The sequence below is a fragment of the Barbus barbus genome (genome assembly GCF_936440315.1).
Source record: "Barbus barbus genome assembly, chromosome: 7".
In the NCBI taxonomy this organism is placed as follows: domain Eukaryota; kingdom Metazoa; phylum Chordata; class Actinopteri; order Cypriniformes; family Cyprinidae; genus Barbus; species Barbus barbus.
In genome coordinates, this window is record NC_136735.1 from 2,653,348 (window position 1) to 2,725,436 (window position 72,089).

The following is a 72,089-nucleotide window of genomic DNA, read 5'->3' on the forward strand; positions in this document are numbered from 1 at the left end:
GTGAACAGGTGTGGGGGGGGGGGGGGGGGGGGGGATTTTGTTTAAAAAAAAAAACAACCTTCATTTAAAAACTGCATGTTGTGTTTACTTGTGTAATCTTTGATTAATATTTAAATTTGTTTGATGATCTGAAAAATTAAAGTGCGACAAACATGCAATAAAATAAAAAATCAGGAAGGGGGCCAACACTTTTTCACACCACTGTATATATATATATATATATATAAAATAAATAAATAATACATAATTTTATTGTGCGATAAAATGAGAAGTTTCATCACCAGACTTGTAGGATTACTAAATATGGTCTACCAGACTTTTAAGTAATTTTTTAAGTAAATCATGTAACACATGCTGTTGGGTCCAGCAAGATCATTGTGAATCTAATGAAAAAAAAAATCTGCTTTGGTGCCTAATAATGAAGTCATTATAAAAAATGTAGTCATTATTTACACCACTCTCGTGTTGTTCTAATCATTTTGAGCTTTTCTCTTTTTTTTTCAGATCACAAAAGGCTAAAAAATAATATGGTGTCTGAACGCTGGTGGTCAGTTTGTGTAAAAAATGTATGTTTTTGACCAACTTTGTTCAACTTTTCATTTAATTTCTAGTGATAAAACAGTCTTTATGCTGGCTGACTGAGCTACTTTTGTTGCTATTGGCTTGTAACAGTGTACAGTGAACTCAGTATGAAGGACAATGCTGGTATGAAATGTTTGATAACCACAGTTCCAAAAACAATATCCTAATCTACAGGATAAACTTAAAAACATGTTAAATTAAAACTTACTTTAATCAAATACATTATCATGCTAGTATTTTGAACCGTATTTTCATACGCTTGATGAGCAAGTATTTGTAATTATTTGTGCTCATCTCTGTTGTTTGCAATGTCTCAGTTGTTTCCTACAGCAGGTTGTTCACTCTTACATAGAGACAGTTCAGAATCATAAACCTTGAACCCAGCGTAGAGGGGTTCAGTGAATGTGGTGTTGAATGTGTATAAGTGTGTGAGTGTGTGTGTGTCAGAAACACTGTAGAAGGACAGAGTGCCAGCCGGCACGTCCACATACACTCCTACTTTATTAGATGATGGACGGACTGGTATATTCCTGCTCATATTATTGTGCCAGATAGTGAATTCATTAGCAGAGCAGTAGAGACTCCAGGTTTTGTCACTGTATCCAAACCAACAATTACTCCCTGCTTTCCTTTTGATTCCTTTATATGTCACTGCAACATCAGCTGCCATCCCGCACCGCTCAGCCTCCCAGTAACAGCGTCCAGTCAGACTCTCTTCACACAGAACCTGCTCATAGAGCTCAAATCGCTCTGGATGATCAGGATACGGCTGTGGCTCTTTCACATGTGTCATCCTTCTGTTGTCCTCAGACAGGATGAGTTGAGTGTGTGCTGTGTTTGGATCCAGTGTGAGATAACATGCATCTGAACAGATGAAGAGAGATGAGAGATACATGAAGAATGTGTGTGTGTGTGTGTGTGTGTGTGTGTGTGTGTGTGTGTGTGTGTGTGTGTGTGTGTGAATGAATACGAGACAAGACCTACATTTCCTCAGTCCAGGTGTGATTCTGAAAGGTTCTCCGTGGTCCAAACTAGAAAGAGACAAATATAAACCACAAATAATAAATGTTTGGTTTAACATGCAAGAAGCAGCTAAATCATCAGTGTGCAAAGTAGCAGAAAACAAAGTAGCCTAATACAGGATTATGGTAGGAAACGGTCTAATAAATGGTCTACTAGCTATATAGACCTCTAAAAACAGATCAGCTTATCAAAACCAATAGGATCCAGAACACAGCAAGAGTAAATTAGACCCCAAAAGCCAGATCTCAAAATCGTATAGTCACTTTTAGGGTTTCATCCCTCTATCTGATGTGAGCATAAGTATTGGAACAGTTGCCTCACAGGTCTTTCTAAGTGATCAGCTGTTTCCTGTTGCATTAATCCTTCAGATATAAAAAGCAGGGAATGTGTCGTATCAGTTATATCCATTACTTCTGTATTTTGAACCTTGCATTCGATGATGACACACACAAACCAGGATGAAGATGAGGAAGCTGACTTTGAGAGAAAAGCAAGCAATTTGGATGCTAAAAGAAAAGAGGAAGTTAATTAGAACTATAGCAAAAACAAAGGGCATGGAGAAATCAAGAGTTTGGAAACCACCAGCAACCAACAATTACCTGATCAGCTGAGAAAACAACAGTAGTTGATGACAGACAAATCATCTAAGCTGTGAAAAAGAACCCTAAAAGATGTGTCTGTAAAATCACCAACAACTTCCAAAAGCTGGGGTGATGCTCTGACAATCTACTGTCCTCAGGAGACTTTGACACAGAATGCTACACAGCAAGATGCAAACCTCTCACCAGCACCAAAAATAGAAAGGCAAGATTAGAGTTTTAAAAAAGCACAAAGGTGAGCCAGAAGAGTTTTGGAACTGTGTTTATGGACAGATGAGACAAAGATGAACCTTTATCTAAGTGATGGGAAAGCAAAAATGTGGAGAAAAAAAGGGAACTGCAAACGATCCCAAGCATACAGCTCATCTGTAAAGCATGGTGGAGGTGGTGTCATGGCATGGGCATGCATGGCTGCCTCTGTAACAGGCCCTCTCAACTTTACTGATGACTTAATGTATGATGACAGTAGCAGAATGAATTTGAAAGGGTACAAAACCATCTTGCCTACCAATATTCAAGAAAATGCCACCAGATTCATTGGGAAGTGCTTCATATTGCATCAGGATAATGACTCAAAACACCCTGCCAGTTCAGTCAAGGAATTTATAAGGGCAAAGAAATGGAAAGTCTTAGATTGCCCAAGTCAATCTCCAGATTTCAATCCGATTGAACATGAATTTCACCAGCTGAAGAGGAGAGTAAAGGCAGAAACTCCCCAAAACAAGCAACAATTGGAATTGGCTGCATTAGGTTTACAAAGGTTTAAACTGGGTCACTTGTGTAAACTCAATTATTATTTTGTATTGTGGACTAAATGATAGCATTTGTAATATGAAATGGATTATTCAGGACAGTATTAAAACATTTTTAATGTAATTGTTGAGCCTTCTAATTCTATCAACCTTTTGCAGATACTGCAAGGTGTATGTAAACTCATAACCTCAACTGTAAAAATCAGTCTTTGATTTCAAAATCAGTCTCTTTGCAAACAGTGTAACCATTCAGACAGAAACCACTGAGACTAAAGATTAAACCCATTGAAGAAATGTAGCAACTTCTTCAACTACCTTAAAAACTATTCTCAAGTGCAACACTATTGATTTGGTGCTGCAAGATAAAGAGTGGTTTAGTTCATTGATTAATACCAGTAAAAACATGATGCTGGTAGGCATGATGCACAACCGACAGCTGTTGACTTTATATTGCTCAACTGATATTAAACAGCATTACCAGTATTATTATATAGTGTAAAATAAGAAAAAATTAAAATAAAATAAAATTACTGCCCCGCATACTTGAGTGTCTGCAGTGAGCAGTTTGGATCCTCCAGTTTGTGTTTGAGCAGCTGGACTCCTGATTGTCCTGGGTGATTGTAGCTCAGATCCAGCTCTCTCAGGTGTGAGGAGTTTGAACTCAAAGCTGAAGACAAATAACCACAGCCTTCTTCTGTCACCATACAGCCAGATAACCTACAAACACACAGTTAGATCAACTACAGACACACGTAAACATTATGACCGACTGACAGTACATCATCCATCTTACATACCTCAGTATCTCTAGCTGACAGTTTGGACTCTTCAGTCCATCAGAGAGTAGCTTCACTCCTGAATCCTGCAGGTCATTGTTACACAGATCCAGCTCTCTCAGGACAGAGTTTGTGGATTGTAGAGCTGATGACACAACTTCACAATCCTGAGCATCGAGATTACAGACAGCAAGACTGAAACAGAGTAAAACAAAAAAGCATAATTCTACAGTTTGTATTTTGACAATATCAGCTAATATCAGCTCTAGTTAAAGACATTTTACAAATTATACTTAAAATTCATTAGTCGGCACAACAAACTAAAATTCCTTTCAAAAATTATTCTTTATTGTAACATTTAAACACTCACAGAGCTTTTCTGCAGTTGTCCACAGCTAGTATCAGTCTTCTTCTCCCCTCATCTGATGTGTTGTATTTCTTGAGGTCCAGCTCATCCAGCGGCTCCTCTGACATCTGAAGCATGTAGGCGATTGTTGAACAGTGAGCAGGAGAGAGTTTCTTCTCTGAGTGTTTGTCTGATTTCACAAACTCCTGAATCTCTCTGGACAGAGTCTGGTCTTTCACTTCCAGCAGACAGAGAAACAGATTGATGGATCTTTCAGTGGAGAGTTGATGTCCATCTTTGATCTTCTCTTTAATGTACTGTGTCGTTCTCCTGATGCTCTCTGAGCTGTTATCTGTGTGTGTCAGTAGATCCTGTAAGAGTCTCTGATTGGACTCCAGTAAGATGCCAAGCAGAAACTGCAGGAACAGATCCAGCTGGCCATTCTCACTCTCAAGGGCTTTATCTACTGCTCTTTTATGCAAATTATGCAGTGAATCTAATAACGCTCCTGTATTGCTACTTACATGGGAGTAAAACACATAGAAAGCAGCGAGAAACTCCTGAACACTCAGATGAATGAAGCTGTAGACTTTCCTCTGATGAATCACAGATTCCTCCTTAAAGATCTCAGTGCAAATCCCAGAATACACTGAAGCGTCAGTGATGTCTATGCTGCTCTCAATCAGGTCCTCCTCATAGAACATCACATTGCCCTTCATCAGCTGTTTGAAAGCTACGTCAGCAAGTTTCACAATAACTTCTCTGTTGGACTGCAGGAGTTTCTCTGGACCTCTCTCTTCATACTTCTGGTTCCTCATGTTGATCTGAATCAGCAGGAAGCGGATGTACATTTCAGTCAGAGTCAGGGGGATTTCTGCACTCAGATCTTCTTCCAGGAGCTTCTGAAGCACAGTGGATGAGATCCAGCAGAAGACGGGGATATGGCACATGATATGGAGGCTTCTTGCTCTTCTGATGTGTGAGATGATTCTGTTAGCTTGATGCTGGTCACTGATTCTCTTCCTGAAATATTCTTCCTTCTGAGGCTCAGTGAATCCCTGAATTTCTGTCAGACGGTTGATGTATTTGGAGGGGATCTGATTGGCTGCTGCTGGTCTGGAGGTGATCCAGATGAGAGCAGAGGGAAGCAGCTCTCCTTTCATGAGGTTTGATATCAACACACCCACTGATGAAATCTCAGTCACATCACAAACCTTCTGAGCGTCTGAAAACATCAGTGTGATTCTGCTTTCATCCAGACCATCAAAGATGAACACAACTTTACACTCCTCATAAATCTTTGAGTACATATCTTGAAGTTCAGGATGAAAGTCCAGCAGAAGTCTGTGAAGACTGTACTGATGATCTCGGATGAAGTTCAGCTCTCGAAATGGAAGCATAAACATGAAATCAACATCCTGATTGGCTTTTCCCTCGGCCCAGTCCAGAATGAACTTCTGCACAGAGACGGTTTTTCCGATTCCAGCGATGCCTTTAGTAAGAACAGACTTGATCTGGTCTTTCTCCTCACATCCTGGTTCAGGTGAGGCTTTAAAGATATAATTGCAGTCTATTGGAGTGTCTTGTGAGTGTTTTGTTCTGGCCATTTTCTCCATCTGTAAAACCTCATGTTCTTCATTCACTCCTTCACTCTCTCCCTCTATGATGTAGAGCTTTGTGTAGATCCTGTTCAGGAGGGTTTCATTCTTTTGAAGTTTGTTTCCCTCAAATAATCTCTCATACTTGTTCTTCATGATGGTTTTGTGCTGGTCTTTGACTCTCTGCAGGTCTTCAGTCTCCAGTGTGTGACTCTGTAGGTCTGTTTCAGTTCTTTCCTGCCTGTAGTGAGATGCAGAAAAAAGTACAGATCTTGTCAGCTCATGTATCTCCCCATGCTGAAATTGAAAAGAACAGAGCAGCAAAAAGGACAATGACAGTGATCACAAGGAAAGCTGATGACCATCAGAGATATAATGGCTATTAGATATAAGTTTGGCACCCCTTCTCAAGTTACGTATATGTCGCATATTTTGGAGTACATTTAGCACTATATCTCATCTGAGATGCACTACAATAAATCAGCAAGTAAATGCTTATACTAACAGAGGATCGGAGATCTCTTTTCCATCACTGAATCTAACAGGTTCTTCCATGGAACTGCTGCTCTTCACAGACACACCACTGGGTGCTGGAGACTCTGATCTTGGTGTCTTGCTCTTTCGGATACTGACCAAAGACAAACAAAACAGCATTTTAGACAATACTTAAATGGTTAGATCACCCAAAAACAAATATTCTGTCATTCGAAACATGTAAGACTTTCCGTCTTCTTTGAAACACAAATTAAGATATTTTTAATAAAACCTGAGTAATTTCTGTACCTCCATTTAAAGTCCATGCCACCAAAACTTTACAAAATATGCATCTTCCTAAAGCCTAAATTAAATCTATTTACTTTCATACTTCAGGTTGCACCCCTGTGCAGTGCAATGTTATATATTTTGGAGTACATCTTAGCGCCATTTCATTTAGATTATTACATTATTGTTCATCAGAAATGCACTACAGGAAATTAGTTAGTAAATGTTTATACTAACAGAGGATCAGAGATCTCTTTTCTGTCACTGAATCTAACAGGTTCTTCCATGGATCTGCTGCTCTTCACAGACACACCGCTGGGTTCTGGAGACTCTGATCTTGGTGTCTTCATCCTGCTGATACTGACAAAAGACAAACAAAACAGCATTTTAGACAACACTTAGTGCACCCAAAGATATTCTGTCATTCCAAACACACAAGACTTTCATTCTTCTTTGAAACACAAATGAAAATAATTTAATGAAACCTGAGTAATTTATGTACTTTCATTCAAAGTCCATGCCACCAAAACTTTGAATATCCAAAAGGGTCTTTTTAAAGGGCATCATACTCCAGACGAGAAACACAATGCTGTGTCAAGCCACTTTTAAAATTCAAACTCATTGTTTATTATGAGTTTACGCACACCAGTCAATGTCTATCCACGGCACCCAGGTATGACTCAGGAGGCTGTTAAAATTCCTGCTTTGCCATTAACACAGTTTTTCATACACTTTAACCTCAGTGCGAATGCATATGTGACTTTTGCCATTGTGATGATATTCACTGTCATGTGCTCTCACCTACTGGAGGTACCAGGTCACAACACACTTGACTTCAATAGTGATGCATAGCATAACATTAACATTAATTAAAAGGATAAGGAAAACTCAATGAAATACCCTGAATTATGTGTCACGAATCACATTTTTTTTTTTTAAAGACAAAATTTGGAACTCATCTGCATGGAGGAAGTTTGCTGATGTTATCAGATTTTCAGGTGTTATTGATAATTCAGTTAACATAAGCCCTGGGATAAAAGGTTCAGTGGTTGATCTTAGCAACTGTTAGAATGAATTGTACAGTACAAACATAACATAACCGACAGTACAGACATCTTAATTTCATAATATATGAAGGATCCTCAAATGCAAACTGTGTGTTGCTTCAAGAGAGCAACCATACATTTTTGGTTTTATTTCTTGTTTTTATTCATTTATAACCATTTATCATTTAATCATATAATCATTTATAATCATTAGCCATTTATGTAATTAATTATTATTTATTTTTACATGTACATCAGTTTTATTATTTAATAATTTATTAATCTATCATTTTATTATGTTTTTACAAGGTTTCTATATTTTATATTTCTTATTATTTTCCTTGCTTACGCATTTTCATTGTTGTTTAATCTTATGATTGTGGGGTGTCATGAACTGTTTTGTCTGTATGAACGAGAAATAAGGGATTATGGAAATTCTAGGTTTATGGGATGTTGTTGTGAAGCCGTTTGGAATAACACTACTTACTGGATTTGTGCTGGTCAGATGAAGAATGAGCAATGAAACATGCAACCAAGATTATACAATAAACTCATTTAATAAATAAGTGCTCCTTTAATAATAAATGATCCTTTTTATCATCATTACTTCATCTCCTGCTTCTGCTCTTCACTGGCTTTACTCAGTCAACTTCTTGGCTGAAAGAAGTAAGAAAGAGTATAGGCAACCTTGCTGATTACAGTGGGGCAAAAAAGTATTTAGTCAGCCACCAATTGTGCAAGTTCTCCCACTTAAGAAGATGAGAGAGGCCTGTAATTTTCATCATAGGTACACTTCAACTATGAGAGACAGAATGGGGGGAAAAATCCAGGAAATCACATTGTAGGATTTTTAATGAATTAATTGGTAAATTCCTCGGTAAAATAAGTATTTGGTCACCTACAAACAAGCAAGATTTCTGGCTCTCACAGACCTGTAACTTCTTCTTTAAGAGGCTCCTCTGTCCTCCACTCGTTACCTGTATTAATGGCACCTGTTTGAACTCGTTATCAGTATAAAAGACACCTGTCCACAACCTCAAACAGTCACACTCCAAACTCCACTATGGCCAAGACCAAAGAGCTGGCAAAGGACACCAGAAACAAAATTGTAGACCTGCACCAGGCTGGGAAGACTGAATCTGCAATAGGCAAGCAGCTTGGTGTGAAGAAATCAACTGTGGGAGCAATTATTAGAAAATGGAAGACATACAAAGACCACTGGTAATCTCCCTCGATCTGGGGCTCCACGCAAGATCTCACCCCGTGGGGTCAAAATGATCACAAGAACGGTGAGCAAAAATCCCAGAACCACACGGGGGACCTAGTGAATGACCTGCAGAGAGCTGGGACCAAAGTAACAAAGGCTACCATCAGTAACACACTACGCCGCCAGGGACTCAAATCCTGCAGTGCCAGACGTGTCCCCCCCGTGTAAAGGAAAGAATGAATGGGGCCATGTATCGTGAGATTTTGAGTGAAAACCTCCTTCCATCAGCAAGGGCATTGAAGATGAAACGTGGCTGGGTCTTTCAGCATGACAATGATCCCAAACACACCGCCTGGGCAACGAAGGAGTGGCTTCGTAAGAAGCATTTCAAGGTCCTGGAGTGGCCTAGCCAGTCTCCAGATCTCAACCCCATAGAACATCTTTGGAGGGAGTTGAAAGTCTGTGTTGCCCAGCGACAGCCCCAAAACATCACTGCTCTAGAGGAGATCTGCATGGAGGAATGGGCCAAGATACCAGCAACAGTGTGTGAAAACCTTGTGAAGACTTACAGAAAACGTTTGACCTCTGTCATTGCCAACAAAGGGTATATAACAAAGTCTTGAGATTAACTTTTGTTATTGACCAAATACTTATTTTCCACCATAATTTGCAAATAAATTCTTTAAAAATCAGACAATGTGATTCTCTGGATTTTTTTTTTCTCATTTTGTCTCTCATAGTTGAAGTGTACCTCTCATCTTTTTAAGTGGGAGAACTTGCACAATTGGTGGCTGACTAAATACTTTTTTGCCCAACTGTAGTTGTCTGTATACCAGTCACAACTAGGGATGTGCGATATATATCTCCTGCGATAATATCGTAATTGTTGTTTTAACGATATGTGATTTGACATTATCGAGTATTTTGCAAAAAGCACTGAAAACAGCCCTACAGAGTACATGCACTTCATGAAGTCTAGACTAGTGCGAGAACACATTTAGAGTTTGTTCTTTTACTGGATGATTCAGTCTAATAAAATACATTTAGAGTGATCACAAATTCAAGATATCAGTATCACACGAAGAGTGACGTTTTTTGTTTAATTTTTTCTCCAAAGATTACCATAATTACAAATGTAATATTGTTTTTTTACAACAGTTCAATAAACAAGAAGTCAATTAAGAGACTTACGTTTTAGACACCATATTGCCTGTTTTTGCACTACTTCAACAACAAAAATAATTCCAAACAGCCACAAAACTGTTTTGAGTCTCTGAGCAACATGAAGGTGTTTCGGTCCTGAATGAATCAACCATTTAAATGATTTGGTTCAATCGCAATAACTCACTTATTAACAGTGACTTGCTGACACCTACTGGCGGTTTTAATTTCACATTTAAAGTATCTTTTTATAACCCATTTTAAAACCCAAATAATTTAAAATATCAGTATTTAATGTTTTATGTTTAATATATCAAAACATTATTTATGCATTTGTAATTGGAGGTTAAATGCATTCATGTTCTGCACTAAACAGTAGCGTGTAAATACTAGGGGAGTCGAAATTGCTCGCGATGCAAACAATAATTATTCGGTATCGGTTCATTAATATACCATAACCGATTATAGCGTACTGATGCTTTTCTCAGCAGCGGAACTCGTCATAGTTGGGTTAACTTGAAGAGCAGTGAATGGGAGAGTACCACAAATATATTTTTTGCATTCCCATTTGCTCAAATAGCAAAATAAAAATTCCACGATAGTGTTTTCATGACTTTCAATAAAAGAAACAATAATGAGAGAGACTGATAACGGCAGTCAGAACAGAGTGAATTGAGTGAATTTAACAATGTTAAATGTACCGTTCCTCCCATAGAGCCTACATCAGAAACAGCCTCGCATTAGTGTAAACTAGTTTTTTTTTTTTTTGTTTCAAAGATAAAATAATACAAGGAACAGTGTTATAAATGTACATACATTTTTTTTTAAATACAAATATGAAAAAACTTTTGACGATGTACGATGCTGATAACCGTTGAACGCGTCATCGCAGTCTTGTGAAAAGGGTCCATTATACAAATTAATATATGAATGAATTAACTATATAAAAGTATACAAGTCTTCAGAAAAGATTCTATGACATTTTGTTTTCATCTTCGCTCCATGTAATACCTAATAAAGTAGCAATGCTTCTTTGTCCATGGAGGTTACGAGAAACAGCTCTAATTCTACTGCTCCATAAGCGCCACCTGCTGTCAGAGAGTGGATTTACAGAGAGTTACATTCACATTCAGCCCGTGTGCTGTTTCTGTCTGGCCAAAAAAATGGACCGAATTTGCATGCCCTGATGTAATTTTTGACCGATTGATGAAAAACAACTTTATTTGGATCCTACACATTTAAACAATTTGGATAAGGTATCTAGAATTATTTATGGAGCAAATAAAATACATATAATAATTTATTAATTATGATTTTGACAACCCTTTTCTTTATTTAATAGCTGAAATGTGAGGTTTACCATTTTATGAAACTTTTTCAAAGCTTTATTTGAACACTTTCACGCTATTAGATAAACTGTTGTCAGTCATGTTGTCATTTATAATCTGGACATCATTGGTAATGTTATTGTTTTAGTGTTTATGTAAACAAAAAGTAATTTTATTTATTGTTTGTTGATTTTTAATACAAAACTTGCTGAAACGATTCATGTGTCAGAACTGTTTAAACATTTCCAGCACATTTTAACAATACCATAATAATACGTGATAATTTTGGTCACTATAATCATGATAAGAGATTCTTATACCGTTACATCCCTACTTGTCGGGTGATGTTGTCTCATTAGATTCCCTATTAATTCAATGGAATATATGGGAATACTGGAGAATACCAATACGGCGGCGCGGCATGAGCAATCCAGTTCTCAAAACTGAAGCAAACTTTAGGCTTAAGTCATTTTGGATAAAAGCATATGTAAAAGCATCTAGTTTCTTACCTGGGGTCAGAGGTCCCTGGTCCATCACTCAGTGCAGGCAGTTGCTTCAAGGATGTGTTACTCTTTATTGACACACCACTGTGTTCTGGAGACTCTGATCGCTGTCTTTTCTTCCTGCTGATACTGACATTAGACAAATACAATGCCATTTTAGACCAACCTGCTGTGAATCTGATGTTTCTCAATCTCTCGTCTCAAGCACTGGCTGCTGTCTATAGCTGGTCTAGAATACCTTTGATTGTCATTTATTCATTTATCAGATGTTTTTATTCAAATTTTAGAATGAGGAATACAACAAAGTGATTTATTCTAAGCAACCAGTAAGTGCTACAAAGTTACAAGATTATTTTGAGGAAAACAGGCTAGATTAGAGATGAATGCAAGGCTGATGATACACGGGGCAACTTTTTAAGCAATGTCGCCAAAAACGGAGACCAGGAGACATAGGGCCCTCGACCAATCTGAAGTATCCAGATAGAAATTTGTTGCCCCGTGTACCATCAGGCAAATAAATAGAAAGACAGACAGACAGAAAGACAGACAGACAGATAGATAGCCGTTGGAAAATATGAATCTTTAGACGTGATATGGTCATTCAGGAAGTGTTGGGAAGGTTTTACTGCCAGTGATGATCAATAATGGTTCAGGAATCTATGTTGCTATGACACTTGAATAAAAATGTCTGTCAAATGCTAAAATGGTTGTCTTACTTGGGCTCTGAGGTCGTTTCTGCATCACTGAAGGCAGAGGGCTGACTCTTCATGGGTTGATCACCGCTTATTTTAGAGGCAGTGTCCTCCTCTATCTCCTCTTGTTGACTCATTTTAGAGGCAAAGTCCATAGAGTCTCATTGTGGTGGCATTGCCCTGTCATTTGACAAAGTGATGAAAGTGTTGGAGACAGATCTGTTATGCAGAAACATAGTTTAAAGCTAAAATAAATATAAAAAGAACAAAAAGAAAAAAATAAATAATAATAATTTGAAAATCAGACAGACATACTGTCAGAGGCAGACAATCCAGGGGTCATGAACTCAGCAGCTGATTTCTCCAGAGGAGGAACCAAGACAATCCTTTCAAGTCACAAGAAAGTCTCAACTCAACTCCCAAGTCCTCAAAGAGTTAAAGTTAATGAGATAATTAAGATACTAATTAAATGATGATTGAGCATTAGTGATGAACACCTGCTGTTATTGAGAATTACAGAGGATCAGATGTTGATGTTTTATTGGTTAAAATTATGACACCATCATGGAGATCGATGTTTGCTTTCTGATCTCTCTGTTTTACAACACCACATGAGGGTGATTAGTGTAACTCAGTTTTGTGTTTGGATTAATCATTTTAATGTATCTGTAATTTCACCTATTAATATGACCAACTTTGGACAACAAGGGCACTCAAATCTCCTATTTACTCCTGGCATTAATGTGTGTTAGCCAGGTAGAAATGCATCCAAGAAACATTCAGAGGATTGGGATGGATTCTGAGCATAATTAATTAAGGTTAACGTCAGTTAATAAGTTAACTTCAGGTCTGTTTGTTTATCTGTCTGGTTAGTGGCGCCGGCTACAAACGCAGTTAAAGTGATGAGTAATGAAGTTGGGCACAGGTTGTTGTGCTGTAGGATGTGTTTCCCATACATTTATTTATTTTTGTCTACCCGCCACGATATTAAAACTGACCGATTTTCCAAAATGCTTCGTTGAATAAACATGAGCACGTAACGTAGTTTTTTTGGTGCAGTCGTGGCCTAATGGATAGACAGTCAGACATGTAACCTGAAGGTTGTGGGTTCGAGTCTCAGGTCCAGCAGGGATTATAGGTGGGGGGAGTGAATAACCAACACTCTCTCCTCCCTCAATACCACGACTGAGGTGAGACCCTTGAGCAAGGCACCGAACCCCCAACTGCTCCCCGGGTGCCGCAGCATTGGCTGCCCACTGCTCCGGGTGTGTGTTCACTACTGAGTGTACACTTGGATGGGTTAAATGCAGAGCACAAATTCTGAGTATGGTTCACCATACTTGGCCACACACCACTTCCCTTTCCCTTTAATGCACGTTTAAAAGTCAAAACAAGGCGCTGGTGTTTATATGCCTTTGAAAAGCAGCTGCTGAGTTCATGGGTGGAATAAACATATGGCAGGACTTTTAACTTCTGACCCCTGGACTATCCACCTCTGCATACTGTGCAACTGACTATTGTCATATATATATATATAATAGGCCTACAGATGTGTATTACTGTAGCATTGATTTTCAGCTTTGTCGAATTCATCAATGATGAGTACAGTTAAATCTGTACATAATGAAAACCAACACGCATTTTATTATTTCTTGTTTACATAACAGAATCAACAACCAATGGTTCATTATCATAATTTCTTATAATGCTAAATATGTGCATTAAAATTGGCCTTGTAGAGAAATAGTCTATCTGAACGCAATGCACTAAATTACAGCGCTTTACTGCCACTGCAGGTAATAAATCAAGGTGTATATTGTATTTTGTCCTCCAGTATCCCTGTCTTCTTAAACGTTTTTGGGGGGCTCTGAGAGGATTAACGTGTTATTTAGCTCGTTGCGTTCAGATGCTCATCAGATTCACTTAGTCTAGGCCTTTACAATTTTATAAAGGTATTTTGTCCTTCAATACAGTATGCCACATTGAGCTTTTTTTTTTTTTTTTCTCGAAAACATAAGGATCCGGAGCTGAAATCCCATATAAAGAATCAACCCTAAATAGCAGCTCATTTTTATAGGCTACATGATTACATGAAGAATCTGCTGTGCACTTACCACAAAATACGCGACCGCATAAATAGGTTTAAAGCCCCGTGATGGCGTCCCTTTTCTCTCACTTTCGTTTCGGATGGATGTCAAACGCCGGTTTTGCGCCCTTAAAGGACACTGTGGTAAGGGGACGCCAGAAAATTATGACAATGAGTAAATGACGTTGTCTGTGATTGATCCCTTCCCAAATGCTTCAAACTGCAAACTCCATCCCTCCAGAGTTGCCGCATCAAATGCTGATCTCTTCTGAGTGAGTAGGGCATAGGGATGCTCTCTGCAGATTGGTTTCGCCCCTAGTCAGCAGGTTTGAACTCCGCAGTCCTTCCTCCCTCTGGTGGCGCAGCGCGTCATTACATCTTCAGAGAGTCTCAGAGCAGTGGTGCTTTATCCTCTTAAGTTTTAGGAAACATTTTTTTTTACATGTCTTTAGATTGTTTAGAGAATTTAGAATAATGTAAACAAACAAACAAAAAAATACTAATTAAAAAATGATATTTCATAAGTTATGCTAGGATGTCGGGACTCAATTTCTCTGAAAAACTAAAAAGACATGAATGAACATGAATATGCAAAAACAATTGATTTTTTACATCACCAATACATTTTTAGTTATTTTTTTTTTTTTAACAAACTTTGCATAAAGATGATTCTCAACTATGTTGTAACAGAATGATTCGATATACCTTTTTTTATTTCTGCAAAATGTGTGTAAAATGGCCTAGTAAAAAATAAAGTAGTTACTCATTATATACAATGTATCTATAAAATTTGCATATTAATGTGTTTTGGGGGGAAACATGTAATGAAAAAAGAAGTGTAATAATGGGAGTAATAATTGACCAGATTTCCATAATAATATATAATATTTCATAGTATATTAAAATATAATTAAGTTCCCTATTCATTTATTATGTCCCCCAAAATGCGTAATAAACATGCTTTTAGTCCCGTGTCCTCATATGAGGACATGCATGAAATCAACATCTTGTTTTGTAACAGAAAGTCATATTTTGGTTTGAAACCCCATAACATTTTCCTAAGATGTTGATTTATGACACACAATTTAAAAATTAGATTTAAATGATAATGATGATCTCCAGAGGCGATGAGTCTGCCTACAGAGAGGAGATAAAGAGGCTGATGGGGTGGTGCACGGAGAACAATCGGTCCCTGAATAATCAAGAAACATTTCAGGAGGAAACAGGATGTACATACACCATTGTATATCAACGAGGAGATGGTGGAGAGAGCGTTCAGTTTTAAATTCCTGGGCACACGCATCTCAGAGGAACTCACATGGACGACAAACATCACGACACTAGTTAAGAAGGGCTATACTTTTTAAGAATGCTCAGGAAGGTAAACCTGTCACAGCGGCTCTTGTTGTCATTCTACCGCTGCTCCATCGAGTATGTCATCACACATGGAAGTAGCTCTGCAGCTGATAAAAAGGCTTTGCAGATAGTTATCAAGACTGCGCAGAACATCACAAAAAAACATCTGCCTGCCCTGGACGACATTTTTACCTCCCGCTGTTTGCAGAAAATACACACTATCCTGAAGGACTAGTATCACCTAGTATGCACATAACTTATTTGAACTGTTGCCATCTTGGAAACGGTACAGGTCCATCAAAACACGTACCACAAGATTCATGAAGAGTTTTTATCCTGAACACTGAACTGAAAATACATTCTTCACATGTAAGAAGAATCAATCATGTGCAGTTATATTGAGCATTGAGCACTTTATTTCACTCAGCATGGTGAAAAATTAGTATTAATATTATTTTTCCTTACGGGTAATGATAAACCGGGACTTTATCCACACCACAAGTGCATTGCTATCAGTGTTTCAACTGCTGAAAGACATAAACAAAACACAAAGTATTACACCATATACTCATTATATTTTACTAAACATGTTAGTTTTAATTCATTTGTTTAAATTAATCTGTTAAGAAACATGCTATGACAGCCAGTGTGTAATTGAATATATTTGAACAAATAGCCTAGAAATTGTATTATTTACAAGTTAATTTAAAAACAGCATTGTGCGCAATTTACATGTTTGCATACATTTTTTTATTTTTGTATTTTTTTTAAGTTGAGTCTTGATCGTCTATTTAAAAATAAATAGTAATTAAATTTCAGTTTGGGTTAAGTTGTTAATAATGTAAAGGGGCTCCCTATAGTTTTAAGCATAAGCTGAGGTAGATTTTTATCTCTAAGATAATTTAAACTATAACTGAATGTATTTAAAGAGAGCAACTTGTTCAGTAAACCACTGTTTATTTAAAAAAAAAAAGTTTAGTTTTTCCCCCTGCTGTACCAAAATCATACCGAACCGTGACATTAAAACCAAGGTTTACACAACTTGTTTTTAGATATTTAAAAAAAAGAAAGAAATGAATATGTTTTTAAGCCTTTTGAACCTTCACATTCTAATACCTGTCAAATCCATGTCATTATAAAAATGTGTGTCCCATAAATCCCCCAAACCAGTGCACACACACACTTTTATTTCCAGTATGACAGTATTTTTAAAGCATCTAGTATACACAAATTTGGTCAACATTTAGATGTACACTATAGCAAGTAGATGCCCTAAAAGGTAAATTACAAGCAACAAAACAGTCTGTGTGTCTCAGTTGTTTATAGAAATAATAGAAAGCAGAAATGATAAAGGACTGATTGTTAAAAGTATGCAAAAAACAAATCTAAAATCTTAAAATCAATAAATGATTTCTCCAACAAAAAATATTTGCTCAAAATTGTTTAGGAGGGCTAAAATCATTGAAACAGCGGTGTTTAGTTAGTGCTTCTCCAACGGTGAATTTGTACAGCAGAGTCGGCAAGGCAAAGCTACCAAAAGATAAACGTCAGCTGTGTGGACTCTATTTTAGTGCTTGTTTGAGAACCTGTATATTAATCATGGGTATTAAATCAAATCCCAAAATAAATATTTTATGTAATAAGGAAACAAAACTTTACTTAACATTATGATCAGTGTAGGATCAGAACGAATCAGACAATTTAAGATTCGGGCACCCAAGTCGTGGTATTGAGGGTGGAGAGCGCTGTACATTCACTCCCCCCACCTACAATTCCTGCCGGACCTGAGACTCGAAACTCGCAACCTTTAGATTATAAATCCGACTCTCTAACTATTAGGCCACGACTTCCCACAACCTGGGAGCTGGGACATATGCCAATGCTTGAGCAGGCAGATTATTTTTTCCCAAAAATGCAATAAATCCTTGTTTTTGTTGTTATTGTTTTCAAAATGCAATAAATGCATTGAATCAATATAAAAGTTATTTTTCATATGGAAAATGTTGAAAATACACAACAAAGTAAGTTCCACACATGACAGCCTCTTACAGTTACAGTGAATGAAGTTTAAATCTATGTAACACATATAAAAAATTGAACTCCATTAAATTTTAAACACACACAGACATCAAGAACCAACATATGAATCTCAACAATGGTGACAATTAACAAAATGCTTCATCATGAAAACTCCCATTATGAATAATTATTGTCACCACTGTTGAGGATCATATGATAAATGTTCATGTCTAAAAGCCTAATCCTAATCCTTGAATTACTAAAATTAGATTATTGTAACTCCCTTTATTACGGTACTGAAACAAAACTTGTGGACACATTACAAACGGTTCAGAATTCAGCCGTAAGGCTACTGACAGGTACTCGGAAGTATGACCACATTACCTTATAGCAGTGGTTTTCAACCTTTTTCAGAGCGACCCTAGTTTTTAAGTCTCACGACCCACCATTTTTTTACTTTTCTATTTATTATTTGTTATTATATTCTTTTAATTGAACTTACTGTACAGCACTTTGGTGCTGTAAAACTTAGTTGTTTTATTGGATGCTTTATAAATAAAGTTGGAGTTGGATTATAAAAGAAACACTGCAAAAAAAAAAATGCTTTTCTTACTTAGATTGTCTGTCTTGTTTCCAGCCAAAATATCTAAAAATTCTTAAATCAAGATGGATTTTCTAAAAATTATTGTCTTCTTTTCAGAAAACACAAGTCAAAATTAAGAGAGTTTTTGCTTGAAACAAGCAAAATAATCAGCCAATGGGGTAAGCAAAATAATCTTGTTTTCTGTTTGAAATAAGATTATTTTGCTTTTTATTAAGGGCTTTTTGTTATTTTGAGGGCTCAACTTTGTTACTTTTGCTCTCTTATTGTTTTGCTTTATTTCCAGATATTTGATTCAGTTGCGGTTTCCCACTTACATCACACGTACACGCGTATGTTAAGTCTTCGAATTCTGTTATATTTTTGTGACCTATAAATTTATTGGATATAGAATAGAAAGTACTGCATGCTAGCTTGCTTATTTTGCTCAAGATCATGACCTGTGTAAGTCCAGGTGTCATTCTAACAAGAAACTATGCTTCTGAATCTGTTGAACTGTAGTGGCATAACTTGCAGCCATAGTTAGCATCCGGGTAACTGTAAGAGTAGCTGTTCCCTTCCACTTTTTGGACTTTTCTGTTGTTGACAAAGTGAAAATGCATTATTTAAAAGTTGTTAAATTTTCTGTTTCTGTTTCCATTCAGTTGGCCATTTACCAATAAAATGGTGTGCATTTTAACCAGCTGCATTGTGATGTGGCAGGAATCAGAATTTCTTTATTTTGGTTCATTTAAAAAAACAAAAACAGTGTTTTGTTCATTCCAGTTTCAGAGTTATGAAAGAATGCAGGTTACAGTGAAATGAAAGAACCGGGAATAATGTAATGAGAGCAGACTGGGCTAATAAGCTTTGAAAATGACAGTAACATTAAATCAAGGGGAAATAATAATAAAAAATATAACATCAAATCATTTGTAGCATAAACAGTTAATTTGAGTATTTAACATTTCCAATGCCTTCAGTGGATGGATGCCATCTTTTAGCCTCAGATAACAATCCTAAGATTTGCTTAGAGCTTTTTGGATTCAGCCCACATTATTTTCCTCATCTGTTTGATATACAATTACGTTACATATTAACAAATTGCTAATAGTGTCATGTGAGTATTATTCATCAATTAGGACAGCTTATTAACCAGGGGTTCTCAACTCTGGCCCTTCAGGTCCATTTTCCTGCAGAGTTTTACTCCAGCCCTGATCAAACACACCTAAACAAACTACAGTAGTTCAAGCTTGTTGTGTGTTTAATTCAGTTTGGAGCAAAACTTTGCAGGAAAATGGACCTGAAGGGCCAGATTTGAGAACTACTGCTCTAAACATTTATCAAATGGGTTTCAAAAGTGACTTCAAAAAAATGACTTCACGATTCAGTTCGGCTCATCAATGATTACCCCATCAACTTCGGTCAGAAATCTTGGTGTAATCTTTGATGACCAGCTGACCTTCAAAGAGCACATTGCAAAGACTGCTCGATCCTGCAGGTTTGCATTACACAACATCAGAAAGATCAGGCCCTATCTGACAGAGCATGCTGCACAACTTCTTGTCCAGGCCCTTGTTGTTGCTAGGCTGGACTACTGCAATGCTCTTCTGGCTGGACTGCCATCAAACACAATCAAACCTCTACAAATGATTCAGAATGCAGCGGCGCGATTGATCTTCAACGAGCCCAAAAGAGCGCATGTTACACCTCTCTTCATCTCCTTGCACTGGCTACCAGTGGCAGCTCGCATCCAGTTCAAGACACTGATGCTTGCGTACAGAACTACCACAGGCTCTGCACCCTCCTACTTCCACTCACTATTACGAATCTACATCCCCTCCAGAAGTTTGAGATCTGCTAGTGAGCGACGCCTTGTGATCATTGTAAGAGTATTGCTGACATAGGCCAGAGCAGAAACACACATGCATTGCTTTTACCTACTTCAAATCATTCATTATAGAGACAAACTTGGGATAGAGCACATTTCATACTATTTTAAGTGGATCTAAGGAGAGTGAAGTAACCCAAACAATTGTTTGTATTTCTTTGAATAATCTGTTTTTCATATTTATACTGTTTTTTTGTTGTTGTTGTTTGTTTTTTTCTCTCTAACAGCATGAAAGAGGAATTTTGATTAAACCTGGACATCAGAGCCCAGGGAACAGGTAGAATTTCCTTGCAAGTGATACTCTTTCTATACATGGCAATAGTTTGCCCTCATTTCTTCCTGGTTGTTTCTCCATGCGTAAGGTGACCTATAAAAAAAATAAATAAAAAAATACTCATATTTGATTGAAAGAAGAAACAAACTCCTGTATTCTTTTGAACAGAGAAGTGTACAAAGGAAAAATGAAAGATACCATTTTGACTTTATTTTTACTGAAATGAAACCAAAGCATTATAAACTGTCTTTCTTTTCCAATTGACCTTTCTGAACAATTCCATAATGTCATCATTTTGAGTGCATTCACAGAACACCTCCATTATGTTATTGATGAAATGACTTCCAGTATCAGGATTCCTGTATGATTTGATATATTTGGAGATAATTCATAGGTTATGCAATAAATAAACCTTTGACAATTAGCTGATTATGGAAACATGAACAGCTCCTTGAGCCAAATTATAAGAGTAGCCTACATATGTGGAGAGACAGGATAAAATCCTACTATGTGACCAACAACCATTTATTTATAAGCTGGAGTCAGACAGTAATTTAATGGAACTAAATAACTTTGTGCGCTGAAAAGACAGAACGTGCAGGAAACTCTCTGACACGAGCAATAAAGCCCGCTGTTTCTGTAATGTAAGATGCCTAAGACAGTGTTACACGGAGACAGCTGATCATCCTTGGAGTCTAACCATGTGTCCCTACAGACATAGAAATATTCATACAAATACTTACAGATATTCAGAAATTTTCTGGAAATAAAAGAAGTTAAAAGCAATAGTCTCTCAATTTTAATTTTTTTGTCTTGCTGAGTAAAAACTTTCTCTATTGGGTGGACATTTCGGCCACCTGCAAAATCATTATTTATACAAGTAGACTACGTCAGACTTCGTACTTCCGCTCAATTTCAGTTTGCTTCTGTTCACAGTCTGATATAGCAAACCAGTTCCCAGATCATCTCCGGCTCCGCACCAGGCATCCAGCCAACGAACAGAGGGTGGGCTGAGAGCCGTGACATAGACGCTAAGCGCCGAATTTAAGATTGTAGTTTAGGGAAATCCAAAACGACAGCGGACATGGAGACACGGGATGCTATTTGCTCTGTTATGGAGAATATTCCCGGAATTTGCCAACTGAAGCCCGAACAAGTATTTGCTTCACATTTGAGTGTTTGGTTCACATTTTGAATGGAGGTGATGTTGTGGCCCTACTCCCGACAGGTTTTAGGAAAAGTTTAATTTATCAACTGTTAATGATCGTCAGCGCGAAACTGGGGAGACCAAAGTCCGGCAAGGCGATAATTGTGATTTACTTCACATAATCTGCAAAAGTAGTTCACTGCCATCTTCACTCCAGTATTTCGCTCGATGGTTTTGTTTTCGCTGCATACCTGTGTTTAAAGTGGAAGTTCAAGGTGGCTGCGCCGGCGCATAACATACGTCATAACCATACGTTATGTGATTGGCTTATGGGTACACCAATGATTTTAAACTTCAGACAAGCGCCCCCCCCCCCACGAGAAAGTAAACGATTGTCAATTATGCAGAATCTGTCTACGAAGCAAAGCGAAGTAGCAGAGTTTGGTATTCCCAGGCTACGTTTGGAGAGACGTTTGTTTATGATGTATTGGTTTTATTAAAAAATTGAGTTGGTGGATCTTTTAACATTATAGACTGGTTGTTTTCACACACTGCAGCCACACAACTGTGTTCAAACACCTTATAAAAGTGATTTTTACATAATAGGTCCCCTTTAAACTGCTTTAGGTTACTGAACACAGTATGAAGAAAGATTAAATTCAATAAGACATCAGGGGGAAAAAAACAAAACAAGGAAGTTTAAGGTTAAATAATCTTTAATAATTCCATGATCAACACTACTGACTACTGACCAAAAACACATACATTCAACCATACTTGTACATCTAAATGATATATATCACAATATAACTAATATCTTTGTATCCACTAAATGAAACTTGCATATTTCAAAGCCTTACCAGCAAATATATTTTGAAGAAAACCACCAGTAACCCAGTATTAAACTGTGCAGCTGTTACAAACATTTTTGCCTGGTCTGATGCTTAAACATTTCTGTCAGTGCTATATTGTCACTGCTACTGTTAATTAATAATTAATAACTAATCCAGAATATGGGGGGAAAGGAAATGTAAACGGTACATACAGCAAAAATGTTACAGTAACATAAAATGTCAATTTGACTTCCAACTAAAACACCCACAACGCCAGATGATACCTGATCCCAGTGACCTGCGGTCAGACCCTTTAAAACCTACAGGTGAAATGTCAGACGTTTTCAGACGTTATGCAATATAGTGTAAAATTTAAATAAAGTACTAGATAAATTAGTAACTCAAATGTAAGGGAAATTGGTCTGTGAAAGCAATCAAAACTTCTCATTATCATAAACATAGTAAAATGATACTGAAAAGATGTCTATTTAAATATGTCTGTGAAAGCCTGGAGCTAAAGGTAACTGCATCTTTGTTTCAGAAGTGCTGAAGAACTTTATTTATTGCCATTTTAAGTTTATATCTCTAATTTGGTCCTTTATCTTTGGTAATTGTGACTTTATATCCTAAAATTGCAACTATTTCTCCTAACTGCAAAAGTCACAAATACCATTTCACGTATCTTCTCTGTAGTGGAATTTAGCTGCCATATGCATCTCTGCATTTCCTTTGAAAATTTAAATTTGACAGAGAAACACTGAAGAATCAGGATACAGTCTGAATCCAGCGTAGAGGGGTTCAGTGAATGTGGTGTTGAATGTGTGTATGTGTGTGCGTGTGTGTCTGTCAGAGACGCTGTAGAAGGACAGAATGCCAGCCGACCAATCCAGATACACTCCTACTCTGGTAGATGAAGATGAAGGGACAGGAATGTTTGTCCTCTTATTATTGTGCCAGACAGTGTAAATCGTATCACAGCAGTAAAGATTCCAGGACTTCTCATTGAGTCCAAACCGACATTCGCTCCCACCTTTCCTGCTGATTCCTTTATATGCCACTGCTACATGAGCCCATCCACTCCATTCAGCCTCCCAGTAACAGCGTTCAGTCAGACTCTCTTTACACAGAACCTGCTCAAAGCGCTCAAATCTCTCTGGATGATCAGGATATGGCTGCTCCTCTTTCACACATCTTGTTTTTTTGTTCCCTTCAGACAGGATGAGTTGAGTGTGTGCTGTGTTTGGATCCAGTGTGAGGTCACAGGCATCTGAACACAAGATGAGAGATCAGAACATCAATGACATGTAATATGCAGAGGTGTGTCTGGCAGTGGCGTTCCGTCCATATAAGCTGCGAATGCGCCGCATACCCAGGCCGTCTGAGAGAATGAGTTAACGGGCTAATTAATATAAACATGATTAGTTGATACCTTATCATTTGAGATGTGACTTAAAGCTTAATAAAGTGTTGGGAATAAGTATGTAAAATTATTTATTTGAAAACAACTGTAATTTTCTGTAAATCTATGTCAGTGATGGGAGCTTCCGGGTGAGCGGATTCTGCGCAGCTGAGCCATCTCCACTCTGTTGCTATGACTCCTCAGGATTGTAACGCGTTCTCAGTGATTTGCTGGCCTGCACGTGATTTAATGCGCGAGGTAAGCTGTCTGCGAAGCGCTCGCCCAAGCGGAAAAATGCGTGGTTGTTGCCAGATCTCCATTGCCGAAAATTACATTGTGTTTGATGCAAAACTAACTCCACAAAATCATAAGAAAAAACATCATAACTGTATTTTTCCGTATACTTGTGTCGCTTACAGTTAAAGTCCTTCTGTGATTTTATTGTTGTTTGCAACATTACTTGGCAATATTTTAAAGATATTATTATTTATTTATTTATTGGTATTTAGCATGGTCTATTATTATCATCTGGGTGAGAGTTTTAACTCCTATTCACTGGAAATAAAAAAAATAATAATAATTCAGTTGATGCAGAGACGTATAGACCGGGGGAATCCCCCATCCTCTGAATATTACGCAGCCTATCATAACGTAACTACGTGTAAAGGTTATTTGGCGAGGTTTATTTGGAAAATCAGCTGTTTTCTAGCATTCGAATAACTATGGATAAACCTGAAACGCTAGAAGAAGGGTTGGAGATAAATTTAATTTACAAATAGGTAGGAATGTGCATACTTTCAAAACGACACCTGCCACGGTGTTTTCCTCTTTGAGTGTGTCCTAAAAGCGATGAGGTATGGAAGCCACTTTGTCATGGTTTCCGCCTCTGAATAAAAAATAAAAAAGGTAATTGCGACTTTTTAATCACAATTCTGACTTTTTTCTCAGAATTGTGAGATATAAACTCGCAATTCTGAGAACATATCAGTCTTTTTTCCCTCTCAAAACTGGACTTTAACTCGCAATTGCAAGTGTATATCACGCAATTCTGACTTTATAACTCGTAATTGTGAGTTTGTATCCCTCGATTCTGACAAAAAAAGTCAATTGTGAGATAAAAAGTCGAAATAACCTTTTTTTCATTTTTAATTCAGTGGCGGAAACGGGCTTCCTTAATGAGGAGAGGGGGGTCTTAATCTTAGCACTCAGCATACCCGGTTAAAAAAAGTCACTGCTCGCCAGTGAGCACTTACATTGTCGCAGTCCTGGCGTGATCCTGAAATATCCTCCATGGTCCAAACTAAGACAAAACAACAAGAAAAAAGTTCAATGGACTGACAACTAAGATACAATGAAACAGTTTCACCATTGTGTAAAATAGATACAGCAATACCATGCTTAAATGTATGGATCTGAATCCGGTAGACCACTAATAAGTGTTAAAAGAATATTGTGATTTAGACATTTAACAGTCCTACCATTAGGTTTAGTTTCAAATCCTAGTTTTATACATTTTAATTAAAAATTACACCACAGCTTCAGGGAAAACAAATAAAAGCTGTGTATTTATTAAACCTTGTCTACATCTAAACGTGGATAGCTAAAACATTACAGAAGGATTTGGAACATTCACTTTCATGCATCCAGTCAAAACAGCCTTAAGCAACCCAGTACACATCCACTGTAGATACAGCACTAGCTTATGCATTTTAAACTTAGTTTTATTATTACTATTATTATTATTTATTGTCAGCAGAATGTATTCTGCTTTTACACTCTCAACATTTTATCTTAGCTTACAGCATAGAATAAAAAGACAGTTATCATTGGTTGGTGTGGATGCAAATGTTATCCTTGAATTTACAGTTATCGTTCTTGGTGTGAATGGGCCTTTTGAATATTTTTCAAATATATCATCATTATCATTAGTTATTTCACCTGGTTGTAATCATCCTTAAATTATAGCTGCCTCACATACCTGAGTTTCTCCAGTGCGCAATTTGGATCCTCCAGTTTGTGTTTGAGCAGCTGGTCTCCTGATGGTCCTGGGTGATTGTAGCTCAGATCCAGCTCTCTCAGGTGTGAGGGGTTTGAACTCAGAGCTGAAGACAAATAACCACAGCCTTCCTCTGTCACCATACAGCCTGACAACCTACAGAAAGAGAAACATTCATCTCATTCACGTTTTCTCTCGTTTTTAAAATAGGTTTGGAACCACATGAGAGTGATTACTGTAACTCAGTTTTGTGTTTGGATGAATCATTTTAATGTACCTGTAATTTCACCTATTAATATTACCAACTTGGACAACGAGGACACTCAAAGGTCCTATTTACTCCTGGCATTAATGTGTGTTAGCCAGGTATAAAAGCATTCTGAGCATAATTAATTAAGGTGTAATTAAAAATGCCTTAAGATGCAAATTAATCAATCATTTATGTAGCCATCACTTGAAATCTACGGAATTCTGGGGAATGGATTTAAACTTTGTTCATACAAAAATTCAACATGTGCTTCAGAGTCAGAGTGACTCAAAATGATAAGAGGAGGTAACAATACTTAAAAATTAAACCAATCAATTTAACCAATGTTATTTGACCAATGTTATGTGGGTTTGTAGGTAGAGGAATTGTTCCATGTGCGATTAATTAAATTTAGCCTGTAGGTGGAGCGGTGAGAAGGGAATATCGCAATTCTCAAATTCCCAATCCACCATTTTCAATTTAATTTACTAGTAGCTAATAACATTTTTCATTTTTGCTCTTTAAATATTGGTGATACTGCTTTAATAAGACAATTTTTTTTTTTTAAATTAAACAAAAAGTGTTTAATCAATTAGTATTCTATAATTGCTTATTAATAAATCCAGACTGGGATTGTTCAGATGAAACCACTCATGGCCTATCAGATGCTTTTTTAACACTCCTGTTTTATGATCTGCTGGTAGAGTTTCCATCATGGCATCACCGGTCACATTATGTTTTTGCAAATCTTTCTTCAAGTGATTCAATATTAACACCAGCCTACTACCACTGGACCAATCATTAGATGGAGCAGTCAACATGTTAACATCTGAGCTGCCACCCTTATAAGCATTTTAATATAATTTTCTAAATGCTTTATAAAGAAATTGAAAGTAGTAGCCAGAATAAATGAGCTCCATTAGATATTAGGCATAAGAAAATATATAGAACTGCAAACCTCAGAATCTGCAGCTGACAGTTTTGACTCTTCAGTCCATCAGAGAGCAGCTTCACTCCTGAATCCTGCAGGTCATTGTTACTCAGATCCAGCTCTCTCAGGACAGAGTTTGAGGATTGTAGAGCTGATGCCACAGTTTCACAGGACTGAGCAGCTAGATTACAGCCAGCAAAACTATGGGATAAAATGTTTAATGAAATATGATATTACTTTAGTCTCAGCAAAGCAAAAATATTATTTATTATTTTTATTTATTTATCTGTCTTGAGAATGAAAAACTGACATAGCTTTTGTGCAGTTGATCACAGCTGGTATCAGTCTTCTTCTGCCCTCAGCTGATGTGTTGTATTTCTTGAGGTCCAGCTCATCCAGCACCTCCTCTGACATCTGAAGCATGTAGGCGATTGATGAGCAGTGAGCAGGAGAGAGTTTCATCTCTGAGTGTTTGTCTGATTTCACAAACTCCTGAATCTCTCTGGACAGAGTATGATCTTTCACTTCCAGCAGACAGAGGAACAGATTGATGGATCTTTCAGTGGAGAGTCCATGTCCATCTTTGATCTTCTCTTTAATGTACTGGGTGGTTCTCCTGATGCTCTCTGTGCTGTTCTCTGTGTGTGTCAGTAGATCCTGTAAGAGTCTCTGATTGGACTCCAGTGAGACGCCCAGCAGGAACCGCAGGAACAGATCCAGCTGGCCATTCTCACTCTCAAGGGCTTTATCTACTGCATCTCTATGCAGATTGTGCATCATATCACAAAACTGCAATGTATCAATATGTATCATTACATAATGGTAAAAAACATAGAAAGCAGCGAGAAACTCCTGAACGCTCAGATGGATGAAGCTGTAGACTTTCCTCTGATGAATCACAGTTTCCTCCTTAAAGATCTCAGTGCAAATCCCAGAATACACTGAGGCATCAGTGACGTCTATGCCGCTCTCAATCAGGTCCTCCTCATAGAACATCACATTGCCCTTCATCAGCTGTTTGAAAGCCACTTCAGCAAGTTTCACAATCACTTCTCTGCTGGACTGCAGGAGTTTCTCTGGATCTCTCTCTTCATACCTTTGGTTCCTCATGTTGATCTGAATCAGCAGGAAGTGGATGTACATTTCAGTCAGAGTTTGAGGGATTTTTGCACTCAGATCTTCTTCCAGGAGCTTCTGAAGCACAGTGGATGAGATCCAGCAGAAGACGGGGATATGGCACATGATGTGGAGGCTTCTTGCTCTTCTGATGTGTGAGATGATTCTGTTAGCTTGATGCTGGTCACTGATTCTATTTCTGAAATATTCCTCCTTCTGAGGCTCATTGAATCCCTGAATTTCTGTCAGACGGTTGATGTATTTGGAGGGGATCTGATTGGCTGCTGCTGGTCTGGAGGTGATCCAGATGAGAGCAGAGGGAAGCAGTTCTCCTTTCATGAGTTCTGATATCAACACACCCACTGATGAAGTCTCAGTCACATCACAAACTTTCTGATCATCTGAAAACATCAGTGTGATTCTGCTTTCATCCAGACCATCAAAGATGAACACAACTTTACACTCCTCATAAATCTTTGAGTCCAGACCTTGAAGTTCAGGATGAAAGTCCAGCAGAAGTCTGTGAAGACTGTACTGATGATCTCGGATCAAGTTCAGTTCTCGAAATGGAAGAACAAACATGAAATCTACATCCTGATTGGCTTTTCCCTCGGCCCAGTCCAGAATGAACTTCTGCACAGAGACGGTTTTTCCGATTCCAGCAATGCCTTTAGTAAGAACGGTCTTGATTTGGTCTTTCTCCTCACATCCTGGTTCAGGTGAGGCTTTAAAGATGTCATTGCAGTTGATTGGAGTGTCTTGTGAGTGTTTTGTTCTGGCTGTTTTCTCCATCTGTAAAACCTCGTGTTCTTCATTCACTCCTTCACTCTCTCCCTCTATGATGTAGAGCTGTGTGTAGATCCTGTTCAGGAGGGTTTCATTCTTTTGGAGCGTCATTCCCTCAAATAATCTCTCATACTTGTACTTCATACTGGTTTTGTGCTGGTCTTTGACTCTCTGCGGGTCTCTAGTCTCCAGTGTGTGTTTCGGCAGGACTGTTTCAGTTATTTCCTGCCTGTAGTAAGATGCAGAAAAATAAAAAAGAGCAACAAAAAGTCAATTATTGTCATTACAAAGAGTCACTGGAGACCACGAGACATATATACAACAATATCTATAATTTTAATAAGTGGAGCAGTTTGGGGGAGTAATTCAAGAACCACATCTTTATACTAACCAAGTGTCAGATATCACTGTTCTATCACTGAATTCAGGGGGGTGCATCAAGGACCTGTTACTCTTCAGAGACACATTGCTGGGTTCTGGAGACTCTGATCTCTGTCTCCTCATCCTCCTGATACATACAAAAGACAAACAAAATAATATTTTGCACATAATTATTACACATACTTGTCACTGTCGCCTTTTGGCTTACTTGTTTAGGGACACTTGATATCTGGCAATACTACATATTGACTTGACTGCACAGACACTGTTGGATGAGAACTGAACCGATTTGAGCTGGATGCTGACAGCACTGTTTTCTCCAGAGATGCTGTATAGATTGGAGGTTGGGTCATTGCAAAATCGATGGACTTTATATAGTTTTTGAACTGAACTAAACCAACAATGAACTGATTTCAACTGAATAATGACTGATTACTATTGTCTTTTTTAGAGCTACTGTACAATATAAATAAATTTTGTTTGCATCATTGAATTTCTTGTCTATATCTGCAAAGCTGCTTCAAACAGTTTGTATTGTATAAAGCAACATAAAATTCAATATAGCTAGACTTGAATTGACACTTTTATCCAAACCGGTTTACAAATAAGGAGTACAAAAAAACAATTAATTGATATGAGAAATTCTGAAGGATCAAAATTGTTCAGAAAAGTACAGACTAAAATAGAGATGAATATAAGAAAAAGTACAGAGAAAACTTACTTTGCAAGGGGCTTGGCTGAAAATATATATATATTTTTTTTTGTACTTTTCTATGTTGGTACCGTGAGGCTTCGTTCACTCACTGACACAGGACTCTTAAATGCAGTGTAAGTCACTTTGTATAAAAGCATCTGACAAATGCATATGTGGCTAGTAACTTACCTGGGGTCAGAGGTCACTGTTCCACCACTGAATTCAGGGGGATGCATCAAGGATCTGCTGCTCTTCATTGACACACAACTGGGTTTTGTAGACTCTGATCTCCGTCTTTTCCTCCTGATGACACAGACAAAAGATAAACAAAAAGGCATTTTATATCTATCTGCTGTTTATCAATCCCAATGTCTCAAGTACTGGCAGTAACTGGCTCTTATCTATAATCTGAATGAAACATCGATTTATGTTACAAAAAAAGAGATTGATCCTAATAAGGCAATAACATAAGTGCTGTAAAACAAGTTTTGTTCAGAGGAATACAGACCATTACTGACGGTAAAACAATATTGAGTTGTATTGCTCAAAACAATGTCTTCGAACTGTTACACATGTTCATCATTCGATACATGAATACATAAAATATAAATAAATTACTATATGAGAAGTGTTGGAAGTTGATAAGCTCCAGGAGCCGGCTGCACCCGCTGGACGTACACCTGGTTGTAAGACTAGGTAACAACTACTGCTTTGTTCTTTGTTACTTTTAATATTAAACATATTCTCCACTTTCAAATGATCTGAGATGACCGAACACCTGAGAAAAGATAATGCCAACCCCTCAGAGGACCTCAGAGGATGCCAACGCTCAGACAACATACAGAATTACCTAATTTTGCCATAAATTAAATATATTAAGGTTCTGCAATATATAAATATATTGTGGAAACTTTATTTCCTGTAGAGCTGCTTTGCAACGATTTGTATCGTAAAAAGCGCTATACAAATAAACTTGAACGTCATTTTTATCATGAAATAGAAACTATAAAATCATCATGAAATTTTATCATGAAATAGAAGACTGTGCTCACAGCATCCCAGCATGACAGAAAATGATTCAGAAAAATGATTTTGAGCCTCTCTGGTGGTATCATGAGATGCTGTTCACAAACCAACCACAGGCTTCTGGGATCCACTGTAAATAACTTTGAATAAAAGCATCTGACAAATGCCAAAATGGCTAGTGTCTTACCTGGGCTCAGAGGTCCCTGCTTTATCATTCTTCATTGGCTGATCACAGCTTAATTCAGGAGATGGAGAACTCATGTTAGAGGTTGTATCCTTATCTTCTCTTTCTTAGCAGAGGCTAATTTCCTTCTCTCATTTCTCAAAAACAATGCTGAGAGACTAGTTGGCCTTTCACGATACAAAAGGATGATGAAAAGATTAAAAAAAAACCTGAAAAGACAAAATAAAGTAAATAGACAAATATACAAATAAAAACAAACATTTGTAAGTAGCTTTGGATAACTAATTGATTTTGGGAACAAAACATGCATGCTTATTACAACGCTAAATGAATGCTAGTAAGCTAATCACTTCATGCCATTATTACTGATTTCATTTGTTTTATAATGTGTGCTTAGTTTGGTCAAGTTTGTTGCTGTGGAACTGTGCTAGAAAGCATTTAAATGCTCTATCTGAGCCATCCTGTGCTCACAAATAAACAAGATGAATGCAATTCAATGCTGGCTACAGTGTTTTGCATTAACCTTTATTATTTTTTTATTTTTTTAAAGATAAAAGTATAGCCTACATGCAGATTAATAAATGCACACACACACTACATACAGTATATATGTGGGTATGTATGTTTTTATGCACATTTACTGTAAACATATACAGGTAAAAAAGTGTGGCCACTATTAATGTTTTTGAAATAAGTCCAATGCTCATCAAGCCTGCATTTAATTGATCAAAAATATAGACAAAAACAGTAATATTTTGAAATATTACAATTTAAAATAATGTTTTTCTATTTTAATATGCTTTAAAATATAATTTATACCTGTGATCAAATCTGTATTTTCAGCATCATTACTCCAGTCTTCAGTGTCACGTGATCTTTCAGAAATCATTCTAATATACTGATTTATTATCAGTAATGGAAAAAGTCGTGCTGCTTAATATTTCTTTATAAACAGAGATAATTTTAGTATTCTTTGAATAAAATAACAGCATTTATTTGTAACAGAAATGTTTTGTAACAACATGCACTACTGTTCAAAGTTTGGGGTCAGTATTTAATTTTAATTTTTTTTAAAGAATATGCATACATATATTCAGTGATTTTTAAAACTGATTTTAAAAAGTGACAGTAAAGACATACTGTTAGGAAAGATTTCTATAATTTTGAAAATTCCTGTCAGGATTCAATCAATCAATCCTGTATAAAGCATCACAGGTTCCAGAAAAAATATTAAGCAGCACAATTGTTTCCAACACTGACAATAACCAAATATCAAATCAGCACATTAGAATGATCTCTGAAGGATCATGTGACACTTAAGACTGGAGTAATGGCTGATCAAAATCCAGCTTTGCATCACATAAATAAATGTAAAGGATATTTATTAAAACAAAATAGCATTTTAAATTGTAAATGAGGCTTGATGAGCATAAGAGACTTCATTCAAAAACATAAAAAAATGTAATGTGTCCAGAAATTTGACCAGTACTGCATATAAACAAAAGACAGACTGTTTCCAGCATATTTATTAACGTGATCAATATCAAAAGCAGCAGGCTGACCATGAGCAGCTTTGAGTACTACATTGTATTTCATCTCAAGTTCTCAAACACATCTGGATGATCATATGGTCACATGTGGTTTGGCACGGTCCTAAAAACATGGAATGTCTAGGTCCTGTAACTGCTAGTAGCTATTCTGCTTCTCGCTTCACTGCTGCAATCCAGGTGCGTTTCTCAGACATCTAAACCCTTTCATTTCCGATTATTTATAAATTAATGTTAGTTCCAGGCCAGAGGGAGCACCGAGCAACAAGGATCTAATTTTAATTTCGATATTTTAAACAGCAGGATTAAATATTAATCACAATCCCACTGTGCATCAAGCACCTGCCGCCATTGTTTTGAATGCACTCGAACGTTAACCGGAAACGTCCAAGGAACAAAGATGTCACTTCCTTGTACCGCCGAATATCCGTTGAAATGGTCTATAGACGGTTTCATAGGGCACACGCGCCTGGCGCCTGTGGGATGTGTTTTCCATACATTTATTTATTTGTGGCTACCTGCCTCGATATCAAAACTGACCGATTTTCCAAAAGGCTTCGTTGAATAAGCACATAATGCACGTTTAAAAACCAAAACGGGTGTTTTTATATCACTGTATTTCTGAAGGGAGACTGTCTTTAGAAAATGTTTGATGTCATTTTGCATGTTATATGCCTGATTAAGCAGCGTTAGTAAGCTCAGAGATGCTTGGTGTAATGTACAGCCCAACAGCCGTTTCCGGAGAAACCTCTAGTTCTCCCGCTTTAAAGCGCCTCCTGCTGCCAGAGAATTAATTATCATTTTTAATAAGCCAAGTAGTTATCGCTGCATCTCAGTCTGTCTGATTTATTCAGCAAACATATTTAGCTTTTTTAAATAAAGCTGTTGTTACTGAATCTATTTGGATGTCTACCGGAAGTGAAGTTAGGGCCACAGAAGCGCGCGGGTTTGGCGCGGGTCGAGTCTCGGGTTTGAGTCATTCGTTCTTTTGTCACGTGACCACTTGCCGGATTAGTACAGGCTACTATAAAGTAAAACTGTATTTTTTGTATGTTGGATCATATTTAAGAATTATCATAAAATTATCAAAATATGTGTAATAAGCATTTTCCTAGAAATAAAAATGGCCTGTTCATTTCTGTCACTATGTTTTTGTTACTGTTTCTTGAGTATCTGTGTTATTTTATAAATAAATAAAAGCCTGTTATAAATAAAATATTGATTGACTTGTCCTTTGACTGTCAAACACTAGGATTAGGCTATATAATAAAAAAAATATCCTAAAATTACAAAGCACTTATAGTTTGTTCGTTTTTGCTCCAATTTTGACTTTAGCTGGTATAATTGTTTTTCCTAGGGAAACTTGACATATTGGTCTAATATTTGTATAAGAAGATTGGTCAAAAAGGACACAAAGACAAAGTGAAAGCAAATAAAATTTTGAATTTGAATGATTAATGTTAGTTAAAAATATTAAGGCTATGATAACGTCAGCTTCAATGGTTGTAACCCAAACTGACATAAAACTGGAGAGTTACTCAGAAATATAGTCTGCTTGGGTCACACAAAGTTCAGCTGAAGGACAACTGTCACTCAAGACTGTCACCAAGGGAACAGTGACCAGTCCACACAAATCCCCCTTTGTTTTGCACTAGGTGAGGGGCAGAGAAGAGCCTCAGACAGATGTTAACATCTCAGGAGAATGAGCACTAACAAAAGGAGTGATGTTTGGACTCATTTTGTGGCAACTTCAGCCACTGAAGCAAAATGCAACATATGCAAAAAACGTTTTTCAACCAAAGGAGGAAGCACTTCTAATTTGAGCAGGCACCTTAAATCCTCACATCCTACTGTGCTGTTAGCACAAGTTAGAACAGAGACTGAAGATGATAACCCTGCAGCAGCTGGAGCTGTTTCTACCACCAGCACTTCTTCAGCTAGACCTTCCACGGCTTTGCTGGCACGCTGACCACATCTACCACATCCAGTACACCAGCAGCATATATATATATATTTTTTTTTTTTTTATTATTATTCTTATTTATTTATTTTTTTCATTTATTTTTTATTTAAATTGTTTAAATTCATTTGGGATTAGTTATTCTCTTAGCTAGAAAGCTTTTTTTTGGCACAAAAGTGTTATTTATTTTAAAGCTTATTTTATTTATTATTAAAAAAAAGCCTAGCTTGTTGTGCAGTATTTTGTTTTAGTTTTTTAAGGCTCTGTGGCTTTAGTATATTTTAATTTTCTTGTATTTTTTATTTAAATAGTTTAAATTTATTTAGGAATAGTCATCTTCTTTGCTATAGATTTTTCTGGCACAAAAATAAACAATAAAAAACTATTCAGGAGTGTGTACAGAGTGTTAATGTCTAAAGTGTCATATGTTACAAAAGTATAGTAACACTATAGTCCAATCTAAAGGGTTAACTCAAAAGACATAAATACAACAAGGTATTGTATTTTATGAAGATTAGACTAAAAAAAAAAAAATAAAGCATAGCCAACTCCTTATTATCTTTATTACCAAATGGTGTTATGGAAAAGAACCGACAGAAATTAAAAGCAATAATTTGAGACTAGAAAAGCATCACATAACTGTAAGAGTAAATAATAATAATAATAATAATAATAATGACTATGCACCCGTTTGTAAGGAAGGTTGTAAATTAACTAATTTCTCTGTCCAAAGCTGTCACTTCATGTGACAAAAGAACGAACGACTCAAACCCGAGACTCGGAAGGTGAACTAATCAATTCTCTTTCCGGCTCAGGCTGCATTGGTTAAGCGTATGAGGCTGTCACATGATGAACGAACGACTCAAACCCGAGACTCGATATAGATGACCTAATCAATTCTCTTTCCGGCTCAGGCTGCATTGGTTAAGCGTATGAGGCTGTCACGTGATGAACGAACGACTCGAACCCGAAGACTCGGGAGGTGAACTAATTCCAGTACAGGACCCATAGAATGTTGTGCAATGCGCATGCGCGACTGAACGAATCACTCCCCGAGACGACTCGTTCCTCCCGAGTCACATTAAAGATTCGTTCAAAATGAACGAATCGTTCAAGAACGACCCATCACTACTTTCCATTTTTTCGTGTTTGTTCAACAGAAAGAGCAACCGCTGGTTCAATGATTGTTTCTGATTATTATATATTATTTATTTATATGTTGTGTAGGCTATGCCAGCGTGGATAATTCAACATACATCACAAATAATTTACGAAAGCACCAAATCGCCACTGCCATTTTGGTCACAGCTGTAAAGCCGTCGAAATAAAGTGTTTTGTTATTGAAATCCCATGCGCAGGAAATCACATTCTCAAATATCAGCTGATTCTTATATTATTACATGGTTACATTCGAAATAAGCTTTAAACTTACCACATAATAAGCAGCCTTTTAAATAACCGAAATGGCGTCTGTTTATCCTTCCGTGTAAGTTACTTTCGTTTCTAGTTACCTGTGTAAAGGTGTTCCTTCTCCTCCACTCATCTGAAACTAGTCCTCCCTCTAGTGGCTCCTCATCACTTTCTCAGCTGAGTCTCAGAGTTCTGCGTTTTAGCTGCGTTTTAGTTCAGTGGTTCCCAAACTTTTGTCCTTGAAACTGCACTCAGGGTTGTTTTTATGTTGTTGAGGTTTGGTTATTTAAGAAATTCATACTTAAGTAGTACTCTAGTATTATTTGTACGCTACTCAAATACTAGATAGCCTGCTAACAGTGGCTGAAAACTGACCCACCCCTTAAAAACAGCCCATTTTACAGATCTCACAATGGGTTGAAATAATCATTTTCACACTTTTTTTGTGCAAAAAAACTTTAATAACATTATAAGTAAACCTTAAGGTGCATATTAAAATAATAATAATAATAAAATAAAAATCCATGTCATGATGACCCCTTTAATCCTGATCCCGCTGAATTTCTGACCATTACCGCCCGCTTCTACATCCTAATAAGGGAGCCGCTATCAATATGCGGGGTATTTAAATAGCTTTTGAATCGCTGTTCACTTTCGATCTCATGATCACCACACTCTGTGTAAAGCAGGGCTGGGCAACTTCGGTCCTGGAGGGTCTGTCCTTCAGAGTTTAGCTCCAGCCTTAATCAAACACACCTGCCTGTAGCTTTCTAGTGATCTTCAGTGCCTCAGTTAGCTTGCTCATGTGTGTTTAATTAGGGTTGGTGCTAAACTGTGCAGGACAGTGACCCTCCAGGACCTCCTGGGATAGGTAACGTTGGTCTTGGAGTGCCGCTGTCCTGGAGAGTTTCACTCCAGCCCTAATCAAACACACCTGAACAAGCTAATCAAGGCCTTCAGGATTATTAAGGCTACAGGCAGGTGAGGTTTTTTTCAGGTTGAAGCTAAACTCTGCAGGACAGTGGCACTCCACCAACGTTTCCTACCCCTGTCTTACAAGATAATATATTTGTCAATGAGCTCAGGATCTGTTGAGCTGCAAATCCTCCAGCATGGTCTTGTCTGTCATCTCTCTCCTTACTCTCGAACTGTGATCAGTCAAATCTGACTCTTGCAGCTCATGTTGGATGCAGGGTTGCCAAGTTTTTTGGTTTTTTTGGGGCTATGGAATTGAGATACATATAAACTGTTGCTGTAGGTTGATTTCTCCCTCGTGGGTTAAAGGTTTCAAATGTTGCATAAATTACATTTGTCTGAAATGCTTGTATTGAAATATCTAACTATGATAAAAAATGTATTGAAAGAAGGCCACTGGTAGGATGTGTTTTAACCGTGTTTATGATCAATGTGCCTAACAGTGACTATAAAACATTTTATTTATAGAAATGACATATTTTGAGGGGTTTTTTATATTCATTGCGTTACTTTGGGTTATTTTTGACTGGCCATTGGGCTACTTTTGTCATGCAGACCTGGCAAACCTGACTGAACAGAGCAGAACACCGAACACTAGACACTTTCAGTTTTAGCGTACATTTCCAACTGAACTAAATGCTTTTTATTTCAAGTATAGGCTTATGTTTTCTTTAGCACTTTACAATTCAGATTGCTAAAAGCAGCTTTACAGTAAGAAACATTACAAAAAACAGTCGCAGAGTTCTTCGATTGTAGGTATAGGTGTAGATGTAGGTATTAATGTCCTTGTGTGAGTCAAGTGTGGACGAGAAGCAAACACATTCCTGTCTGTCTTCTGGAACTCATGCTGTATAAGATTCTGCTTCTTCCAGCCACACTTTTATATGCTCGCAAAATGAGGCTCATTTCATTTACTGATGACCAATGGCTGGAATATTTTTGTATATTTCTGCTGTTTTTCAAAATAAATCTTGAAAAACTTTAAAGGAAAGTTTAAATCCCGTCTGACTAGAACACATCCCAACAACATGTGCCTGATTACATGTTTGATCTGTAGGCGGAGAAGAGGCGGTCTTTAGTGTCTGTTTGACTGCATTCGACCACGAGCGTCCATGCAACAATTCGATCGAATGTGTTTTCGCAAGCTTTATAGCTATTATTACAGTTGGTTCCCATGATACTGAGCAGTTTAAACAATGAAGAGTTACAAACAGTTTATTACTCAGTATATCAGATGATACATTACAAAAACACACAGCACCACAAGTAAGAAGAACAATACAAGAAAAAACACGTTCCATCGCATCTTTGGTGAGACAGTATGTCTCTCTGGCAAAGATATCTCCTCTTCAACCTGCTCAAATGTCACAGTAACTTTAGCAGGAACAATACGCAGTGGGCCGGAGCGCTTTTCTGGGATCACGAATGGAAAGAGCTCCATCCCTGCAGACAGGTGAAAATAGGCAATAGGGCTATTACAAGTAGCATCAAAATAGCTCACATTCCTCCACCATCCTCCCTTTTTATCAAAACAATCCCCCATCTTCACGCGCACTACTTGGGGATTTGTTTTCAGCTTGAACGTAGCTGTAGTGTTCAGGAGTTTGTATACATCTCCATCACGTCTGAGGCCCCAGAAGCAGGGGTTTTCAGGGTTCAACATTTGCACAAAAGATCTTTCCTCTGATCCAAGACACACTCCAAGGCTCCAGTGGCGACTGTTTCCCACCTCAATGTCCCACGTCTGAACGCCACTGCTGTATCCCACGTTTCCCAACACCATACGGCTCCCGTGCAGAAGAAGAGGGTTGGGCTCGTCCTGCCGACGGACACATGAGGTCACGGAGGTCAGGTCATTCGACATGGAGACGTCTGGTGGAGCTGCGTTTGGATTCAGGATCACAGGGTCTGGAGAGATTAGAAGAAAATATCAGCTGTTAACCAATTTAAGGCTAAACCCATGTGTTTTCATGCACTGTTCAATTTTGAGATTTTCCATTCCATAGTCTTCTTTCAGACTAGTGGAAAGACAACATAAAAATAAAAATGCACATTTAAGTGTTTATTTTCTTGCACTTTATCTATTTGCATCTGTACATATCTTTTTAGCCTCTTTAGTAACTCTCGAATACACCAATCTTTACAGTTTAATCTATATTCTGAAGACTTTTAGAGAGGGCTTTGTTCACATATCATTCACCTGATTTATTTAACAATTTAATCCTAAAACATGTCTTTTCTGTCTGTTGACAGTATTTTCTGATTTATGATGTGATAAACAGAGAAATCCAAAAACCCCTCAGTAAAAACCTTTAACTGTAATATTTCAGCTTAATCCAATGTTCAGATTTATGTTCTGGAAATGTATGCAAATCAGTGCATATTTAAGTAGATAATGCATAATTTGCATATTTAAACATAACATTTGAGAACTTGTAATATATAACCTTTGTCTAATTGTGCTGTTATTAATCAGAAGATCTACAGTTTTTTTGCTGCAAATGCTTACTGTAAAGAAGAAAGACATAGTAGCTACTCACAGTAAGGGCAGATGTCCTTCATCTTCTCCCAGACTTGGTACTTCAAGTTGCCCAGATGTTTTTGAACATCGATAAGTGCTTCTGGACTCAGTTCTGAATCTGGAAGTGTCTGTTTAGCCCTAAAACACACACACACATACACACACACACACACACACTTTAATAAATTATAATAATGTTTTATGTTTTTTTCATATTTTCTTCTAGAAATAAAAATACCTGTTCATAATGCTGTTATAATTCTGTAGGAATGCACATTGAGAGAGATTAGTGACTGTCATAAAATAACAAAACGTGTGAGTATGTGAAGTTGCTTTCATCCCAACCTGAAGGAAGGTGACGTCATCGTCCTTCATTCTCTCCTCCACCTCCCGCAGTCTGTCTGAGAGCGAGCTTATTTTCCTCTTCATCTTCCCTCTCTTTTCTTTCTCTTCTTCATTTAGAGCCGCTATCCTGCTCTCCTCCTCCTTTTTGAGGAACTGCTGGAGTTTGTTAAACTCCTCTCTGATTCTTTTCTCTGTCCGCTGAGCTTGAGACTGTTACATTTCAAATGTGACATCAAACGACTCATAGAAAAACAGATTAAATAACAATCATGTGAGTTTTGAACTCCGATCAGTTCAACTAGTTAAAAATGAGCTACCTTTCTCCTGATGTGAGAGTAAACGATGTCAATAATGGATAAACTGGGATGTGTTCCCAAAATCGTTAGCTTTAGTCGCAAGTTCCACTGAACTCTATTTGTAACAACAGAACTTGTAAAGTTAGTTGCTTTGCATAATGTTGGTTAAATGACTAAATGTCTTAAACAGTAGATTCTGTGTTTAATTTGATAACATTTATTCAACACATTCAACACATTCATAAATAAATGCATCATTCATTCAGAGACCTACTTTTAATTCTCATTTTAACACATATTTTCGCAACACTCCCCGTTTTCCTGCCTGGTGTAACCGGTTTAGTTCTTTATTGTATTCTGACGTATTCAAAATTAGTCAAATATCTATGGAATGTCGGCCCTGATAGCCTTGTGAGGAGCGCGCAGTTGCGGCTCGGGTATCCCGAGTTCGAATCCCTCTAATCCAGCCCCCCTCTCACTAGCTTCCTGTCATATCTCAGCTGTCCTATCACGAAAAAAAAATGCCCTGCACTCCATGGAAAAAAATTAATAAATAAAAAATGTAGGGAATGTCTACAATAAATTGTCACCTGATTGTCTTTAGAGATCTTAGCATCTTTTCCTGCGCCATTCCGTAATGATAACAACATATTCTCAGCCGGACGAAGAGCCGCTTTCAGCTTCCCCTTTAGAGGTAACAAAAAAAACATGTTTTAAGCTGGTGCAAAATGAAATGTATATAAAATGCCACACTTTCTCACCTTGCGTTGTCGTACAGCCTGTTGTAAAGGCTGTGTTTTGTGCCATCTGTGCTCATAATCCATACATGTTGCACATATAGTCTGTTCATCGGTTTGACAGAACAGCTCCATTTTCTCTCCATGTATCGGACACTCGTGTTCTTCATCCTTCTCCTCCTTCTTGTTTTTCTCTCTCAGGTAAGACTCACAGGTGTTTCTCAGGCTCAGGTTGGACAGCGGTTCCTGCGGTGACACCTGTCGACAGACGGGACAGTTTCTGGATTTGCTGGAGGTCCAGTGGTCATTAATGCACTGACGGCAGAAACTGTGTCCACAGCTCAATAACACCGGATCACTGAAGAGATCAGTACACACAGCACAAGACAGGTCAGCCTCAAGCGCCATTTAGAGACAGAAATGCAACTGAATAAAGATTTCTCTGAGAACAAATCGGACACTTCCTAATTTTAGTACAGCCTTTGTATGAGGAAATGACTCGTCAAACTTTCATTCGAAGAAAAGGAAGGGTGGAACTACGTTAATATACTCAAACAACAGGGGGCACTGATGATCCTCTCTGATTCATATTCAAATCAACAAAAGCATGAAAAAAAAAAAACTTGTACACACACAGAATTTTGATTTATTATTATTATTATTTATTTACTTTTTTTACTATAATAAAATGTAAAAGCAAAATAACAGTAAAAACTAAATGTCAACAGGTTTGGAGGTAGAATGTGTAAATGATGGTCATGAAATCACGTGCATGAAACGCTGCAGTTACGTTGCCAGTAAGTAATTAAATTACCAATATAGCCTATTACCAATAGAGCACGTATCTGGGACGTGCTTGGTAATATTACGACGTACTGACAGCGTTGTGAGTTGGTAATTTGATGGTAATTAAATTACGGGCATGCCACGTCTTGGTTACGTTGTCAATTGGTAAATCATGAAATTACCAAAAAATTACCAATACCTTACGTAACTGTAAAGTACAAAGTACAACACAAAGTAGTGTGTTAGCAGAGGAGTTAGCTTTTTTTTTTTTTTGGTATTACCCCAGCTAACAATTTTACGTTCCCAGAACGTTCCCTATGGGCTAGCCAGGAAAGTTTTCTTAACGTAAATAGAACGTTCCCTTAAGGTTAGCGGAACGTTCCTAGAAGGTTCCCAGAACGTTCTCCTAACCTCTAGATTCTGATGCCTGTACATAAATAATCAGTCAACAAGCCACTTCTACAGAGTTTATTGTTCACAAAACATAAGAATCTTATGAACCATGAATTAAATATTATTAAAAAATAATTTGCATTTAAAGAAACAATCTCTCTGAAATGAAATATGAACATATTTTAAACAACAAACAACATCAAACAAAATTTACATCAATAGGTATGACAATGTGTACGATGAACATGGAACTGTGAACAACTTCTCCAGCATCTTCACTTCACCATCAGCTGCACATCACAAAGAAAGGGGAAAAAAGACACGACTAAAAAAATTGACTGTAGTGCAGGTAAGGATTGTGTGTCGATGGCCGGTGAGTTAACAAAATTTAGCAGTCATAACTAATGTGTTTTTACTGGCCAGGAATTTTTTGTTTTGTTTTGATTTTTTGCAAGCAGTTACTGCAACAATAACAAAACATATATATTATGTTTTTAACTTGCCCTAGTTTTACTTTGAAAAAAAAAGAATAAAAATGATACCATTATTAATGAAACTACTAAAGTCACCTGCAAGCCTTAAGATGTGAATTTATTACTATGCCCTGCAATAATTTAATTGCGTATCACCGCATTAAGTGACGCACAGTGGAGATAATAAATAGGCTATTCGTTTGCTTCTCATAGAAAACGTGTGTGCAGTGAGTTTGTCAAGCATTTTAAGTAGGTCTATAGACTGTCTTTAACTTTTCCAAAACATTGCAGTCATCAATGAAAAGATACAGCAGCTTAAATACCGACTTTCAAAAACAATGCTGACTTTTTTCTTCTCATAATTGTCTGTGTTTGGGCCACATGAGAAATATTAATCATCTGTATCATCATCTGATGAAGTGGACTCGTTGTCTCTGAGAGAACCGTGCCTTAAACGCAGCTCTGTCAGTTATTTATTTATGAAAAATGCAACAATCTTGTTTATACTGGCAACGTGTTAGTAACATTCATACACAGATTTTTTTTATTTATTTATTTATTTTTTACAATAAGAACATTTAAAATATAACAGTAAAAACAAAATGTCAACATGCTTGTGTGACAGTTAGGATAGGGGTAGAGTTTTCATTTTTAGTATTACATTATTACATCATATTGGTCATTTCTGTATCATATTGTGCATAAAAAAGTGTGTAGCTGATTTGGACTCGAGTCCAGTAGCCCCTCACTGCAGAACACAAGATCCAGGGGGCGGGGTTAGATCCACATCTAGGGGTGGAGATGGGTGGGTTTAGGGATCAGGGGGTGGGGATGGGTGGGTTTAGGTATATGTAAGGTGGGAGGAGTTGGATCTGGATCCGACCAGTGAGGACCATCTCTTTGCTTTAAGGCTGCATGACTTTGACCAGCAGATGTCCTAGGCGAGCGCTTCAAAACTGTGAACAGGTTCGCGTTGTTTCAGATCCACCGTTTGTCCCACTGCCATATTTGTCTTCACTATTCTAATAATAAATGTATATTTATACTCTTCTGGTCTGCTCATGAGACTCAATACTGTAGAACACTTGTATTGTGATGTGTAAGTGTGCGTTAGCCACACCCACAAAACTTTCCAGCAGATTCCAACCAAGCCAGCTGCTTTTCTTAAAGGGGCCGCGACACAGGCGAACACACGCCCGATTGTGGAGTTTAATTACAGTCTGTACAGTTTAATTACCGTGTATTATTATCTCTCTGTCATTTATCAGATGATTGAGAGTGCTGTATGTTTCTGACTTTTTTGTGCCGCAATCTTTTACTTTTATAGTAAGAAGCCCTTCCCTTTAAATCTCCTCCAGGGACCACCTAGAGTCGCTCCGTATTTCTGTCGGCTGGGTTGGCAATAAATCTCCGATTCTCACTGTTCGCGTCAGCGCGCCGCGATCAGTCTCGCCGTTCCTCTTTTCTGCCTGACCTTCCGCTATTTCTGAAATTCTCTCGTTCTCCAGCCATGCATCTGCTGTGTGTCTTTGTGCTGCTGCTCTGGACCGGTCCGGCGCGCGGTTATTTCCCGGAGGAGCGCTGGAGCCCGGAGTCCGCGCTGCTCGCGCCGCGGGTGCTGCTCGCGCTGGTGTGCCGCAACTCGGCGCACTCTCTGCCGCACGTCCTCGGAGCCATCGATCGCCTCAACTACCCCAAAGACCGCATGGCTGTATGGTGAGTTCCGGCGGACCGGACTGTTTGGCGTGATTTATCAGAATTGATGTTCTGCGCAATTACGCGTCTGACAGATGCGCGTCCTGCGCTGGCCTGTTGCGTTGCGTGTTTAACTGTAACACAGTGACTGAAGGCTTGATACAGATGAAACGAGTGAAAGTACACAGGCGTTTGTGTGTGTGTTGAGTGAATTAAACTAACACCAGCTGTGCTCGCGTGAGTCTTTAGGGATGTGATTTGTGATTTATCTCTGTTTGGAAACGAGAGCAGGATAGTTTTGACTCGGTTCCTCCTGTGGCCTGTGTGCGTGGAGGGGAAATGAGCGAGTTTAGACGTGTCCAGGGCAGACAGACACCCCCCCATGCCCCTCGATCGGCTCTGCCCCCTTTTCCCCCGGACTCATGCAGATCTGATCAGCCGACGTGTCGCGCGCGGTGATGGAAATAATGAGAAAACAAAACACATGAATGAGTTTCCTGCGTGAATGAGTCAGTGAGCTGAAACTACAGGCAGATTAAATGCCCGAAACACCTTCTGAGAGACTTTATGACCTCATAAAACATGCATGCCATAAACTAGAGAAGGCATCTTTAATAATCGAATTGTGAACTACTTATTGATTTCGATTTACTTAGAGCAGAGTTTCTTTTTATTCATCAAATACTTTAATATTTAATACTCCCATTCAACGTGTCTTCAGAAAATACTTAAAATATTCTGACACAAAAATGCATTTGATTACAAACTCAGACCAAATGAAAGATACAAAAATAAGTTTTGTTTTGCATGATAAACCAACATATTTCACCCAAAAATGAAAGTTCTCACCGTCTAGTTATCAGAGGTGGGTAGTAACGACTTACATTTACTTGAGAAGGCCTACATTTTTGGGGGTAACTAATACCACTGCTCGAATTGAAGGGGGGCTGGGGGGATCCGGGACCCCCCATAAGGCATTAGGGACCCCCCATAAGAAGTAAAAAATAGACTTAGGGGGGTCCCTCCGACATTTTTACTTGGAGTAAGCCATTTAAAAGAAGAATAGTAGCTTATCTCTATTTGTTATGCAACATTAAATAGTATATAGTTATGCATATTATGATCAAATATATTGTTTATTTTGTATAAATTGTATATTGCGAGACTAACCCCCACCCCCACCAAAAAAAAAAAAAGTCTGATGGTGGGGACCCCCCATAAGACTTGATTCAATTCGAGCACTGACTAATACTTTTATAGTAAAACGGTTTTAAAACGGTACTTTTACTTCGTTACTGTGGGCGACGCTCCTCTCGTTACTTTATCTTAATGCAATACAAAAATCCTTCAATTTATTCCAAACGCGCCGTCTACTGTTTCTCTGGGCAATGAGCGATGCCCGTTCGCGAATGATTCATTCTTTTGAGTCAATTCTGTTCGAAGGCTCGATCAAACCAGTGAATCGGTTCGTGAATCAGTTTCAATGATTGGTTCAGTTCGTCTGAAGCGGTTCTCACTCAGAGTTGTAACATCAGTTTAATTCAGTGATGCAGTGATGAAATTTTGATCAGCTGTTACTCCAGTTTTCAGAGTCATCTGATCTTTCAGAAATCATTGTTTCACAAACCAGTGTTGTTGAAAAAACAGCATATGCTGCCAGCTGGTTATGTATGCTTTGAAGCTGGGCTGCTGGTTTATGCTGGTTTAAGCTGGTCTTGAGCTGATCGGACCAGTTTAGGACCAGCACATGACCATCTTAAATCAGCTCAAACCAGCATCCCCTGCTTCAAAACATACCTTACCAGCATATGCTGTTTTTTTTCAACAGGTTCAATATTGTTTTGGAACCTGTGACATTTTGTTCAGAATTATTTTATGAATAGAAAGCTAAAAAAGAACAGTATTGATAATAAATCAGGCTGAAAAAAAATTCTGATATGCATCACTGAAATAAATTACATTAAAACAACATTAAAAGTATTTTGAACGGCAGTGTGAGTGTGTGTGTGTATATATATATATATATATATATATATATATGTGTGTGTGTGTGTGTGTGTATGTATGTACTGTATGTAAATATACATTTGATCTAAATATCTATAAAAATAGACTATATTCAGTATATGATCCACAGTAACTAGTAACTGACTGGAGAGAGAAAGAAAAATGGATGCAGCTTAGTGCAAAAATTGTATGGTCCATTTTCATGGTGCTTTTTTTTTTTGTGTAATTTCGGAGCCAAATTCACTCCCAGTGGATTATATAAAACTATTTTCATATAATCCAATAAGGAAACTTGGTTCTGATGAACAGTTAAAAACACCAACAGCCAATCAGAATCCACCAGACTTTAAAGAGCTGGAACATTTAAATGCTAATGTCCAAGCTGGATGCTAATACAGTTATTGTTCTTGGTGTGAACAGGCCTTAAATGAGTACATGACAAGAAATTAATTCAATTCAATTCAGCATTTATTGGCCAGGTATGCAAAACATAAGGAATTTACTGTCGGTAAAAGGCATCCCACACACACACACACAAAACAACAACAAAAAAACAATACAATATTACGAAGTTACATAGTAGAATTTATAATTTTTATGGCTACTGGAAAAAAGCTATTCTGAAGTCTGGTAGTTCTTGATTTAACAAGACTAGAATGCCTTCCAGAAGGTAAAAGTCTGAAAAGATTGAATGCAGGATGTAAAAGGATCGCGGACAATCATCAGAGCCCGTTTCTTAAAGGCCCTGATATACTTCTTTGGTACTTGTTACCTTATATCTTTACTCTTTCCTTTCATTCTTTTCATGGCTTTGGAAAACTTGCATCTGATGTTTCTCTACATCGCTTTTTGCATAACTCTGGGTCGTCGACGTCAAGCTTCGTTGCGATTTCTTTCTAGGAATTAAATGCTTCCTCTGAATCTTTAAAGTCTCCCCGCGAGTGATTGTCGTGACGTATTGTCGTGACGTATTGTCAAGTATGGTGACCCATACTCGAAATTGGTGCTCTGCGTTTAACCCATCCAAGTGCACACACACAGCAGTGAGTAGTGAACAAATGCACACACACACACACACCGTGAACACACACCCGGAGCAGTGGGCAGCCATGCTGCAGCGCCCGGGGAGAAATTGGGGGTTCGGTGCCTTGCTCAAGGGCACCTCAGTCGTGGTATTGAGGGTGGAGAGAGCGCTGTACATTCCCTCCCCCCACCTACAATCCCTGCCGGCCGGGGACTCAAACCTGCAACCTTTCGATTACGAGTCCGACTCTCTAACCATTAGGCCACGACTTCCCCTAATGATCCTTCCGCAGGAGGGATGTAATCATGTATTGTACTGGTGCGGATATATTTCTGGCAGCTCAGCTATTCGACACAGTGTATTTACGTAGCTAGTGACGTAAATGTTGTTCTCCTGCCTGACCTTTGTTCCTGGGGGAGAAACAAGAAGGTGGCGCTCCAGAACACACCCACCGATTGCGTAATCGCCACGGACCAATGGCAGCTCATAGGTGTTTAGGAGCCAAAACAAACTCCCCCAGAAAGTTCGCTTTGGTGAGCTGTATCGAACTGCCGAAATGAACTTCGTTTCGGCCTGATTTTGTTCGAAATGACGTCATATCAGTTCGCTCTTCAATTTCGTTTGAAGTATATCAGGGCCTTAACCCTTGACAGGGAAGGTAGATCAGTCCCAATAATGCGTTCTGCCATACTCTCTGAAGCCTAAACTTACCCCTCTGAGTAGCAGAGCTGTACCAAACAGTAAATGAAGAACACAGGACCAATTCAATCATAGCCCGGTAGAATTTGCACATAGTTCCACTAGACAGATGGAAAATGTGGGTGGAAACTCTTCCTTTAATGTGAATGTTTAATTGTTGAGTAGTTTAAAATAGCGTCTGCACAGATTGGCTTGTAGCCGTGGCATGTATTTTGACATCGTATCATCCTCGTTTCATTCAGTTCAGAGTCACAGCAGCATTCAGACCTGAAGCCTCGCTCTCAGCGTGTAGTTAACAACTGAAACCGAACCGCCGGGGTTTGTGCCGCTGCCACAAACAGACCAGAACCAAACCACATGCGGTCCGAGACTCCCAGAAGCCGTTGGGTGGGTTCAGCGCACACTAACGCTTTAGCAAACTGAAACTGAACTGTATTTAAGAAAGTCTTTGATGAACTGATGAACATCTTGGCAGATCTGAACGTCAGCACACGCACATCAAATTCCATATAATCTAAAGTGTTATTACAGGAATAACTCAAACTGTGCTTAAATCAGTTATGAGAGGCGCTGACCGCTAACAAGTAGGCTCGCTACATAACCATAGCATTAGAGCGGGAGCGCTGCAGTTCACACACAGAGACATCTCGATCAACATCTCCAGTGGGGATCTCATCTGCTCCAGCTTTCCTTTTTACTGTTATACTGTGGGATGGGCGTTGTCGTACCCGCGGCCGTGTGATTGGTTCTCCCAATGCGAGCGCGGTGGTTTGGCGCCTTTTTCTCCTGTGTCTTAATGGCTTTAATTATTGAATGAGTGCTCTTTTGATGACTCTCTATGAATCAGGCAGCCACATTATAGGTGTAATTTTACACCCAAAGATGTTTAATCGCCATTTTATCACCATAATTACATATAATAATCTGTAATTATAATACATACTTAAAAGTTTAGGGCTTGGTAAGATATATATTTAATATGCGCTCATCCAGAATTAAAAACACTTATCCTGTGAAATATTATGACAATACTATTATAATTTATATATAATATAATATAATGTGATTTAAAATCATTTTCTATTTCAAAATATTTTCAAATGTAATTTATTCTGGCGATGCAAAGCTGAATTTTCAGCAGCCATCAAATTAATACGTTTTTATTATCAGTAGTGTGTGGAGACTGTGAAACATTTTTATTTCAAGATTATTTGATGAATAGGAAGTTGTAAAGAACCGTGCTATTTGAAACAGAAATCTTTTGTAACATTATAAATGTCTTTAGTGTCACTTTAATGCATCCTTGCCAAATAATAGTATTAATTTCTTTGACACCAAAGTATACCTATACCATTCTTAATATAATAAAATATAAGATTAGTTATTTTTGTTGGAAACTCAAAGAAAAGTAATGTTTGTTCTGCATAGTGCATACATTATCATTTTCAGATCTCTAAACCTAATTATGAACACTAGTACTAGTTAGTTTTGTCTTCGCAAGTTTAGTGCAAATAATGGAAGCACTCAGACCTGTAGATCAAACACAATCCTGATGGAGATGGATGGGTGTGTCAGATCTGGTCAAGACTGGAAAAAAAGAGGAATGGAATTCACCTGAGGAACTTTCAGAAGCTTCTCTGAGTGTGTGTGTGTGATATGAGATTGTGCACCTGGAAGCCGTCTGTACACAGCTAAACCCTGATCTCCTACAGACAGCCTGTATATGATCTCAGTAATAAACTGCCTTGATTTCCCCAGGATCTCTCTTGAACACACACATTTGTTCAGCATCTGTCAGCGTTGGGTGTAACGCATTATAAGTAACGCGAGTTACGTAATCAGATTACTTTTCCAAGTAACTAGTAAAGTAATGCATTACTTTAAAATTTGCAACGGAGTTAGTTTTTCAAAGAAGTAATGCAAGTTGCTTTGTTTTCCCATTTATTGACTCACAGCTCTCCTGTCCCAGGTTGAGAGAAACTGGCAGTGAGGTGCAGAGGCACTTCATTTCACTTTTGTTGTGAAAGGGCCTTTACAATTGCCAAAAATATAACATTTTTTTTTTTTTTTGTTATTAAAAAGAAACAATCAAGCCCAGCCCAGGTGACAGAAAGTAATGCATACGTATCATGCTCTTTATGGAGCAATGTAATACTGTAATGCATTACTTTTAAAAGTAACTTTCTCCATCACTGGCAACTGTGTGAGTGAATCAGACTCATTTTCTTCACTAACACATTTTGTAGCAGCTGCATGTCTGCTCTGGTTCTCATGTGCTCCTTCTGCAGCCAAACGCTAAAGACAAGCTTGGTTTTCCAAAGGTCGTGTAGTGCAGTTAAATATGGGGTGATTTTACAGCACTGAGAGCAAACTCAACATTCAGGAAAGAAGGAAAATTAGAAAGCTCTAATTATAGTCATTTGCTTTCTATTTTGTCATTCATGTTTGGAGAAGCGGCAGTCTTGTACATGTCTGTTTCAGATGTTGAACTGTTTTCAGATGATCTCTCTGTCTTCAGGGTGGCCACAGATCATAATTCAGACAATACCACCGCAGTCCTGCGCGAATGGCTCGTAAACGTCCAGAACTTCTATCATTATGTGGAGTGGAGACCTCAGGAGGAGCCCAGGTGAGGCTGACCTTAAACTACATCTGAACCTAAAGCTGAACACAAACCTAAACACAGTAACATTTGCTCTGTTTCTGTTCTTGCATTAGAACATACAGAAATCTGAATTGTGTTCTATTGACCTCAAAATACATGTTAGTTTCTGTAATAATAATATTTTCCTTCCACACAAAGAATATGATCTCATCTATTATTTTCAAAAAAAAAAAAAAAACATTATTAATAATAATGATAATATATACATACAATACATGCATGGTAAATATATTTTAAATGGTATATTTTATTAGTTTCTACATTCATGTTAATTTTATTGCACCACATGGTATTTTATGACCCCAACTAATCTTGCCTTGGCACAAGAATGAACTTTTTTAATAGAAAAAAAACAAAAAAACATGCTAATTGTAGTGAATGTTATGTAATTGTATGTATCCATTGCATTTTAATGTACATCTAATTTATGCTCAGATTTACTAACAGCTTGCACCAGTGGAAACCATTTTTTAGTTAAAATACTGCGGTCTGGATTTACTAAAGACGCGCAGTGAAGAATTGGCACTGAAAAGGCTTATTTTTGTGCCTGACCTTATTGAATATGCATTTGTAGGAGTTTCCCTTTCAGAAGCAATATTTATGGGAGGACAGTATTAAAATGAATCATACAACTCGATTTCCTAATGTTTACGCTCGTCAAATTACTGGTATTTGTGCCATTATTTAACGCCCAAAAAAGCATGTCTTAAAGCAGGCAGCTGCTCTTGGTAGATTGCGCTGGTCATTACATTATCACTGTGTTATTAAAGAACACGGACGCACATTGTTAATAAATGACCCGCAGCATTTCCCTCCCATCTGCGCTTTTATGGAGTTGCACTCTAACGCTAATTTGCCCTGTTTAGTAAATCTTGCCCCTCTGTCAATCACAGAACTCAATCACAGTGTGATTGTTCAAATGACCTCAGACAGTGTCTGAAATGTTTCTGTCTCTTATTTTTATTTGTCTGTGTGTTTCTCAGCGCATATGAGGACGAGAGCGGCCCGAAGCACTGGACGAACCTGCGATACGAGCACGTGATGAAGCTGCGCCAGGCGGCCCTCGACACGGCACGGGAGATGTGGGCCGACTACTTTCTGGTACATCGTCTAAAATCTGAGACGAGTCTCTTTAGCCCTCGCTGTAGTCATGTACCATCATCCACGGCTGTAATGGTGCATGCCAGTGCAGATAATATGACTGCAGTGTGACCCGACTTCACCTCCAGTCTGTAGAGGGTCACGGGCCGCGTCCGGTCGTTTGCTCGTCTAAAGTTAGCAGCTGCTCTGTTCAGTATTATAGGGTTATTTCTGAGTGTGTTTATTTCTGCAGCTCTGTTCCTGCTGTCCAGCATTCGGCTCCACGCTGGTTTAACTGCTCTGCATATGTTTTAGTCCAAATACTCTGGACCATTATAGGATTAAACATACCGTCTCTCGAGCCGCCGCTGAGGAATCAAAACCACTGCCATGTATAAAAGTCAAACATCTATACATTTTTAATTGACTTAATTGCAACCTACAAACATGTAATTTTAAATATATTTAAACAAGTTCCAATAGAAATTACATTAAAATGTATTTTAGTTTGCCATAAATGTTTGTTAGTACCTTCAGCAGTGCTTTAACCATATTTTAATGACAACAGACATAATCATGAAATTACATATAAAGATGTACTTCTGCAAGTTCTCTCTAAAGTGCATTTCTCATAAATTTAAACTATAATACATTTTCATTTAATTGTAAATAACTTCTACTTGAGTGTCAGAAAACATTACATATACATATTCTTTAAAAGTATATTGTTTCCATAATAAGCACTTTTTTCACAAATGAACTGCTGTTAAAACATTTTTGTGGGTAATTATTTTTTTTCCCAGATGTAAAATGAAGTGACGTAATGGGGAGTCGCTATGAAGTAATACAAACTCGTGGCTGTTTGCAGATGGTGGACTGTGATAACCTGCTGACTAACCGGGATGTTTTATGGAAGCTGATGCAGGAGAATAAGACGATGGTGGCACCGATGCTGGAGTCCAGAGCGGCGTACTCTAACTTCTGGTGCGGCATGACGTCTCAGGTGTGTGAAACCAGGAACTGAACGCGTGTGGATCCTGCCTCAGTCTTCAATTGACAGCTGTTTTTTCATGTACACTTGAGTCCGGTGTCAAATGTGCTTTTTATCATACTTAATCAACCGTACTCTTAGTCAGGTTTTAGTGACTAAACATCTAGGCATTTTAGTCAAGGTTTAGTCAATGAAAACAGTCTTTTTTTTGCCATGATGCATAGTGGTTCAACTGATAATCACAATTTCATCACACAAACATTTCTTTTTACATTTCTGAATTATTGCACGTTCACATAAGCAGCAAATGTTTGGGTTTATTAGTTTGTCACTGAGACGTTTTGCTCACAGATTTAATCGCAGCAAACAGTACAAACGACCACGTGAAGGAACACAGACGGCCTTTATTACACGTTCATTTGAGCAGAATATCACAGTGAAGATCGCTAAACTCCAGCGGACGTGATTTCTGCTGTTTTCAGATCATCAGTGCTTTTCTTTTCTCCGAGCAGAGAGAGTTTGTGCAAATAGTTGCCAGATTGGGAATATTCAGTAAATCAAAAATTGTGGAAATTTTATTTTGTTTTAACTCCTGGAATTCGGCAACCGCAAACAGGCTTGTTGAAGAATATTTCTATAATATATAATAATAAAAAAAATATATATTTTTTGACAAATATAAAAAAATATATATATTTTTTTATTATTTAAATTTTATAATTGTAAATATTTTAGTTAACAATATTGCATCTTTATATAGTCAGAGTCATTGTTTAATGACGACAGTGTCATCTTGTCTTAAGGCCCGTTCACACCAGCAGACGATTAAGATGTTTACTCTAATTGCACACTCCAGATTTGTCATCTGTCACCTTAATTTAATTTTCGTTATGGTTACCGTTATTGTTTTCTGTGTGAACGGGCCTTCAGTCAGTAAATCTGATTGAAATCCAATCAAATATAAATAGTCTGAATAGCAGCGAACTACATGAAATTCGATTTTTGCAAATCAGTTTCGAGCTACATTCATATGTGGTTTGGAATCCTATTTAAATCATATTCCTGGAAATCTGTTTCGGTCTGACCGGTCAGATCGGATTTAGCTTAGTTTTTGTAAAAAGCGAAAAATGACGATATACTGCTAGTATACCAGTATACGCACCTCTTGAGTTTTGAATCCTGCGGAGACGGCAGCACAGAATAAAGTCGCACATTCCCACTGCCTCATGAGACGAGATATACTCCAGCGCAACGGCAACATGTGGTCATGTCGTAAGACAACATCAGGGGCCTGTTTCATAAAACAAGTTTACCAAACAAGCCAGGCTTATTTCAGTTATTCTGACTTATTTTGAACCAAATCAACTGACAATAAGTCAGACTAAGTGAAATAAACCTGGCTTGTTTGGTCAACTTGTTTCATGAAACAGGCCCCTGTTTTGCAAACTGTATTGTTGTTTTTAGCGTATGCATAACAACGCAACGGCATTGCCATAGAAACCAACGCACATTACGTAAAACGAAAGAGCACTTCTGGACAGCTGCGATACATTTACATTTAGTCATTTAGCAGATGCTTTTATCCAAATCGACTTACAAATGAGGACAATGGAAGCAATCAAAATCAACAGAAGAGCAATGATATGCAAGAGCTTTAACAAGCCTCAGTTACAGCACTAACACAGCACACGTAGATACACAGTGTGGACAGTCAGTCGTTTAGATCGGATTACAGTCATATATGCACAAAATCATATTTGGGCTGACAGTCTGAAGGAGGCTGTAGTCATGGAAAAAGGTTGCTGACAGACATCTTTGGTCAGAGTTGTGTTAAGGAGGGAGCGTGTGTTATTACAGGGTTATTATAAGCGGACGCCGGCCTACATGCCGATCCGCCGGCAGGAGCGCAAGGGCTGCTTCGCCGTCCCCATGGTTCACTCCACCTTCCTGCTGGACCTGAGGAAGGAGGCGTCCCGCGAGCTGGCCTTCTTCCCTCCCCATCCCGACTACAGCTGGGCCTTCGACGACATTATCATCTTCGCCTTCTCCGCGCGCATGGCAGGTGCGTCTCAGAAGATTACACTCACTTATCATGTGCGGTGCTTTGGCTTGACTTTTAACATCGTTTCCCGCAGAGGTTCAGATGTACATCTGCAACAGAGAGACTTATGGGTATTTCCCCGTGCCCCTGCGCTCCCATAATACCCTGCAGGACGAGGTGGACAGCTTCCTGCACTCGCTGCTGGAGGTCATGGGTGAGTCACATGACGAGTCACATGTTTTTCAGCTTAAAGAGCGTAACGATGAGCTTGATCATTCGCTGTGTTTGGTCTCCAGTGCGCAATCCTCCATCAGAGCCGTCTGTGTATCTCTCTCTTCCTCCTAAACAGCCGGATAAAATGGGCTTTGATGAGGTCAGGATGCCATGTTTTCACCAAACTATTTCACTTTGTTTTGTTTTATATTGCAGTATATTTTTATAATGCTTTATATTTTTATATTTATTTATTTATCATTTTATATTGAATTATTTTAAAAAAATATTTTATATTGTGTTATTTTATGAAATAGTATAACATAAAATAGAGTAATTTAGCCATTTATATTTAAATTTAATTTTTTTTGTTTTAGTCATTTTTGTTATAATATTGTGTTTTGTATCGTAGAATAAAATACAATTGTTTTTATTTTATGTATTTATTGACATTCTGTATTATATTATTTATATATTACATGTATTTAATTTTATATTATTTTATAAAATATTTTGTACTATTGTATATATTCATCAGGTTTATATATTACATATATGATTTGCTTTCATATTATTGTGTAAAGTCATATAATATATTATAATGGTTATATTTCCTCAGGTGTTTATGATAAACCTGCTGAGGCGTTCGGACCGCAGAGAGCGTATGCTGAGGACTCTGAACGAACAAGAGATCGCGTGCAAGATCATCGCAGCTGTAGATGGCAAGTATGTCTCAAACACACACACACACACACGCCGTCTCTCACCTGCTCTGCTCGCACACAGACCGTCTGACACGAGTGTGTGTGTGTGTGTGTGTTTCAGGGCGCTGAACGTCAGTCAGATCGAGGCGCTGGGGATCCAGATGATGCCCGGATACAGCGATCCGTATCACGGCCGGCCGCTCACTAAAGGAGAGCTGGGCTGCTTCCTGTCGCACTTCAACATCTGGACAGAGGTGAGAGAGAGAGCGGCAGCCGTATTAAAGGATGCTTTAATTTCATTAACTGTTTTTAATAATATTACAGAACAAATCATGCATTTGTCCACATTCTTTATTTAAAATGTTGAATGTTCATGTAAATATTATTTAATTAATTTTACACTATTTTATGTAGCCAAGTGGTTCTGAATTATGTAAACATGCTTTTCAAGTAATTATTCAAGACTAGTAAACAGCAAGTTATAAAATGATTACAAAACATAAAAAACAGATACAAAAGAGGACAGTGCTTGAAGCTGAACATATTCATCAAGTAAACTGATTCAGATTAATAAAAAAACTTTTTTTTTTTTTTTGAAAATAGTTATATTTATTTTAAACAAAATAATACAAAACGTGTAAAATTATACAAAATGTTTGAATAATAATATTATTTTTATATTTATAATAATAATTTATAATAATAATAATAATAATGATTATTTTTGCTTATTAATTTAATTATTATTAAGTTTTAATGTAGATTTTCTAGAAATAAACAATAGTGCTTTTTATAATATTGGAATAAATGTTATTATTAAATAAGTGTTTTTTTTTTTTTTTGAAAATATTTAAATATATTTTTAAATATCTTATGGCAATGTGTTTACTTAATGTTTTACTTTAGTTAGAGGGGGATATACACTACAAAATAGAGTTTTCTTGAATATATTTTTTTATATAATTTGCAATAAATATTTTAATATATTTTTCAAAATAAATTTTTTTTTTAATTTTTTTTCTAAATATATACACACACACACACATACACACACACATGCATACATTCAGTGAGTTTAGTGGGTTTTAAATAAAATGAAATAGTAATTTTCTTATGGTATCATAAATGATGGACATGTCTTTCCTCAGTATGTGTGTATAAGCACATGACGGTTCTGTGTGTGTGTGTTAGATTGTGGATCGGGGGCTGAAAACATCTCTGGTGATCGAGGACGACCTGCGCTTCGAGGTTTTCTTTAAGCGTCGCCTGCAGAATCTGATGCATGAGATCGAGTCTCAGCGGCTGGACTGGGATTTGATGTGAGTACAGCAGTCTGTATGTGTACACTGCGCCCCCTGCTGGACACCTGACTCCAGCTGTCTGTCTCTGTCTCTCAGTTACATCGGCCGCAAGCGGATGCAGGTGGACCGACCGGAGAAATCTGTGCCCAGAATACACAACCTGGTGGAGGCGGATTACTCCTACTGGACGCTGGGATACGCGATCTCTCTGCGCGGCGCTCAGAAGCTGCTGCGGGCCGAACCGCTCAAAAAGATGCTGCCGGTGGACGAGTTTCTGCCCGTCATGTACAACAAACACCCCATGTGAGACAGTTATCTTCTCATATAGCCGTAGCATTATTCCCTAGTGTTCAGTTTGCCTGTTTCTATCTATGGTTCTATATATTGTTTGTTCAATCATTTAATCTACTTTTTTATCCTTCTGATCAGATATGAAAATATGTTTTTCTCTGCTGTTGTGCAAATGAGCAAAGAGTAATGATCAAAAAAGTCTCATGACCCATAAAACAACATACAATCTAATAAAATCACACACACAAAATCACATAATAAACCTAAAGATCACATTTTTTCAGTGAAATAAGAACATGTACATTCTTTTTATATATATATATATATATATATATATATATATATATATATATATATATATATATAAATACTTATATATATTTATATATTATATTATATTATTTTACATTATTTATATATATATATATATATATATATATATATATATATATATATATATAATTAATTTTTAATAAGTTAAAGATAATAATATAAATAATAACGTGATTATAACTACTAAAATAATTGATTTTGTTAGAAATTATCAATTAATGGTGATAATAATAACAATGATACATTAAAACTATATATATATATATATATATATATATATATATAAAATTTAGTTGACATTTGTTATTGACGATGATGATCATAGTAATAATACATTAAAATATTTTTATTAATAATAATAATATATTTAGTTTAAAATGAAATAGCTAATAATAATAATAATAATAAATGTATTATTATTAATAATAATAAATATGGTTCTGAATAACAATTATTTTGTTGATTTATTATTATTGTTAATAATGGTTTATTATATTATTAACAATAACATTTATAATAATAATAATAATATTATTATTTAATTAAGTTATTTCATTGAATGTGTTTATATGATAGATATGTAGATATCTATCATATTTGTCTCACTATCATTCGTTCTGTTGTTCTGTGTGTGTTTTGTGTTATTGTTCATCTTGTATATCAACACCATAACTAAAGTAGTTTCCTGTCTCTGTCTGTGCAGCGAGGACTACATGTCTCACTTCGAGCGGCGGGATCTGCGAGCGTTTTCGGCCGAGCCGCTGCTGGTTTACCCCTCACACTACACAGGTGACGCGGGCTACATCAGCGACACAGAGACCTCCACCGTCTGGGACAACGAGACGATCCACACCGACTGGGACCGAGCGCAGTCGGGCAAGAGCCACGAGCAGGAGGAGCTGAGCAGCGAGGCGCAGAACTCAGGCGTGCTGCAGTCTCCGCTGGACAGCACGGCCCGCGACGAGCTCTGAGACACGCAGAGAAACTGCACAATCATCGAGCAGACACACCACCATTATTGTGATCAGCGTTTGCTTTAGTTGGGCTCTTGACTCTTTGTACTTTAATGTTAGGTTTTCACTGTCACTAGTAACAATGTGCTAAAATGCATTTATTGAGGTAATGAAAACTAAGATCCATTGGGATCAGATGATGGTGGCTATAATCATAGTGAGGAAACTCATTCATCTGAATTAGTTTGATGATTGTCACCAGTGTTGAGGTTTTATGATGAGCGTTGATGTCTAAATCATACCGTATGCTTTGTCACAGTATCTTTGCATTTGAGCAACAAAACATTTACATCAGTAATGAACGATCAACACTTTTTAGTATTATTTCTCAGCTTTATTACAGCTTGACACCCATCACAAACATAATCTACACCAATTTAACTTTAAAACATCTCGTTCTTTAATAATGCACACCTGTTTCTATTGAAACACTATTGTAAGCACTGAAAGATAACTAACTTAATGAAAAGCAAGAGTCAAGAGCCCAACTAAAGCAAAAACTGATCATAATAATGGTGTTTTGATGAAATTTCAGCATTAATTGCAGGAGCAAAAGTGATATTAATTCAACGTCATTAACATTGATTCAATGGTTTCCACCTGCTCTCTTGCTCTCTGGGACAGTAAATATGACGCTAGTTATATGCAATATCTTGATTTTATTTGTTAGCATGAGAATCTCAAGGGCGATCGAGATGATTTTACATTATTGACGTGTAGAGATGGTTTGGTTTTTGATAGTTTTAACCTGATCTGATGGGTCTAGTTTAACGCTTGTCAGGAGTCCTGGCCAATGCTTTGCGCTTTAGTTAAATCGATGCGATTTATTAACATTTCATTCCTTTATTTCACTTTTTTTTTGTTTTACTTTTTACAAAGCTGTTGTTATGCATCCCAGGTCAGAATCAGATCAGCATGTTTTTATCTGATAGTTTGCTTGCAGATGACTAATTTATTGCTTGAGCTTGTTCGTAGTCTCCGATGTCAGTGTAAACACAGAGCCGACGGATCTGTTACCTGTGATGTGAATCGCACAGAAGTGTTTTGTCTTTTGTTTTAATGTTCTCTGTTTTTTTTTCAGTTGCCTTAAGAGATTTGTATGGGAGAATAGAAACCGATTAAAACAAATCCATTTAAAGCTAGCAAAGGAATGCTTGTGTGGCAAACTAATGTTTACTTAATGTGCTAACTCGAGAAATGGATGTTATAATATTTAGTGAAATTAAATGAGTGAACATTGATTTTTTTATGTATCGCTCCTTTCTGTTTCTTTCATCCTGAATGTGCCTTTTATACCAAAGAATAAAGAATGTTTCTAAAGTCTGATGATGTAGATCCAGTCTGATTTTAGAAGGCGTCTGCTGTGGTATATTGGTGCAGTGAATGGGTGCCGTCAGAGTCCAAACAGCTGATGAAAACATCACAGTCATCCACATCACTCCAGTCCATCAGTTAACATCTTCAGAAGACAAAAGCAGTGTGTTTGCAAGAAACAAATCCATTATTTAGACGTTTAACTTGCTTCCAGCTAGAATATGAGTCCATAATAACGTTTCCTCAAGTAAAAAGGTCCATCTCCTGTTGTCTCCCACATCAAAATCCACACACATATTTGTTTTGGTTTGTAAACGGTGCTTGACCTGCAACAGTTTGATGTTAAAACACTTTAGTGATTGCTTTTTTTCTTCCAAACATGCAGTTTTTGTCTTCTCGAGATGTTATCTGATGCACTGGAGTGGTGAACGCATAACTGAAATGTTTTAGAAAACCATTACATGAATGATGTTTTGTGCTTATGTTTAACATTATTAAAGATCAGACAACTTTTAAATAAATCTATTAACTTTACTGGAAGAACGTTTTTTATAATTTTGAGAGAACATTGCCTGAATGTTAGGGATGTTCTATGTTCCTTCTTAGCTGTATACAATATTCTATAACAAAAACACAATAATAGTCATCTTGTTTAAATCCATAAATCCAACAGCATAATAATTTCTATAAAAGTTGTTAGATTGGACTTTTACATTTGCAGTAATGTTGGCCTAGTTTTGCATAAAAATTATCATAAAAATGATCTGATATTTTCAAGTCTATTGTTATCAGTCTTACATGTTTAGAGATCTCTTTTAGGTTGAATTCAATCCATGTCAAACTCAATCTGTGAGTGTTTATACAGGACAGGACCTCTATGATCAGCATCTTCAATCTCATTGTTTGGATCTAAGATTATCCGTCTCAGATAGTTTGTGGAGAAACTATTAACCTACGCAATTACATACATACCCCCATTTTATTAAAAGTCTTATTTTTCCCTGAAACGTTATTCTTAATAATTTTAAATCTGATTTTAAGGCATATTTTTTTTCACCCATGGCTTATAACACTCCTTATTATGTTATTCAGGTTTTCTAACTATACTTTACAGACTGTTAACAGTGCAAACCCCTATGACCTATGAGCAGGCATTACACCTGGAATTTATTCAACTGGAAGTACACACTCACATTTTGAACTGTGTGGCTATTCAAAGGAGGGAAGAAACTATTGTTAAAAGGGTGAAATGTTGGTTTCAAATGAAAGGTAGCCTTTCGTCTTTGACACTACACGTTTGAAAACAACATACAAACCATATTCTTTATTCTGACAAATATTTGATCTGTAATTGAGGTGTGAGACAAATAAAACAAATAAGAAACAAACTCAAAGGCAGTTATAGTCATCGGGGTCCAAGTACCAATAGCTCAGATGGTTTGGTGATAAGCTGCTATCACAGAAGTCAGTTAATTTTCAGCACATAGAGACTCCTTCACCTAGATATCACACTATAGAGACTGTGTTTGTTCCCCAAACTAGAAAATACAGAAAACATCCAAACCAAATTAAGAGTAACAATTTAATTGATGTTCAACAAATAAAAAATGTTTACAATACAGAGAAACAACTGATAAAGCTTGGATTACTAAATATCAAGTCCCTTTCTACAAAAGCACTTTTTGTAAATGATTTGATCAATGATCATAATCTAGATTTGCTCTGTTTGACAGAAACATGACTAAAACCATTTACACTAAACCCTGTTTGGGAAACCAGGCCCATGATGAACCCCATGATGAACAAACACCAACAAGACTACCACAAAGAGGAGCACTTATTATTACATAGAATCACAAATGCTTCTCTTTGTAGTCATCTAGAGGGTCTTCTTCCAATGAAACAACAGAATTAATACCAGGTGGACACAGGGGATTCAGTCAGCAAACATTTACCCCAACTTGATAGCACTTTCTACATTGGTTGCAAAGAAAGATGCTAAAGTTAGAGTAGACATCAGCTGCTTTGCAGTCTAAATGGCAAGGAAATGAAAAACTGTGTACATGTAATGAAAAACTGGGCACAAGCGAGCATATCAAATAGTGGCCAAATGTAGCTTTGACTATTTTTAAGGGCAAGATACAAGTTGGGACGAAAATAATATGGCTGCAAACATTTTCATTCAAATGTGAGAAAAAAAAACAAGCTATAGAAAATAAGTGGATCCTTGCCTGCAGTATATTTCCTCATTAAAACTACCCCAAATAGAAGCACTTATGAACATATGACCAATCAGTGCTCCCATCTGAAGTAATCTTAATGTGTTCAATTCTGTGATTAAATTATCTTTTCATGTAGAACTCAGCGTGGCAATTTTCTTCTGAAGCGCTGGTCACTTGAAACTACCCCAACAAATAGCACTTACCAAATACAAAAGACAAGTCAGTGCCATTGTGAGGGTACCGATATAGTGACAGTATAGTAGCAGTTGAAAAATCTTGCCCATTTTGAAGACTGAAACTCTAAAGCATCAGTGGAGGTCATTTGCAGGCAGAGACACCAGCACCATGCTGTCTGCTTTTAGGATGATCTTATCTGAGCAGTTTGGGTTGCAGCAGCCATTATAAGCTTGTCCATGCACCTTTGTCTTTGCTCTGCTCGTTGGCACTTGGGTATTTCTTGAAAGGCCATTAAGCTTTGATTGCAATGTTAATAGCTTTGGAACGGCTCAGCGTTATTCAGAAAGAGTGGACTTTTCACACATTTTAAGCATTTCATGCAAATGCAACTATATTTGACCGATCAAAGGTCCCATCTGAAGTAATCTTAATGTGTTGAATTCTGTGATTAAATTACCTTTTCATGTAGAACTCAGCGTGGCAATTTTCTTCTGAAGCGCTGGTCACTTGAAACTACCCCAACAAATAGCACTTACAAAATACAAAAGACAAGTCAGTGCCATTGTGAGGGTACCTATAGTGACAATTGAAAATTGTTTCCATTTTGAAGACTGAAACTCTGCAGCATGAGTACAAGTCTTATGTAGGACAAACTCACACTAAGCACAAAAACTAACCCCCGGTTTGACAGACAAGGCTTAAGCCTAAACCCAGACTCAAATCTAAATCTGAGCTGCACTGAAAGAAACTTGCTCTGACTGATCTTAAAATATATCAGTGCTCTTATTTTATCTCAAAATGCCCACCAGCAATGTTTTCTCTAAGGCACGTTTATAAAAAATAACTTAAATGTCCTAATTGAACTATGGCCTAATCCCAGTTTACACTAAACCCTGTTTGTGAAACCAGGCCCATGATGAACCCCATGATGAACAAACACCAACAAGACTACCACAAAGAGGAGCACTTATTATTACCTAGAATAACAAATGCTTCTCTTTGTAGTCATCTAGAGGGTCTTCTTCCAATGAAACAACTGAATTAATACCAGGTGGACACAGGGGATTCAGTCGGCAAACATTTACCCCAACTTGATAGCACTTTCTACATTGGTTGCACAGAAATATGCTAAAGTTAGAGTAGACATCAGCTGCTTTGCAGTCCAGAGGGCAAGGAAATTAAAACAATAAAAATAAAATAAAAAGTGGACACAAGCGAGCATATCAAATAGTGGCCAAATGTTGCCTTGTCCTTTTTTTAAGGGCAAGCTACAAGTTGGGACGAAAATAATATGGGTGCAAACATTTTCATTCAAAGGTGAGAAAAAAATAAGCTATAGAAAATACGTGGAACCTTGCCTGCAGTACATTTCCTCATTAAAACTACCCCAAATAGAAGCACTTATGAACATATGACCAATCAGTGCTCCCATCTAAAGTAATCTTAATGTGTTCAATTCTGTGATTAAATTATCTTTTCATGTAGAACTCAGCGTGGCACTTATCTCCTGGAGTGCTGGTCACTTGAAACTACCCCAACAAATAGCACTTACCAAATACAAAAGACAAGTCAGTGCCATTGTGAGGGTACCGATATAGTGACATTTGAAAATTGTTTCCATTTTGAAGACTGAAACTCTGCAGCATGAGTACAAGTCTTATGTAGGACAAACTCACACTAAGCACAAAAACTAACCCCCGGTTTCACAGACAAGGCTTAAGCCTAAAACCTAAAATCTGAGCTGCACTGAAAGAAACTTGCTCTGACTGATCTTAAAATATATCAGTGCCCTTATTTTATCTCAAAATGCCCACCAGCAATGTTTTCTCTAAGGCACGTTTATAAAAATAACTTTAATGTCCTAATTGAACTATGGCCTAATCCCAGTTTACACTAAACCCTGTTTGGGAAACCAGGCCCATGATGAACAAACACCAACAAGACTACCACAAAGAGGAGCACTTATTATTACATAGAATAACAAATGCTTCTCTTTGTAGTAATCTAGAGGGTCTTCTTCCAATGAAACAACAGAATTAATACCAGGTGGACACAGGGGATTCAGTCAGCAAACATTTACCCCAACTTGATAGCACTTTCTACATTGGTTGCAAAGAAAGATGCTAAAGTTAGAGTAGACATCAGCTGCTTTGCAGTCTAAAGGGCAAGGAAATGAAAAACTGTGTACAGGTAATGAAAAACTGGGTACAGGTAAGCATGTCAAATAGTGGCCAAATGGTGTCCTATATTTTAGGATTTAGAGACTACAAGTTGGGACGAGAGGAATATGGGTGCAAACAATTTCATTTAAAGGTAAGAAAAAACAAGCAATAGAAAAGAAGTGGATCCTTGCCTGCAGTACATTTCCTCATTAAAACTACCCCAAATAGAAGCACTTATGAACATAGGACCGATCAATGCTCCCATTTGAAGTAATCTTAATGTGTTGAATTCTGTGATTAAATTACCTTTTCATGTAGAACTCAGCGTGGCAATTTTCTTCTGAAGCGCTGGTCACTTGAAACTACCCCAACAAATAGCACTTACCAAATACAAAAGAGAAGTCAGTGCCATTGTGAGGGTACCGATATAGTGACATTTGAAAATTGTTTCCATTTTGAAGACTGAAACTCTGCAGCATGAGTACAAGTCTTATGTAGGACAAACTCACACGAAGCAGAAAAACTAACCCCTGGTTTCACAGACAAGGCTTAAGCCTAAAACCAGACTCAAATCTAAATCTGAGCTGCACTGAAAGAAACTTGCTCTGACTGATCTTAAAATATATCAGTGCCTTTATTTTATCTCAAAATGGCCACCAGCAATGTTTTCTCTAAGGCACGTTTATAAAAATAACTTAAATGTCCTAATTGAACTATGGCCTAATCCCAGTTTACACTAAACCCTGTTTGTGAAACCAGGCCCATGATGAACAAACACCAACAAGACTACCACAAAGAGGAGCACTTATTATTACATAGAATAACAAATGCTTCTCTTTGTAGTCATCTAGAGGGTCTTCTTCCAATGAAACACAACAGAATTAATACCAGGTGGACACAGGGGATTCAGTCAGCAAACATTTACCCCAACTTGATAGCACTTTCTACATTGGTTGCACAGAAAGATGCTAAAGTTAGAGTAGACATCAGCTGCTTTTCAGTCTAAATGGCAAGGAAATGAAAAACTGTGTACAGGTAATGAAAAACTGGGCACAAGCGAGCATATCAAATAGTGGCCAAATGTAGCCTTGTCCTATTTTTAAGGGCAAGATACAAGTTGGGACGAAAATAATATGGGTGCAAACATTTTCATTCAAATGTAAGAAAAAAAACAAGCTATAGAAAATAAGTGGATCCTTGCCTGCAGTACATTTCCTCATTAAAACTACCCCAAATAGAAGCACTTATGAACATATGACCAATCAGTGCTCCCATCTGAAGTAATCTTAATGTGTTCAATTCTGTGATTAAATTACCTTTTCATGTAGAACTCAGCGTGGCAATTTTCTTCTGAAGTGCTGGTCACTTGAAACTACCCCAACAAATAGCACTTACCAAATACAAAAGACAAGTCAGTGCCATTGTGAGGGTACTGATATAGTGACAGTAGTAGCAGTTGAAAAATCTTGCCCATTTTGAAGACTGAAACTCTAAAGCATCAGTGGAGGTCATTTGCAGGCAGAGACACCAGCACCATGCTGTCTGCTTTTAGGATGATCTTATCTGAGCAGTTTGGGTTGCAGCAGCCATTATAAGCTTGTCCATGCACCTTTGTCTTTGCTCTGCTCGTTGGCACTTGGGTATTTCTTGAAAGGCCATTAAGCTTTGATTGCAATGTTAATAGCTTTGGAACGGCTCAGCGTTATTCAGAAAGAGTGGACTTTTCACACATTTTAAGCATTTCATGCAAATGCAACTATATTTGACCGATCAAAGGTCCCATCTGAAGAAATGTTAATGTGTTGAATTCTGTGATTAAATTACCTTTTCATGTAGAACTCAGCGTGGCAATTTTCTTCTGAAGCGCTGGTCACTTGAAACTACCCCAACAAATAGCACTTACAAAATACAAAAGACAAGTCAGTGCCATTGTGAGGGTACCTATAGTGACAATTGAAAATTGTTTCCATTTTGAAGACTGAAACTCTGCAGCATGAGTACAAGTCTTATGTAGGACAAACTCACACTAAGCACAAAAACTAACCCCCGGTTTGACAGACAAGGCTTAAGCCTAAACCCAGACTCAAATCTAAATCTGAGCTGCACTGAAAGAAACTTGCTCTGACTGATCTTAAAATATATCAGTGCTCTTATTTTATCTCAAAATGCCCACCAGCAATGTTTTCTCTAAGGCACGTTTATAAAAAATAACTTAAATGTCCTAATTGAACTATGGCCTAATCCCAGTTTACACTAAACCCTGTTTGTGAAACCAGGCCCATGATGAACCCCATGATGAACAAACACCAACAAGACTACCACAAAGAGGAGCACTTATTATTACCTAGAATAACAAATGCTTCTCTTTGTAGTCATCTAGAGGGTCTTCTTCCAATGAAACAACTGAATTAATACCAGGTGGACACAGGGGATTCAGTCAGCAAACATTTACCCCAACTTAATAGCACTTTCTACATTGGTTGCACAGAAATATGCTAAAGTTAGAGTAGACATCAGCTGCTTTGCAGTCCAGAGGGCAAGGAAATTAAAACAATAAAAATAAAATAAAAAGTGGACACAAGCGAGCATATCAAATAGTGGCCAAATGTTGCCTTGTCCTTTTTTTAAGGGCAAGCTACAAGTTGGGACGAAAATAATATGGCTGCAAACATTTTCATTCAAAGGTGAGAAAAAAATAAGCTATAGAAAATACGTGGAACCTTGCCTGCAGTACATTTCCTCATTAAAACTACCCCAAATAGAAGCACTTATGAACATATGACCAATCAGTGCTCCCATCTGAAGTAATCTTAATGTGTTCAATTCTGTGATTAAATTATCTTTTCATGTAGAACTCAGCGTGGCACTTATCTCCTGGAGTGCTGGTCACTTGAAACTACCCCAACAAATAGCACTTACCAAATACAAAAGACAAGTCAGTGCCATTGTGAGGGTACCGATATAGTGACATTTGAAAATTGTTTCCATTTTGAAGACTGAAACTCTGCAGCATGAGTACAAGTCTTATGTAGGACAAACTCACACTAAGCACAAAAACTAACCCCCGGTTTCACAGACAAGGCTTAAGCCTAAAACCTAAAATCTGAGCTGCACTGAAAGAAACTTGCTCTGACTGATCTTAAAATATATCAGTGCCCTTATTTTATCTCAAAATGCCCACCAGCAATGTTTTCTCTAAGGCACGTTTATAAAAATAACTTTAATGTCCTAATTGAACTATGGCCTAATCCCAGTTTACACTAAACCCTGTTTGGGAAACCAGGCCCATGATGAACAAACACCAACAAGACTACCACAAAGAGGAGCACTTAGTATTACATAGAATAACAAATGCTTCTCTTTGTAGTCATCTAGAGGGTCTTCTTCCAATGAAACAACAGAATTAATACCAGGTGGACACAGGGGATTCAGTCAGCAAACATTTACCCCAACTTGATAGCACTTTCTACATTGGTTGCAAAGAAAGATGCTAAAGTTAGAGTAGACATCAGCTGCTTTGCAGTCTAAAGGGCAAGGAAATGAAAAACTGTGTACAGGTAATGAAAAACTGGGTACAGGTAAGCATGTCAAATAGTGGCCAAATGGTGTCCTATATTTTAGGATTTAGAGACTACAAGTTGGGACGAGAGGAATATGGGTGCAAACAATTTCATTTAAAGGTAAGAAAAAACAAGCAATAGAAAAGAAGTGGATCCTTGCCTGCAGTACATTTCCTCATTAAAACTACCCCAAATAGAAGCACTTATGAACATAGGACCGATCAATGCTCCCATTTGAAGTAATCTTAATGTGTTGAATTCTGTGATTAAATTACCTTTTCATGTAGAACTCAGCGTGGCAATTTTCTTCTGAAGCGCTGGTCACTTGAAACTACCCCAACAAATAGCACTTACCAAATACAAAAGAGAAGTCAGTGCCATTGTGAGGGTACCGATATAGTGACATTTGAAAATTGTTTCCATTTTGAAGACTGAAACTCTGCAGCATGAGTACAAGTCTTATGTAGGACAAACTCACACGAAGCAGAAAAACTAACCCCTGGTTTCACAGACAAGGCTTAAGCCTAAAACCAGACTCAAATCTAAATCTGAGCTGCACTGAAAGAAACTTGCTCTGACTGATCTTAAAATATATCAGTGCCTTTATTTTATCTCAAAATGGCCACCAGCAATGTTTTCTCTAAGGCACGTTTATAAAAATAACTTAAATGTCCTAATTGAACTATGGCCTAATCCCAGTTTACACTAAACCCTGTTTGTGAAACCAGGCCCATGATGAACCCCATGATGAACAAACACCAACAAGACTACCACAAAGAGGAGCACTTATTATTACATAGAATAACAAATGCTTCTCTTTGTAGTCATCTAGAGGGTCTTCTTCCAATGAAACACAACAGAATTAATACCAGGTGGACACAGGGGATTCAGTCAGCAAACATTTACCCCAACTTGATAGCACTTTCTACATTGGTTGCACAGAAAGATGCTAAAGTTAGAGTAGACATCAGCTGCTTTTCAGTCTAAATGGCAAGGAAATGAAAAACTGTGTACAGGTAATGAAAAACTGGGCACAAGCGAGCATATCAAATAGTGGCCAAATGTAGCCTTGTCCTATTTTTAAGGGCAAGATACAAGTTGGGACGAAAATAATATGGGTGCAAACATTTTCATTCAAATGTGAGAAAAAAAACAAGCTATAGAAAATAAGTGGATCCTTGCCTGCAGTACATTTCCTCATTAAAACTACCCCAAATAGAAGCACTTATGAACATATGACCAATCAGTGCTCCCATCTGAAGTAATCTTAATGTGTTCAATTCTGTGATTAAATTACCTTTTCATGTAGAACTCAGCGTGGCAATTTTCTTCTGAAGCGCTGGTCACTTGAAACTACCCCAACAAATAGCACTTACCAAATACAAAAGAGAAGTCAGTGCCATTGTGAGGGTACCGATATAGTGACATTTGAAAATTGTTTCCATTTTGAAGACTGAAACTCTGCAGCATGAGTGCAAGTCTTATGTAGGACAAACTCACACTAAGCACAAAAACTAACCCCCGGTTTCACAGACAAGGCTTAAGCCTAAAACCTAAAATCTGAGCTGCACTGAAAGAAACTTGCTCTGACTGATCTTAAAATATATCAGTGCCCTTATTTTATCTCAAAATGCCCACCAGCAATGTTTTCTCTAAGGCATGTTTATAAAAATAACTTAAATGTCCTAATTGAACTATGGCCTAATCCCAGTTTACACTAAACCCTGTTTGTGAAACCAGGCCCATGATGAACAAACACCAACAAGACTACCACAAAGAGGAGCACTTATTATTACATAGAATCACAAATGCTTCTCTTTGTAGTCATCTAGAGGGTCTTCTTCCAATGAAACAACAGAATTAATACCAGGTGGACACAGGGGATTCAGTCAGCAAACATTTACCCCAACTTGATAGCACTTTCTACATTGGTTGCAAAGAAAGATGCTAAAGTTAGAGTAGACATCAGCTGCTTTGCAGTCTAAAGGGCAAGGAAATGAAAAACTGTGTACAGGTAATGAAAAACTGGGTACAGGTAAGCATGTTAAATAGTGGCCAAATGGTGTCCTATATTTTAGGATTTAGAGACTACAAGTTGGGACGAGAGGAATATGGGTGCAAACAATTTCATTTAAAGGTAAGAAAAAACAAGCAATAGAAAAGAAGTGGATCCTTGCCTGCAGTACATTTCCTCATTAAAACTACCCCAAATAGAAGCACTTATGAACATAGGACCGATCAATGCTCCCATTTGAAGTAATCTTAATGTGTTCAATTCTGTGATTAAATTACCTTTTCATGTAGAACTCAGCGTGGCAATTTTCTTCTGAAGCGCTGGTCACTTGAAACTACCCCAACAAATAGCACTTACCAAATACAAAAGACAAGTCAGTGCCATTGTGAGGGTACTGATATAGTGACAGTATAGTAGCAGTTGAAAAATCTTGCCCATTTTGAAGACTGAAACTCTAAAGCATCAGTGGAGGTCATTTGCAGGCAGAGACACCAGCACCATGCTGCCTGCTTTTAGGATGATCTTATCTGAGCAGTTTGGGTTGCAGCAGCCATTATAAGCTTGTCCATGCACCTTTGTCTTTGCTCTGCTCGTTGGCACTTGGGTATTTCTTGAAAGGCCATTAAGCTTTGATTGCAACGTTAATAGCTTTGGAACGGCTCAGCGTTATTCAGAAAGAGTGGACTTTTCACACATTTTAAGCATTTCATGCAAATGCAACTATATTTGACCGATCAAAGGTCCCATCTGAAGTAATGTTAATGTGTTGAATTCTGTGATTAAATTACCTTTTCATGTAGAACTCAGCGTGGCAATTGTCTCCTGGAGTGCTGGTCACTTGAAACTACCCCAACAAATAGCACTTACCAAATAAAACAGACAAGTCAGTGCCATTGTGAGGGTACCGATATAGTGACATTTGAAAATTGTTTCCATTTTGAAGACTGAAACTCTGCAGCATGAGTACAAGTCTTATGTAGGACAAACTCACACTAAGCACAAAAACTAACCCCCGGTTTCACAGACAAGGCTTAAGCCTAAAACCAGACTCAAATCTAAATCTGAGCTGCACTGAAAGAAACTTGCTCTGACTGATCTTAAAATATATCAGTGCCTTTATTTTATCTCAAAATGCCCACCAGCAATGTTTTCTCTAAGGCACGTTTATAAAAATAACTTGAATGTCCTAATTGAACTATGGCCTAATCCCAGTTTACACTAAACCCTGTTTGGGAAACCAGGCCCATGATGAACAAACACCAACAAGACTACCACAAAGAGGAGCACTTATTATTACATAGAATAACAAATGCTTCTCTTTGTAGTCATCTAGAGGGTCTTCTTCCAATGAAACAACAGAATTAATACCAGGTGGACACAGGGGATTCAGTCAGCAAACATTTACCCCAACTTGATAGCACTTTCTACATTGGTTGCAAAGAAAGATGCTAAAGTTAGAGTAGACATCAGCTGCTTTGCAGTCTAAAGGGCAAGGAAATGAAAAACTGTGTACAGGTAATGAAAAACTGGGTACAGGTAAGCATGTCAAATAGTGGCCAAATGGTGTCCTATATTTTAGCATTTAGAGACTACATGTTGGGACGAGAGGAATATGGGTGCAAACAATTTCATTTAAAGGTAAGAAAAAACAAGCAATAGAAAAGAAGTGGATCCTTGCCTGCAGTACATTTCCTCATTAAAACTACCCCAAATAGAAGCACTTATGAACATAGGACCGATCAATGCTCCAATTTGAAGTAATGTTAATGTGTTCAATTCTGTGATTAAATTACCTTTTCATGTAGAACTCAGCGTGGCA

At 37.5% G+C, this 72,089-nt stretch overlaps 4 protein-coding genes across 5 annotated transcripts; 1 reads left to right on the top strand and 3 right to left on the bottom strand.

The window, feature by feature from the left end:
* Positions 1–895: 895 nt before the first annotated feature.
* On the bottom strand, positions 896–12,530 carry LOC306872232 (NACHT, LRR and PYD domains-containing protein 3-like; the record flags this gene model as incomplete). Its single annotated transcript, XM_079420727.1, has 9 exons — positions 896–1,446; positions 1,567–1,613; positions 3,500–3,673; positions 3,754–3,927; positions 4,103–5,917; positions 6,182–6,304; positions 6,676–6,798; positions 11,690–11,812; positions 12,400–12,530. The coding sequence occupies 9 exons, from the start codon at positions 12,528–12,530 to the stop codon at positions 896–898; spliced, it is 3,261 nt and encodes a 1,086-aa protein (XP_079276853.1).
* Positions 12,531–22,429: 9,899 nt separating this feature from the next.
* On the bottom strand, positions 22,430–36,320 carry LOC306872877 (protein NLRC3-like). The gene is made up of 9 exons (XM_079421770.1): positions 36,261–36,320; positions 31,325–31,530; positions 30,301–30,414; positions 29,428–29,544; positions 27,445–29,265; positions 27,162–27,335; positions 25,939–26,112; positions 25,214–25,260; positions 22,430–23,828 (listed from the first exon to the last, which is right to left on the bottom strand). Exons 2-9 carry the CDS (start codon positions 31,396–31,398, stop codon positions 23,299–23,301), a joined length of 3,051 nt encoding a protein of 1,016 aa, XP_079277896.1. The 5' UTR covers positions 31,399–31,530; positions 36,261–36,320; the 3' UTR covers positions 22,430–23,298.
* A 1,498-nt stretch (positions 36,321–37,818) lies between these two features.
* On the bottom strand, positions 37,819–41,673 carry LOC306872905 (E3 ubiquitin-protein ligase TRIM35-like). 2 transcript variants are annotated; one of them, XM_079421827.1, is made up of 6 exons: positions 41,137–41,673; positions 40,966–41,061; positions 40,080–40,289; positions 39,973–39,995; positions 39,754–39,872; positions 37,819–39,121 (listed from the first exon to the last, which is right to left on the bottom strand). In XM_079421827.1, the coding sequence occupies exons 1-6, from the start codon at positions 41,518–41,520 to the stop codon at positions 38,436–38,438; spliced, it is 1,518 nt and encodes a 505-aa protein (XP_079277953.1). In that variant the 5' UTR covers positions 41,521–41,673; the 3' UTR covers positions 37,819–38,435. The 2 variants fall into 2 exon arrangements, with proteins under 2 accessions (XP_079277953.1, XP_079277952.1); XM_079421826.1 differs by having other exon boundaries at positions 38,384–39,121; positions 39,973–40,289; positions 41,137–41,608.
* Positions 41,674–43,648: 1,975 nt separating this feature from the next.
* Positions 43,649–60,146, top strand: LOC306872893 (procollagen galactosyltransferase 1-like). The gene is made up of 12 exons (XM_079421805.1): positions 43,649–44,480; positions 50,708–50,818; positions 51,838–51,955; positions 52,803–52,937; positions 54,783–54,987; positions 55,061–55,180; positions 55,263–55,339; positions 55,799–55,905; positions 56,005–56,137; positions 57,075–57,202; positions 57,281–57,487; positions 58,512–60,146. Exons 1-12 carry the CDS (start codon positions 44,275–44,277, stop codon positions 58,777–58,779), a joined length of 1,815 nt encoding a protein of 604 aa, XP_079277931.1. The 5' UTR covers positions 43,649–44,274; the 3' UTR covers positions 58,780–60,146.
* The last annotated feature ends 11,943 nt before the right edge of the window (positions 60,147–72,089 follow it).

Excerpts from the sequence above, each read along its gene's own strand:
- LOC306872877 (XM_079421770.1), bottom strand. The coding sequence starts at position 31,398 with ATGAGTTCTCCATCTCCTGAATTAAGCTGTGATCAGCCAATGAAGAAT. Across the intron at positions 29,266-29,427 it reads ACAGTGATATCTGACACTTG|GCAGGAAATAACTGAAACAG; the intron begins GTTAGTATAAAG and ends ATCTTACTACAG. Across the intron at positions 25,261-25,938 it reads TGCGCACTGGAGAAACTCAG|TTTGGACCATGGAGGATATT; the intron begins GTATGTGAGGCA and ends GTTTTGTCTTAG.
- LOC306872905 (XM_079421826.1), bottom strand. The coding sequence starts at position 41,520 with ATGGCGCTTGAGGCTGACCTGTCTTGTGCTGTGTGTACTGATCTCTTC. Across the intron at positions 40,290-40,965 it reads AGATCTCTAAAGACAATCAG|TCTCAAGCTCAGCGGACAGA; the intron begins GTGACAATTTAT and ends GAAATGTAACAG. Across the intron at positions 39,873-39,972 it reads TATAACAGCATTATGAACAG|GGCTAAACAGACACTTCCAG; the intron begins GTATTTTTATTT and ends TGTGTGTTTTAG.
- LOC306872893 (XM_079421805.1), top strand. The coding sequence starts at position 44,275 with ATGCATCTGCTGTGTGTCTTTGTGCTGCTGCTCTGGACCGGTCCGGCG. Across the intron at positions 50,819-51,837 it reads AGACCTCAGGAGGAGCCCAG|CGCATATGAGGACGAGAGCG; the intron begins GTGAGGCTGACC and ends TGTGTTTCTCAG. Across the intron at positions 57,488-58,511 it reads ATGTACAACAAACACCCCAT|CGAGGACTACATGTCTCACT; the intron begins GTGAGACAGTTA and ends CTGTCTGTGCAG.